Raw genomic sequence first — 70,737 nt, forward strand, 5'->3', positions numbered from 1 at the left:
TCATCTGCCCACTAGTGGTATTCGGATATTATGTTGAAATCATAAACTATCTTTTGGTATGTTGTTTTTATACTTAAAGTGGTAATTAGGGCAGTGAAGTGGTTTTTAGATTCTTTGAATCCCACCTGTGTTAGGTAGGGTTCTCTAAAGAAACAAAACCAGGATATATATATGGAATACAACAGCTAATTAGTCCACACAGCAGTACACAGGGCTGAGTCCAACTCACTTTTGTGGGACAGTTAATATACTGAAGGTCCTTCCTCCTTATGCTGGCCACTGGTCCAAGGTCAAGGCAGCAGACAATTAAATGAATGACGGGGATACGTAGTCTGCCCGCAGGCAAGACAAGCACAGTTGGCTTGCAGGCAGCAGATGTGGCAAGGTGAGGCAGTAACAGCAGGGAGATGAGATGTCAAGGCGTAGCGGAGGCCAGTGCACGGCAGCAGTGTAGGGAAGCAGGTCGTGATGGAGCTCTAAGACATAGTGATGCATGGCACTGAGACATGATCCATGGGTTGGCTCGGCCCACAAGTAGCACAGCACAAGGTTGAGGCAGAGCAGCTAACTCAGGCCGCAGAGTGCTGGTCAGATCACCAGGGAGAAAGAGAGAGCCATTTATCTAGGTCCCCTCCAATCAAACTGCAACCTGATTGACTGGCTAAACTCCACCCACATGTTCCTATGAGAGCCATGTTGGCACAAAAAAACTATCACACCACCACTGAATATATGTAACATAAATTATATATTTACTGCAACTAAGTGTGGAGCAGCAGCCAAGAATCAAGTACGTTAGTATTTCTTCAGCAAAACGTATGAAAATTTACTCTGAGATGAAGTCTATAAATAGCCTCACTTGAGGTCCTACCAAATGAATCTTGATGCTAACTCATTAGAAACACTTCTATTTTCAGAGTTTGATAGATTTCAGCATTACATGAAAGAGACTGTTCAACTGTGGAGCCACAGCCCATGGTAGAGACTTGGCAATATTTAGAAGAGTAATGAGTAAAATTGTGGGGTTAGAATCAGGTTGCAACAGTGACCATTGAGTGGATGCTGTAGTCGAGAGTTTGGTGTGGCGGCCTAAGTCTTCCCAGGAGGTGGGATATCGGGTTCATCAGTTGTCCGACTATGCTTTCTCTTGTAGCTTTGAGCAGCCACCTCTCAGTTATATTCTGGACCCGAGCTCCTTCATGAATTGCCAGTCTCTGTTCAGTCATCTCCTCTCCATCTCTTGGATTTCTTTGGATCCAGTCACCCTTTCGGATCCAACAGCTGATACATCCTCTTCTCTTCAGCAGCATCAATATTATTGATGTCTAAGGCATGTGGAAAGGATTATTTCTAGTTATGTGGCTCTAAATTAATCTACTAAAAATACAAGTATAGAACCTGACTTTGCTTAAACCTTTTAAATTCAACTTACAAATCCTGATGTTCTATTTATAAGCTAATGGTGTTAATATTTTAAATAGCATTTTCACTCATTCTTTGATGTTTAACTCCTCTTGAACAGAATTCAATTTCCTTAACAATTAGTCTCATCTACTAATTTAGTAAATTTTCCACAATTGCTCTAGACTATATTCATTCAAGTGTTTAATTTTTTTTCTTCTTCATGAGCTACAAACTGATGAGACAGATTTAAAATTCTTACATGCAAAATCTTTCTTAAGACTTAGGCAGCACTTACAAATCTCATTATTCGATTTACCATGCTTGAATATTTGATTTGTCTTATATAGTCAAATGCCATTTTAAGGCTTGAACAGTGTGCTATACTTTTTAATTAAAAAAAATCATAAGCCCCTGGGTGGTACAAATGATTAAGCACTTGGATCCTAACCAAAAGGGATGTGAGGAATAAAATAATAATTTTTTAAGGTTTGTGTTTCTATCTACTCCGACGCCCCTAGAAAGAAAAGCCTGGCAATCTACTTCTGAAAAGACACAGCCATGGAGAACTCCATAGAACACAGTTCTAGTCTGACACACGTGGAGACGCCATGACTCAGAATCAACTCCTGGGGAAATGCCTGAAAAATCAGTATAGTACCAAGTTGAAATCCAAGGCTAAAGGCAGATTTAACACAAGTATACGCAGAATAGAAAACTAGTTCTTTTTTTTAATTTAAAACTAATTTGTAATGTCTTAAGATTGGGTTGTCTAGAGAAACAAAGCAGTGACCCTCATCTATGTACAAGAGAGAACATTATATGAAGAAATCATTTCATATCAAGAAGGCATCCTGGCCCAGTCCAACTCAATTCCGTACGTTCAGTGTTACCAAGCCCTCTTCAGACTCTCGTAGCCGCAGGCTGATGACACAGAGAGGTGAAGTGTGACGAAGGGAGATCACAAGCCAGTGGGTACAGATTCACATGAACCCAGGGTTGGTGGAACCATGGCATGGCACAGACAGTTGTCCGGGTTAGGAAGCCCACGTGGGCACCACCCACGTGGGCACCACCGGAGGCAAACACCCAGTCCCAGCAAGATGACGGAGGAGGGCGAGAGCGGAGCCGTTTCTAGGGTCTCTCAGTCACACAAAAGGTCACACCCCAAAAGAGGCGCCATCAGGCTACCAGTTGATTGACAGGTTGAGCTCTGCCCTACCCCCACACAGGTCCCATCAAGTTGACATAAAACCTAACCACCCCCTGTGATTTCTTCACCTCTAACTGCCACACTCCATGCTTCCTGCCGTTGTCTTGGTTTATAATTCACATATCACGCCATTCATTAGTTCAATCACCTCAAGAAGAGTTGTACCATCGTCACACCACAGTTTCAGAACATTTTCTTCATTCTTGTACTCATGGTTATCAGCTCCTCATTTTCCCCCAACCTCCCCTGCCACATTTCATCCAGTGTCTGTCTCTATAGATTTGCCTATCCTGAATTTCACAGACATAAATATATTTTTGAAACAAACAAAAACTAAGGGGAATACCAGTAAAACGAAAACCTCAACGGAAAAGAAATCAGAAAATATATTTTTTTTAATTTAAATGACTCATAAGACAGATCAAGTGATAGGGTGCTAAATTTTAACCTAAGTGCATCTGCAACAATCAACTTTCCAATTCATGATAACAACGCCGTTCATTCACATCCCTGGTCCATGGTCAGAGGTGATTCACCAGGTCCATGTGTATTTGATCAAATGATAATATCTTACACTTTAACCTAACTATGCATTTTAAATCACCTATTACAATTCACCTAACTAGCCATAATCAACTTCACAATGCTCTCTATCTGTTAACAGGGCTATCACACCCACTTCATTATGATGAGTGGGGATTCACTAGAGACTGAATCCATGTGTGGACCCTGAAAATGGACTCTGAGCTTCCAGAGTCTTCTGTAAACCAGTGTTCATGATTTAAGCTCTGATACCATTTCCTCCTTCGGATCTGGATTATATTATTCACAATCCTTGGATCACACAGGCTGGTGCACTTCTTCCATGTGAATTTAGTTGACACCTCACTTAGATGGCTGCTTGTTTGAAAAGAAGCCTCTCCGGCCCCAGATGCTATTCTTTCTGATAGCAGGGCACCGTCTGGTTTCTTCTCCACAATTCACTGTAGCTCCCATATCTTCAGTGATCTCTTCATTAGGGTGAGCATCAAGCATGGCCATGCTTTAGGAACTGTTTGTTCTTAGGTTGGGCCTAGAACTAAGTGCAAGCCCCAAATCCATTCTTGCATCTATGGTTTCTGTATGTCTCAGGTTCACCTTAGAGCCATCACTGTCACTTTATGTTAGAGAACATCCCCTGGGGGCATCACTTCCGCTGCCATTGAGCCAATGCTGAATCGTAGCAACCCTGTCGGGCAGTGTAGAACTACCCAGAGAGTCCCCGAGCCTGCAAACCTTTACGGGAGGGGAAAGTTTCCTCTTTCCCCTGTGGAGCTGGTGGTTTTGAACTGCTGACCTTACTGCTAGCAGCCCAGTGCACAGCCACTACGCATTGATAGCGTCACTAGTTCAGCCAATGATACAGAATTTAAAACGCCGTTAAGAGGAAATTATGCATAGTCTAGCTATGAACCACAATGCATGAATTGTTGGCATGTACAGATTAAACGCTTAAGTGACTGTACACTGTTTGCACAAACAACAGAGGTTGGTGATAGGGTAAATCTTCCAATAACCTATATATTGACAATAGCAGGAGCATGCCGGGCAGATTAACACATGTCATCATGAAGAAAGCGGGGCATTAAAATGGTAAGTATATGGTAGTTCCGTGCCTCCATTCACTGGGTACCTTCCAGCAAGAGAATTGAATCTGCCAGTTCTAGGCCCTTGGGATAGCAGTCATCTGCTTCTTCTCACACGAGTTTCAGCCCGAAGTCCAAGGGTGACAGGTGAGTTTGAGGCCAAGCCCAGTTCACTTCGTGGGGTTTCCACATCGAGTCGTCCTGGCGTGGCCTATGAAGGATGTTGTGCATCTTTAAAGAACAGAATCTAAGGTCCCAGAAGTCTAGTATACAGACTAGGTCTCCAAGGACTACATAGGAACTAGGTCAGAAGTGTCCAATTAGGATCTTGGTAGCAGGCATAGTCTCCCATTGGTTTCCCTGTAAGTATTGGTAAGCGTTTCTCCCAGAGGGGTTGTCCCTCCCCATTTTCCGACCAACTGAGATGTAATTGCCTTCTCTGAGATACGCATATCCTCATCCTCCCACCTTGACTTCAAGTTCCTGTGATTACCTCGCTTTCTCTATAATCCTATACCGTCTCAGGGTTGTAAAATCAATTCGCTCCGAAGGACAGCAGTTTTGGCATCTCAAGAAGACTGAGATTGTCAGGTCAAAATTTAGTGCCATAAAAAGTTACCTTTGAATCAGAGATTGAGGAAGAGGATGGTGGGACTCAGGGCAATGTACTCCAAAGGTGGTCCCTCAAGGTGAATTCTTGAGCCTTCTCCTGGTGGACCACAGACCAGACTATCTGTTGGCCTTGTTCCACAGCTCACCTCATCGGGCCACCTTGCACAGAGCACCTTCCCCCACCTGCACTGCTCGAGCAGATACATGGACTGATGCTGTTGCCCCTAATCAGATCCCAGCCGATTTCCCTTCCTGATAAGATCTGCATTTCTTTTGTATTTTTCTTATTTCACCCATTCTGTAATCCGGTCAATATCCTCTCTAATTCTCTCACTAAGAGATGTCAAGAGCCAAATTGATAAGTTTGGAGTTTATGCTAAAGGTCATAGGGGATGAAGTCATATGTAAACATAGACACGTTTCTATCCTTACCCTCTCCCCTAACAGAACTAGATCTACCTAGGTCTCAAAAGTGGTCATGCAGATGCCCTTAATTTGCTGTGACCGCTAGGCTTATTGGTATGGAATCTTCAGTAGAAGTACAATTTAGCATACTCACTTGGTTTTAGTGTATAAAACTTCATCGATATTGTAAATAGCAAACTGTTATCTGAGGATAACTCTGAAAATAGAACGGATGAGAGGAATCATAAAAACAACATACAAATGAGAAGACAAAAAGGAATCTATACATGAGGGATGTGTGGTTCACGGGTAGAATTCTCACTCTGGATGCAGAAATCCCAGGTTTCATTCCTAACCAAAAAAAAAAAGAGTTGTTAGGCATTTTCAGATTCAACTAATCTGCCCCGGCCTCCAATGCCTCATGCTCCTTAAGTAAATGGCGTAGCCAATCTTCAACAACCATAACCACATCTTCCAGTAAAATCTCTCTCTTCCTCCATTCACTTAGCCATTTACTTTTCTCTTCATTTCCACTGCCCCTACTCTGGTTTTAAGACAAAATCATCGTTGTGTTGTTGCTATTGTGTTAACCAAACAGTCTTCCTTGATTTCTTGAGCAAGACTGACTCTTCGAGTCAGAATGTTCCCAAACAACAGCCTCTCGCAGCCATCGAGTCAATTCCCACTCAGAGTGAGCCTATGAGACACAGCAGAACTGTGTCTTATGGGAGTAAGAAGCCTCACTTTTGTCCCTTGGAGCAACTAGTGATTTCGAACTGCCAACCCTCTGGTTAGCGGCAGGACACTTAACCCACTGCGGCACCAAGGCTCCTTCAGAATGTTCCAAGCATGGCCTTCTAATTGCATTTTGAGCTTGTGAATATCCAATACAGTCAATGACTTCACTACTTTAGCAAGAAGATTTTATATCCCTGATGTAATAAGGGAGCTCCACCCTTTGATATCTTCATTGGAGGGTGGGGGGCGGGGTGGAGACACACACCACCATTGGTGACTAGAGTTACAATCTGTGTCTCCAAAATCCCAATTCATGGTCAAGCACGATATAATTAACTAAAGAATATGAGGAGTCACAATTTCAAAGCCACCTTGAGATACCTGGAGGTAACTATTTCAAGCATGAGCCTTGCAACCTCAGATAATGATGTTTCTATACTTGTCTGAAAAATACATAAGGACCAAATTGATTCTACCCATCAGCGCCTTCCCTAAAAAGCCTTTATAACTTAGAATCACCAGCCTATACACACTTTTTTTATCCTTACAAGAGGAAATTTTATTGTTAATTATTTGCCTTAATAGTTTCACAAAGAGAAACAGATTCGCGCTGAGTCCAACATGATTGGCAGTTGGCAAATACCTAGGGAAGCAAGTATTCCGATCACTACAGCTTCAGGATGGATGCTCTTAAAACTTAGCCGTTTAACCTCTCAAACTTAATCCAGAATAACTGTCTCATCTCTTTCCTTTTCATTTTAACCACCCACCTACCTCATTTCAATGTGGAAATATCCTCATTAAAAATGATCCCCCAGGGAAACGGGCTCCCTGGGGAGTGGAGTCAGGAGCTCAATGCACAAAAAGAAATACTGGAAATAGAACTCTGAGACTCTCGACCATAACTAGCAAGGAGTCTCTAAGGGGAGCTAAAGGCAGATAAAACACATAGAACCAGAATGGGTTTGGGGCTGACACTAAATCCGAGCTCCAAGTTAAGAACAATTCGATCTTCCATCATATCAAGGCCCAGCTCACTATCGCCCTCAGGAAGAGAACGTAGAAGCTATGGGTGCTATAGCAAAGTGCAGTGAGGAAATTAGATGGTATCTAGCTCTCAGATTTATATCTGGGGTTTAAATGCTTGCTTCCAAACAAGCAGCTATCTAAGTGAGATGCCAACTAAGCCCACATGGAAGAAGCACACCAACATCCGGGACCCAAGGATTGTAAATCATATTAATCCAAAGAAGGAAATAGTATCAGAGCCTAGGAAATTGTGAAATTCTGCTTTGCAAAAGGCTATGGACAACGGCGGAAGCCCAAGATCCAGCTGTGAGATCGACACAGGAAATAAACCTCTGTTGATTTCCCTCTGTTCGCGGTGGAGGGAGGGGAATGAACTGGCTACCAGACAGAGTATTGGAGAGATGACTGTAGAAGATCACACCAGACTTGAATGGCTAAAACCTCGTCACTTGGTCCCCTCTCTGATCAGACATTGGGTCTGATCTGGTTTTCAACATTTTCTGGGTTTGGATTTTTGCTTATTTTTCACATTAGGGTTTGTCTCTAATGTATTTTGTCATTGTGGGTAGCTCTTTTGAGTTTTTCTTATGTATTTTTCTGGGTTTTGATATAGAAAATCCAGGACTGATTAACCTCTAGAGATAAATAGAAAAAAAGTTACTGAGGATGGGGGAGGGGGTTAAAGGTGAGCTGATGATATCAAGGACTTCGAAAAGGAAGGAAATGTTTTGAAACTTAGCAATTGTGCAATATTGCTTGTGTGACTGAATTATGGAATGATAATGATATCCATATCAGCTCCCAATAAAATGGTTTTGAAAATATAAGGCGTTCTGGTGATGATGTGAGTGAGGCGGTGGGCTATTGCCTGCAGCATTGGTGGTTCAAACCCACCAGCCTCCACACAGGAGAACAATGAGACTGTCTGTAGAATCTCTGGGAGTGGGTTTTGTTGTTGCTGTTGTTTTGTTTTTAAAGGAAACAAAACCATCCAATATGTGAAGAAATAAATCCAGTTACAAATGCCGAGAAGTTCTGATGTCGTAACTGAAACTGGCCAGCTCTCTACCAGACCCACAAGCAGGAAGGGTGCACCCAAGTGATGCCCTGGGTATAGGTCACACACAAGAACCCATCTCCATCCGCTTCCCTCTTGTCAAGCTGCCCACCGGCAGTTAGGCTGGATGTGAGCCTGTCTTGTCCACAGAGAGGAAGGCCGTCTGTCCAGAAGGAAGCCGGGTCCTTTTCCTAATGATCCCCGTGAACTGAGCCGCCATGGTGTCAGATGGAATCAAGTATTTATTTTTCAGTGACAGCAATCTGAGAGCCCAGAGACTTTTCCACAATAACCTGAATACTATCAGGATGTTCGATGTGGATTTTTCCCAGATTCTAAGCTCTGTGTTCCAAGAAGTGGCCTTCTTAAGCATCCACTTGATGGCGGCAGTGAGGAGAATCGGAGACCCTCTCGGAGTCAAGGAGCTCAGCGCATAGGCCACTAGCAGGACCACAGCAGCTGCCCCATTCTGTCCACTTCAAGGTGAAGCCAAAAGATCATCTGTTGGATGAACTAATTCTTAATCCCAGTTCAGCAATGCCTGCGTGTAGCTCAAGGTCAACCACAGACATTGGCTGGCCTGCAAGATCTTGCTTACTAGCAGCTCCTCTTTCCTGAAATCTCTACTGATTAAAAAAAAAATTAAAATAATAGCCCTGCACTGGTTTAAAACAGGCTGATCACTAAAATTAGCCACACTCCTCAGGGCATTCACCACAATCAGCTTCTGCAACCTGCCAAGGTGAAAAGTCCTGATGTGTCATTCTCCAAAGCGCGTGTACATACCACAGCCTCCTGCTGCCTGGACCTGGGATGGAGCGTTGGGCCTGGGTAAAATTTAGACATACCACCATTTAGAGCCCATGGTCACTGAGGGTAGGGGGTGGTTTTCTACCTCCCAACAATCAATGATAATGATAGTTATAACACGAATCATGTGCTTTAAAAAGAAAAAAATAAATGTTTCCATCAAGTCCATTCCAATGCCTGGCAGCCCCATGTGCATGAGAGGAAGACCTTGCTCCATGGAGGTTCCTTCCTTCTTCCTTGTTTCAATAAATAAGAAAAAGCTTTATATCAAAGAGTAATTGTACGTTACGAAAACATCCATCCCGGTCCAGATCAAGTCCGTAAGTCCAATACGAGTCCATCCCTCCCTCTTCAGACCCACGCAGCCACATGTAATGATGCCAAATGCAGGAAGCTCGCAGGCTGGTGGGCGCAAAGTCTTCTGGATCCAGTGGTGGTGGATGCATCTCAGTGCTGGCTCCATGGAATTTCCATGTTGATTTCTGGGAGCAGATCACCAGGACTTTCTCCTGAGAGGCCCCAAATCTCTAACCTTTCCGTTAGCAGGTGAGTGCATGAAGCATGGGCACCTCCCAGGGACCCCGGCTGTACTCTACATTGTGCCAAGTCTGAGTGACTTCCAATGGGATCTTATGTAAGCCTCGCACAACCCTTCCAATAAATGACACACCATCACCACCACCTGTAGGTGATGAAGGGAAGTTCATCGGAGTTAAAGACCACAGCTGAGCTATGGACCCGGACAATGCTGACAGCAAAGCCCAGGCTCGCAACCACGCACCTGACCGTCCCCACCCCACCACACAGCCCCCCCCCCCACACACACACACACACTACACCCACCACACCCCTGATGAGAGGCAACCTCTCTGAGCACTAGGATTTCTTCACAACAGATAAGGAGCAGGGTGTGAAAAAAGAAATCATGGGCCCAATAGTCTCAGAGGACTACTCACCTTCCAGGGGAACAAAGTCGTGATAGGCGGTGGAGGTGGCTGTGGTTCCCTCGCTTGAGTCCGTTCCGGCCGTTGCAGCCCTAGCTACTGACAACAGAGCAAAATGCAGGGTCCGGGCCTCCACCGTCCTGGCAACTGCTCTGTCTGTGCCCACGGAGGCAGCGACGGTGTCAATCCACCTGGGGGAGGGCCTTCAGAATCCTCAATTTGGAGACGCTCCTCTGGTCTGGTACCCTAGTGCTTTGGCCCAGGTGTGCTCTGGCAGGATGTCAGCCTGTCTCCACTGTTTGGTGCCTCCTGGGCTTATGGGCCCTCTCTATAGGGCCATGGAATAAAGACTACCTCCCTTCGGTACCCTGAATGTGGTCCAAATGGTGACCATGCTTGGCTGCTAACCCAATGTGGACAGTTTGAATCCACCCAGGCGCCACTCAGCACACAGGCCTGGGGAGCGTCCACTGTCCTCTGCAAAATTGACCACTGAAGACTCGGGAGCCCAGGCGGGCTGTCAGCCACCACCAGAGTCAGAGCCGATGCAGCAGCAGCAGCATCGCTTGCGTTGTTGTTTTCCTCAAATGTTGTTTGTGTCCCTGCTGACAGCCTCCTCTTCCCAGGGCCAGCCACAGTGTGCCCACGGCCAAAGGGCAGCCCAGTCACCGAAGGCCAGCATTTCAGAGGGAAAGAGCACATGGCTGTGGCATGGGGACTGAGAACTTCAGCCATCTGGGCCAAGCATTTGGAAGCGCTCTCCTATTTGGGGACAGAGGCCTTCTTGCCCCTGAGGGTCAGAATGCCCATCCAGGAATCCCTACGCCTGTTTTGACTGCACTGGCTCCACCACATGCCCCGTCCTCATCCCCCTCTTCCGACCCACAGTTGCTAAACTTAAACCTCATCTGCCCTTTCTCCTGTAGGATGAAGATTTCTAAGTGAGCGACCATGGGGTGCCGCGGGAGATGCACTCACACCAGGGTGACAAAATAAACATGCCAGCTCCTCTTCTCTGTGTGCCACACACCAGCTGGCCAGGGACTAGTCCACGCCCAATTCAGAGATTCCCACACCCATCCTCCTTCCTCCTGCTCTTCCTCTCCCAGGAGGCAGCCTGGGAGCCCTCTCTGGGAGAAGAGACCATTCCCAGGGAGGTGCACTCACAGGGCACAGGGGAACATAATGAGCATACACCCACCCTCTGTCCGTGTTTTCAGAGACCCCACAAGACATCTCAGGTGTGAGGAATTCCCCGGATCAACACAGTGAAAGAGTGCCAAGTTGTGGTGAGTCTGGAGGGAGTATATCCTCTGGGGAGCTCCAGACTTGGACATAACATCCCACAGGAACATGAGCATTCCCTTGTTGGCCTACCTCAATCGCCCCCAAGAGGGGTGAGATAGTTAAGGTCTATTGTGCCAACCTGGCTGATAAACACATGTGCAGTTAATTGAAGGGCTGAGGGATAAATGGCTCAGTGAGCCTCACCTTTCTGGTTTTTGTGTCTCTTGCTCTCTGATGGTCGGACCAGGGTGCAACTGCCTTAGCCAGTTCCCTGCTTCAGCTGGCAAGGCTCACTTCCTGCAAGACATCCCTGAGGAGAAGCCACATGGACCTGCCCCGATGCAGCCCTGGGTGCTGGAGCAGCCATGTGGAGACCCCTGCCAGTGCTGAGATGCTTACACATTCACTGATTCGGCTTTCCTCCTGAAGTCCGCATCATTGCATGTGTTTTGTGAGATGGAGGAGGACTTTGTGGATTGGTGTTGGACATATAGGCTAACGTTGGACTTGTGGGCTTCGACAGCACTGGTTGGGAGGCTTTCTTAATGTACACTTGCCTTTTATATAAAACTCCCTCTTATACATATGAGTTTCTGTGGATTTGTTTCCCTAGTTTACCAAACTGATACGGGGAGTCAAGGGATTCTGAGGGCGAGAGAAATGGACATTTCAGAACTACGGCTGACTAGAGCCTCTTCCCAGAGGCTGCAGGATGGGACCCAAACCAGAGTGGGCAGAGATTTGGTTTCTCACACCATCAATTTGCTTGTGTCCACCTAAGGGGCGTGAAGGCAAGTGTTCAGGCTTCTGGTGTGTAACGGGAAGAAGGATACACTCTGTTCTTGGGCTGGTGGGAACCTACAGGCCTCTACAGCATCACTATCCACAAAAGCATAGCTGTTCATCATGCACCTTTCAAGAAGCTAATTAATTTTCACTGCTGAGAGTAGACTTAGAGGAAAACAATCTTCTATTGCAGGGAGAAAGATTTGAATCTAACCAAAGAAAACCTATTGCTGTTTCGAGTTAAATAGGGAATAGGTGTTTGGGAAGCCCTGCCCAAGCCCTGGTGTGATGCAGTGAACTACTTGTTGAGGATCTTCAAACCATAGTCTTTAGGACTTCTACCAAGTGACTGTGGGGAGCCATACAAACAGAAATGTATGGGACCCATTCTGTCATCCTGCTGGGTTTAAAATGAGTCGTCTCAGAAGCAGGGATCTCACCGCCATCAAGAATGAAGAGCCAAGAGTGGAGTGTGTCCTTTGGAACCCAAGATCCCTGCACGTTGAGCCTCCTTCCAGGAAACAGAAAGATGTGACAGCAGAGAGGCAGTGAGAGCAGAACCAATAACGTGATGGAACAGTGGGGTTCCCAGCCCACAGGGAGAGAAAGCTAAGTGTCTGTGGGCAGGAGGCTCACCTATAGAGCGGAGTGTTTCCAGGTACTTAAGTAAAGGAGCTTGATTTGCCAACCAAGAGATCTGGAGTACAGTACCTTGAAATGGAAGCTTTGTACCGAGTACAGTGCCTTGAGGGCATTTATTGGCAGCACTGAAGGAGCTTTGTGATACTGCTGAGAGCTGAAGACCAGACCAAAGCTTACTTATAGGCAGGGCTGAGAAATGACACTTGTGACAGTTGGGTTTATTGTGCCAACCAGGTCAATAGGAACAGGCCACAGCTTGATTGGAGGATGACCAAAATAAATAAAGATAGCTGGCATCCCATTGCCCTCTTGCTCCCTGGTGATCGGACTAGCATGCTGCTGCTTTAGCTAGTTCTCTTCCTCAACCTGTGTGCTGCACTACCTGTGGGACAAGCCAACCCATGGATCGTGTTACTAGAGCTTGAGGCTCCTTGAAAAGCTGCTTTGTCACGCTGCTGGTTCGTGCATCGCTAGAGCTTGAGGCTGGTGGATCCTGTCTCTGTACTTGAGTTCCAGATCCCATCAAGGCCTGCTTCACTAAGTTCCAGAGCTGCTGACCCACCCTGCTATCTGCTGACTGCTGGCAGACTCTGCCTGCCTTGCCTGAGGGAAGACTGTTGTCTGCTTCCTTGACCTTGGACCTGGTTGAAGGACTTCCAGTATATTAACTGTTCCACAAACGTGAGTTGAACTGAGCCCTCTGTACTGCTGTGTGGACTAATTAGCTGTTACATTCCTTCTCGCTGTATAAACCTATTCGTGTGTGTGTGTGTGTGTGTGTGTAATCATAAGTGTCCTGGTTTTGTTTCTCTAGAGAACCCTGCCAAACACAGCACTCTTAGCCAAAGGACTATAACCTGAGAATTTCTGGTCCTGAATTGTAACGTATTAACTTCCCTAATGAACCTCATAATCATGAGTGCGGCATGTGAATTCTGTGTGGGTTTTTATAATGAATTATTGAAGCCAGAAGAGAAGCAGAGGATTTCTTTGCAGGAGTGGTGGGAGTTGGAATTGGTAAAGAAGACTGGAGGGTGGAGACCTGCCTGACCTCCACCCCATAGGACTCGACCTTAAGCTGATGTTGAGTTTATTCTTTCCGCTTTGTGAAGTCAAAGGAGGTCAGAATCTGACCCCACACTGTTTTCACACCTGCCATCTTGCAGTTCAGCTACTTCTATGAGGGAGATTAGATAATTTCCTTCCAGAATATTTTAAACAACAAAATAAAGATCCATCATCCCCTTACAGAAGAGTTGCAGGGAGGAGACGAGCCAGTCAGGGTGCAGGGTAGCAACGATGAAACATACAACTTTCCTCTAGTTGTTAAATGCTTCCTCCCTCCCCCCCACCCCACCACCCCCACTATCATGATCCAATTCTACCTTACAAATCTGGCTAAACCAGAGGATGTACACTGGTACAGATAGCAACTGGAAACACAGGGAATCCAGGGCAGATGATCCCTTCAGGACCAGTGGTGTGAGTGGCGATACTGGGAGGGTGGAGGGAGGATGGGTTGGAAAGGGGGAACCGGTTACAAGGATCTACATTTAACTCCTCCCTGGGGGGCGGACCACAGAAAAGTGCATGAAGGGAGATGTCGGACAGTGTAAGATATGACAAAATAATAATAATTTATAAATTATCAAGGGTTCATGAGGGAGGGGGGTAAATGAGGAACTGATATTAAGGGTTCAAGTAGAAAGCAAATGTTTTAAGAATGAGGATGGCAACAAGTGTACAAATGTGCTTGACACAATGGATGTGAGTGTGGATTGTGATAAGAATTGTACGAGCCCCCAATAAAATTATTTTCTTAATTAAAATATAAAGATCCATTTAGAGTCCTGCCTGTTGCCTTTTGTCTACATCATTGGCCTTGGCACTCTGCCTCGTTGGGTGCCAGCTTTTTGTTTCTTGTGTGTGATGTGTGTACACGTACGTGTGTGCATGCGTGTGTGTGTGTGTGTGAAGAGAGAGAGAAAGTGGTGGCACAAGCATTTCAAGGTCTCCCCATCCTCCATGTTCCAGTTCAAACCCCTGCCACCATCACCACCACCATGGCATTTCTACGTACCCAACTGTTACGTAGGAAGATGGCAGTGACCACAGTCTGGGCTCTGGGGTATCAGAGACCAGGGTGGAGAGGGGAGGCCAAGAGAATAAGCTGTTGTATCCTGCACCTGTGAGACATAATCAGTGGTCCGTGGTTGTGCTGCTGGAAGGACTGCACTTGAGAAGCAGCCCGTGTTGGGCTCAGAGACAAATGACCAAGCAAGACTAAGACTAAGAGTTGGCAGAGGTGGGGCCGAGGCTCAGAGACGAATGACCAAGCAAGACTAAGAGTCGGCAGAGGTGGGGCCGAGGCTCAGAGATGAATGACCAAGCAAGACTAAGACTAAGAGTCGGCAGAGGTGGGGCCAAGGCTCAGAGAAAGACTCTCTTTTGAGTGTGTGTCCATTGGGAAGGGGAAGAATGTGCTCGCCCTTCCATTCATTTCACAGAGTTGAGGCTTGAACTGAAGGTGCATGAGGACCACAGTTCCCCAGTCCCGGCCACAGTGTGGGGGCTCACAGACACAGAGAACAAATGGAGCCCACTTTTCTTCTGTCCCTCTGTGGCCCGGGGGTGGGGTAAAAACCAGGAAGGGTAGCAGAAGGGAGGAGAAGGTTGCGCTCACTGGACTTTAGCACCACGCTTCTGGAAAGTTCTCTTACACTCCTTTGAGGGCTACAGATCTCAGATGGCTGAAGACTCTGACCTTTGGAGCCACCACCCCGAGCCTCTGAGGAATGCCCTGATGAACCAATAGGGCTGCCTCCCACATGGTACTGCCACATTTATCCAATCATCAGCGTGGCCTCTCGGCAGCCCCCACCCACCACAGAAGCGGCTACTCCAGAGCATCTGCTTCAACCAGCCTCTGTCCTCTGGGCACTGCCCTCCTGGGCACTGTCTGTGGCCACCAAAGCAGCTCCCCTCTCTCCTCCTACCAATACGTCTTCTCCGTTATGAGAAGATACATCCGGCTTTTACAGAGTCCCTAAGCGAGATGCTGAGGACACAGTAGAAATTCTGACAGTACAGACAGACTCACACCACTGCCTTGTAGGAAGGGAGGGTAACGGAGGTGTGAGCAAGGAATGCAGAGCGCAGAAGACCTCCCAGAAGAGGCAGCAACCTGAACTGGATCTTCAAGGACAAGTAGAGGATCGCTAGGCTTACAGAGGCGAAAGAAGATTCTCGTCAGAGAGAACCATAGGTGCAAAAACCCAGAGGCCAAAGAAGAGCAGAGTAAGTGAGTTTGGGGCAAATAAAAATGGTTTATGTGTCCAAAACCTAGTGTGCATGGAGTGGGGTAGAGAAGCCAGAGAGGGAAGGAGATGGAGCCAGGCCCACCAGGATGAAGGGCCAAGGTTGGCACTTGACCCTGGAAATAACTGGGAGGCGGGCAAAATTCCTGATATACAGGAATGATTTAAGCAGAGTTGGACACAGCTCAGGAGGGGCTGCAGTGGAGCAAGACTACAGAGGCAAGAACAGGAAGGGGTGAGCCGATAAGAGGCACACAATGAAGAGTGCAAACAGCAGGAGGGGGAAGCGGGGCAAAAAGACAGGGTTGAGAGACTTTAAGGGGTAACAATGACACAGTTTAGTCACCAATTGGTCACGGGATTGAGGGAAAGGGAGGAATCCAGACTGACTGGAACGGGAGTTTCTGGTTCAGGGAACTGAGTGAAAGGTGACGTGGCAGGGCACAGAAAAGAAACAAGAATTCGGGGAAAGGTTGAGTTCAGGACAGAGGGCACAACGATGGACATTCCAGCAGGTAGTCCCAAATCTGCGTGAGGCAAGAGGTCTAGGTCAGAGCTGTACCTACAGATCTTTGTTAGAGGTTGAAGCCGTGGGTGAGGCTGTGTTAGAGGCTGAAGCCGTGGGTGAGGCTGTGTTAGAGGCTGAAGCCGTGGGTGAGGCTGTGTTAGAGGTTGAAGCCGTGGGTGAAGCTGTGTTAGAGGTTGAAGCCGTGGGTGAGGCTGTATTAGAGGTTGAAGCCGTGGGTGAGGCTGTGTTAGAGGTTGAAGCCGTGGGTGAGGCTGTGTTAGAGGTTGAAGCCGTGGGTGAGGCTGTGTTAGAGGTTGAAGCCGTGGGTGAAGCTGTGTTAGAGGTTGAAGCCGTGGGTGAGGCTGTGGCACCCGGTGGAAGAAAGAATAGACATGGTAAAGGGAAAAAAGAACAAAGAATCGCCATCGAGAGGCACTCTGGGGGCACTGAAAGTCCCCACCTTCACCCAGGGGCAGAGGGAGGTTCCAAAAACCCCCAGGGCAATCAAGGGGTGCCCAGGTCCAAGGGCCATCTCTAAACTGGGCTCCCCTTTCTCCCCTTCCCCAGCTACTAGAGAAGGAGCCATTGATCGCTGTGAGGAGTCAGCAGAAATACCTTCCCGGTCTAGTCTTGCTATCTCCCTCAGATGACCTTACTATGTGAGGCACCTGCATGCCTCATCGGCGTCCACTTCAACCTGAACTATCGGATTAAAGTCACCCTCTTCTCACTGCACCTGTGTGTCTACCAGGCTGGAAGAAGGACCGTGAACCTTACCAGTTACTAGAAAGTGCTCAGCGACACTCCTCAAGTGACGCCCTGGACATGGGTCACAGCTGCAACACCTTAGATATGCCTCTGCCTGCACTCCAACTGTGTTCCAGATACCCACAGACTCTCAAAACTAGAAGAAACATTATCGATCACCCCAACCCTTCATGCTATGAAAAGAAATTAAAACTCAAAAAGGAGAAAAACCAAACCCACTGCGCTCGAGTCGATTCTGACTCACAGCGACCCTAGAGGACTGGACAGCACTGTCCCTGTGTTTCTGAGACTGTAACCACAGTCTCATCTTTCTCCCGAAGAGCTGGCTGGTGGTTTTGAACTGTTGACCTTGCAGTTAGCAGCCTACCATGTGAGCACTATGCCAGCAGGACCTGGTGCTTCCTGGGGCAAGGACAGCACAGGATAAAAGCCCCCGTTAGCAGGTCACGGTTCTGCTAGAAGCCCATCTGGTTATGGTGCCCTATGACTTGGAGCAGCAGAACAGCCCTTTCACAGGTGTTGCCCCATTCATAACAGTAGAAAATTATGAAGTAGCAATGAAAATAATTTTATGGTTGGGGGGTCACAACAACATGAGGAACTGGATTAAAGGGTTGCGGCATTAGGAAGGTTGAGAACCACTGACTTAGAGCTTAGGCAAGACCTGGGCTAGAGAACCAGGGACCCAACAGGCTGAGCAAACCCATCAGGTGCCCACTCTCAGACCAGGCTACTGGATCAGCAAGGATGACTCTCAGCAGACACATTGTGGTGCCGTGTGGACATGGACCTGGGGCCAAGACTGGTTACCAAAGGAAAGCTCAGCCTTTGGAATAAGTCTCCACCTCACTCTCGCTCGTAGTAGGGCTGCCTGCCCTCTCTCTCCCGTGGACTCGGGCCTGGAAGGCCGTGTGCTCATGGTGGAATATTGCAAATGATGGAGAGTACCACAAATGGTTAACATGCTTGCTGCTAACCCGGAGGTTGGCAGTTCAAGTCCACTCAGAGTTTCCTCGGATAAAAAGACCTGGTGATCCACTTCCAAGTGGTGGGCCACCCCACCCTGAGTTTTCCACAATGCAGGGAGTGCCCGCCCAGGATCTGCAGCATTCCCTGTGTCATGTCTTTACTTTTTCAGGAGGTGCTGAGGGAAGGAGGCAGTGAGACGCCTGCCCCAGTTTCCTTTCCCAGGGGACTGGAGTTCTGGGATCTTCCCAGGTTCACGCAACTGGGATGAGAGAGCCTGTCATCCGTGGCCACAAGCAAGAGGCAGCTCATAAAACTTTTTTTCTGGTTGTTTTATTTGAAAATCCTGGGATGTGTGCCCCTTCCTCACCGGACCCATCCCCTACCCCACCCCCCAAGAACATGACGATGCCACACATACACACACACACACACATACACACAGGAACATAGGGCTGCACTCACGACAACATTGAAAAAATATACATTATATATAATACACCTGGGAGGTGGGGCGGCCTGCTTCCCGCCTCCATCCTCACAACCTAGCCAGGGCCAGGCCAGAAAGGAAGGGGCAGGAGCAGGGGCCTGGGACCCCAGGATTGCAAGGGTCGGAGGAGAAGACGACACAACAGGAAGGGAGATGGGAATAGGGGAGAAGCAGGGGTCCCCAGAGTGAAATGGAAATAGAGGTGGTTGAGGATCACAGAGGGAGAAACAGGGATGGCCCAGCAAGGGGTGGGGCTGGAGTCAGAGGGAGAAATTCTTCCCAGGGACAGGAGAGAGTAGGGGAGGATAGAGCAGAGGATTTCCTTTAATTCCCCCACCCCTGCCATTGCTACACACTCCCCCCACCTCTACAGTGCATGGATGGTGGGGGTGGGGGGACAGCCAGAGCTAAGGCCCTGCGGGGGTGGACATGCAGCAGAAAAGGCAGCCAAAGTCCTCCAGCTACCTTTCCACGGCAGCCAGACCAGACCTGCCCACTGGGGTAGCCCTGGACAGCCAGAGGCAAGAGAGGTTCAGGGGGCCCAGGGGGAGAGGGAACGGCTGGAGTGGAGGGTGGAGGCACAGATCCCAGTGGGACCCACTGGGATTTGGAGACAGAAGGCGGATTCCCTCTGGAGGGGCTCTTGGCCTCTCTTCTTTCCGAACGTCCTTCTCCCTTTTCGGGGTGTGCCTGTGTCTCCGCAGGGCAGGAGCTGCTCTGTGTCAGGGGAGGGTGTCGGCCTTAGTAGCGGTGCGGGGGGGTCTCGATGATGCGCCTCTCGTCGCTGCTGGGGGAGTCGGCTGCCTCGGAGTCACTGCTGTCCTCTTCCTCCCGCTGCCCAGCGGCAGCCCCGGTCACACAGACCTGCCGGCTCTGGTAGGACTAGAGAGGGCAGAGCCCAGGAGCAGGGGTGGATGGCAGGCACGCACCTCAGGCCCTCCTCTTCACCCCATTCTCCCTGCCCCACAGCCTCCCTCCCACCCCTTGCAGCCTAGGGGTGGGGCTGGGGTAGGGGGTGGGAGCCAGGCCTGGACCTGGGTCCTTGTTTGAGGCTTTGCCGTGACCGGTCCAGCCAGCAGAGTAGGACACCCCCCCCCCCGCCCACCCCAACGGGCGTCCTGCCCCCTCCCCAGGGCCACTCACCTCCATAGGATTCACGATAATCGTGAGGGCTGAGTCGTCCCAGAAGAGGTCAGGGTCCTTGGGGTCACTGGAGGCCCCCGGGGTGAGCCCGGCCCCCGAGACGCGGCGGTGAAGGGAGTGGATGCGCACGAGGCCCAGGACGACCATGAGCACCAGGAAGCCCACACACACCACGATGATGAGGGTGGCGGCACTCGGGACCACTGGGGGGGGGAGAGCGTGGGTGAGGGGATGACGGGGGGCCAGGCCCCCCGTAAGGGGCTGCACACAGCAGTGGCGGGGGCTGGGTGGAGGAGGGAGACCAAGAGTGAGAGGGGACAGGATCCAGGCTAGCTGGAAGAGGGGAGCATCCCACAGAGCTGGAAGAGAAATGGAGCCCCCTGGGAAGGGCAGAGAGGTGGGGGTGAAGGTGGAGGTGGGGTGAGGGTGGAGGGGCAAGACAGACGGAGGAGGAAGGTCCCCTGGCCTGCGCTGTTCTAAGCAGCACTGTTCTCCGCCAAGAGGCCAAGGACGGGAATCTGCCAATGTCATTCTGCTTGTGCCATCCCCAGGGCCCACTGAGCCTAGGAAAGAGGTGCCCCAGTGCCCAGTGGGGGGAGAGGCAGCCACAGGACCCTGGCTGGTGCAGGAGTGGAGACACAGGCCAGGTGCCCAGGAAGCGGGGAGGCAGGTCTAAAGTCCTCCAGGGGGCCAGGGGCAGCCGTTACCCACCTGCCCTGAGCAAGCTCCTGCTTGCTGGCAACTCCCTCCTCCTGGTGGGCTCCCGGCTACCGGACATAGGGAGCTTCTGCTCCACCCTAGCCTGTCTCCGAGGTGTGGCCATGTCCACCCTAGGCCTCTCTTGCCTGTGATCCCGCAGCCTCATTCTAACACCCAGGTTCAAGGGGGCATAGACCCGGAAGGGCAGAGAGACCTGGAAGGGCGCGTGCACCCTCACCCTCACCTTGGAGCTGATGGCGGCAAAGCAGAAGTGCATGCACAGGGACACACCCAGGAGGAACATGTGGATGCACAGCTGGGCAGCGGACCACACAGGCCGCACCCCAGACAGGATCCTGCAGGCCTGCACCGTGGCCCGCACCAGCCACCTGGCAGCCCGCTCACACAGCGGGATCAGAGCACTGCTCCACAGGAGGGAGTCCAGCAGGGCCCTAGAGAGCCACACATGCAGCATCACCCAGCTCCCTACCGCCTGAGCGGTCAAGGCGATGCCCTGGAGGATGACGTGAGCGCACCAGACGTGGACCGCGAGGGCCGCAGAGTGAGTAGTCCGTCGCACGACCCTGCCTGCCCCCTGCGCACACAGCCATGGCAGCCGGAACATCACAGAGAGGCAGGACAGGAGTGCCGACAGCCACAGGGACAGCAGGTGGAGGAAGAGGCCGCACACACTCGCTCCCAGGACCACGGCCCTTAAAGGCAGCTGGATCACTATTCCCCACATACATGAAAGCACCTGTCCCCCTGTGTGTGTACACGGGGGCTCACCTGACCCCAGAAGCTCCGTGAGGCCGAGACCCTGGGCAGTCCTGCCACGGGGGAACTGTCGCACACACCTGTGCCAACCCCGGCCACACACACAGACCAGGGTCATACACCCCTAGAGACATACACACATTCTACACCCCCAGTCCCAAGTTCACCCAGCACTTCCGCCACTCAGGAGACAGAACACAGAGAAGCCCCTAGCATGGAAGCCCCCACTCCCGTTGTGCACCTCTTCTCTAGGCAGCCAGCACCCTCACACAGCCACACGCTCCACAGACCAGCCAGGTATGGAGACAATGCCCTGCCTGACCGAGTGTGCCAGTCAGAGGCCTCCCTGAGGGCGCCCTGGCAGCACTCCACCAAGTTGGTGCTTCGTCTTGACTCGACCCATGGCCCACTTGGGGCCATTCTCCAGTTTGAACTGGCTCGTTAGGGCAGGGCAGGGCAGAGATGGGCCTGCCTGTAAAGGCATTTCTCAATGGAGTGGGCGGGAGGGAAGAATGAGACAAAGTAGCACTTTCTGTTCATTTGCAGAAAAACAGTGCCTCCCAGGTCTCCCATGTCAATGGAGGAGACCCAAGGACGAGTGACAGCGCCGGCAGATAAACCCTGTGACCAAGCCCAGGCGCTGGAAGGAATGCGAGACCCCTCTTCCGAGTGCAGGCCACATGACACCAAGTCCACGTGTCCGTCTTGGGCCTCAGTCCAGTGCATCGGGTCCCTCTGTACTCTTGGCCTGGTAAAGGAGGTGACCGGCTGACTACCAGGAATAAGAAATGATCACAAGGAAGACAAAATACAGACCCTATCTGCAGGTAAACAGCAACTATTATTAAATGAGCCGAGAGGCTAGGGAGCTGCAGTTGGTCTCATTTTGGGCCCTGGCCCATCAGCAAAGGAAGGCCCTGAAGGCTTTCCTCCAGCAGGTGTCGCTGGACCTGAGCCATGTTGGTTGACTGCAGTTTACTGAGGAAGAAGGCAGTTCTTCCTCAGTCGTATTTTGTGTACCTTCCGATTGGCTCCAGACAGATATCCCACCACTCGTCTGTCAGATTTTTGTACTGAAGTGGCTTGTGTACTGCTGTGACACTGGAAGCTATGTCGCTGGGACGGGAAACCCCAGCAGGGTCACCCAAAGTCGACAGGCGTCAGCAGAGCTCCCAGACTAAGAACAGACTACGAAGAAGGAATAGGCTGCTCACTTCGGAATTAATCACTGAAAGCCGTATGGATAACACCGAAGCATCGTCAGTTACTGGAAAACTAAAACCTAGCAGCAGAACGTGGTCAGAGATAACACTGGAAGGTGAGACCCTCGGGTGGCAAGGTACTCAAAATGTGACTGCGGAAGAGCTGCCTTCTCAAAGCAGAGTCAGCCATAAAGACCGGCGAGAAGTTTTCAGGACCTTCACTGACCGCTGGGCACAGCCCGAATGAAAAGCAATAGCGCCGAGCATCAACTGGAACTTGGAATGCACAAAATATGAATCTAGGAAAATTGGAAGTCATCAAAAATGAAATGGAATACATAAAAATTGATATCCTAGGCATCCATGAGCTGAAATGGACCTGTATTGGCCATCTTTAATCAGAAAATTACATGGTTCACCAAGTCTGGGATGACACAATCAAGAGGACTAGCACTACATTCATCATCAAAAAGGACATTTCGAGAAGGGTATTTGAAACGCAATGCTGTCGGGGATAGGATGATGGCTGTCCTCATACAAGGAAATACAAGCAATCCAACTGTTACTCAAATTGAGGCACCAACCACGGAGACTAGCAATGCAGAAAATGAAGTACTCTACCCATGTCTTCCATCTGCAAATGACCAAGCATGCGATCAAGATGGCGCTGATAATTATTGGTGATTGGAAGACAAAGGTTAGGAACAAAGAGAAAAGAATGGTCGTTGGAAAATACGGCCTTGGGGATAGAAATGAAGATCGAGATTGCGTGATAGAATTTTGCGAGATCAACACCTTCTTTTTCCCCACTTTTTTTTAATTCCAAAAACACAGATTGTGATAATACACATGGACTTCTCCAGATGGAATACACGGAAATCAAATGGACTACATCTGTTGGACAAGGCAATGGAGAAGAAGCTCAATATCAGCAGCCATAATTATTCCAGGGGCCAACTGTAGAAATGACCATCAGTTGCCCGTAGGGAAGTTGAAGTTGAAGAAAAGGGAAACGAGACCACAAAATATAACCGTGAGCGTACCCCACCTAATTTCAAGACCATCTCAAGAACAGACTTGATGCCTTCAATGCTAATGACAGAAGAGCTAGGGAGCGATGGGAGGACATCAAGAACATCATTCAAGAGGAAAGCAAAAGGTCATTTTAATAGACAGGTTTGTCAGATGAGACTCTGAAACTTGCCCTTAATCATAAAGTAGCTGAGGGATAGGGGCAAAAGACGAAGTCAAAGAGCTAAACAGAAAATTTCAAAGGGCCACCCAAGAAGACAAAATAGTAAAATAAAATGTGCCAAGTCCCAAAATTAGAAAAACAAAAGAGCAAAACACGCTCCTCATGCCTTAAATTGAAGGAACTAATGAAAAAGTTCGCGTCTCCAATCACAATATTGAAAGACTGAATGGGCAAAATAGTGAATGATGCTGCCACTTGGAGAAGGACATCCTGCTTGGTCAAGTAGAAGAGCCAGGAAAAAGTGGAAGGCCCTCCAGGAGACAGACGGACACACTGGCTGCAACCATGGGATCAACCATGGGGATGGCGCAGGACCGGGCAAAGTTTTGTTCCACGACACCTCACATCAACAGACAGACAGATATGAAGAGATTAAGAAGTCAGAAGAGCCTTTCTTGCTGCATTGGCTCCAAGCAGTGAATTCTGGTTTGAAATGGCCTGGGGGGGACTGTATGATCTGGTTATAAGGACACTGTTGAAAGCTCTGTTCATACACCCAAAAAGGGGCCAGAGGTCCCTGGAAGAGACTTCTTTCAGTCGTGGTTCCTCCACGTCTCTTGACATAGGCTTGATCCTGTCATACAGCTTTCATGACTGCTCCTGCTTCCTCTTGTTCTAGCCACAAGGAAGCTTCGGGTAAAGCCCTGGGCCCATTGTAGCAACTGCCAGGCCTCCGGCCTCTGTCTTTCATGGACAGGTAACCCCCGATGGACGACTGGGCTCCATTCAACTAACGCCTTCAAAAGTTAGTTCTGATTTAAGACAACCAACGCTTCGTTCTTTCTTTATTTTTTCCAGTTTTCATCACTGGTGCCTTTTACTGGCTCCCATCTCCAGACATTCTGATTTAATTGGTCTAAGGCAGGGGTCCTCAAACTTTTTTAACAGGGGGCCCGTTCATTGTCCCTCAGACCCGTTGGAGGGCCGGATTATAATTTTTTTTTAAACTGTGAACAAATTCCTGTGCGCACTGCACATATCTTATTTTGAAGCAAAAAGACAAAGGGGCCAAAACACTCGGCGGGACCGTTGTGACCGGCGGGCCGTAGTTTGAGGACGCCTGGTCTCAGGTGTAACTTAGGCAGCAAGATTTTTTTTTTAAAGGCTCCTCGGGTGATTCTGACATGCATCACAGTTTGGAAGAACTGGATGAAGAAAAAATGGAATGTCTTTTCTCATCTTGCCTCATGCTTCTCAGAAAAGATATTCGTTAGAATGGGACGCCTCCCACACCCAGCCTGGAGCCTCCAGCCCTGAGGAAATAAAGATTGAAAAACCTCACCAGGCCCAGTCCGGCCACATCACCATCCCAGATCTCCACTGGGTCGACGTTTGAAGGGGTAAGACCCAGTATCGCACCCAGAGGAGGTTGAATGAGAGGATTCTGAAGGAAAGACCTGGAGAAAGAGTTAGGGAGCGACTAAAGAAAAAGAAATAAATTACCCTCAGAGGCTGGTTAGATTTAGTTCGCTCACACGTCTCTGTCCACGGATGATTGTGTGAAGCTTCTTCCAGCTTTTACAACTGACTGTGCCTGACACTCTCTCCTCGCCCGTACTTCCATGTGCTTGGCCGTCATGAATCACAGGGCTTAAAATGAAAAGGGTCTCGGGGCTTGTCCTCAGAGAGAGTGGAAAAGAAGGGAGCCCGCCCCAGAGACAAGGAAGCACAAGCAACAGTGCACGTGGCGGCCACTGCACCGGAGAGGAAACCAGACTGAGTCCCTGGAGCTACGAGGACGAAGCCTGAGTCAGAGAAGTCCTGGAAAGCTCCCCAGGAGCTCAGTACAACTGTAAATCATGAGACAGACGAATTTTAAAAATGCTAAAGTGGAGAATCATAGTCAGGAAAAGGAGCTTAGTCGTGCAGTGGACAAGCGCTCAGCTGCTGACGGAAAGGCTGGCAATTCAAACCCACCAGCCGCTCCCTAGGAGAGAGCTCTGAGTCGGTCTCCATAAAGATTACAGAACCTTGAGAACCTTGTGAGGCAGTTCTCCTTTGTCCTTCTGGTCACCATGGGTCAGAACCACTCTGCAGGGCCCAACAACCTCATCACTGCACAGGCGCTGAAATCACGCTGCCTGGGTTGAATCCTGGCTTGCGCTAGGGTCTCGGTCTCTGTCTGTCCTTGCCTTCAAAAGAAGATAGTCTAGTTCCAGGTTCACTTGTGGATAAGCTCTAAGCGAGTTAATACGTGTGAAAGCCTACAGCCTCTGGGTTTCCGATTCTTATTATGCCATGACACCGACTGCAAGGAGGGCTGGGCTTTCATGGAGAGACGTGGGTGCCCGTGAACGTCTTCCCATGCAGCCTCTGCTGAAAGTCTTCACAGAACTCTTTTGGGAATGTCCCACACAGCCTATGATGCAGACTTTGGACTTTTTCTCAAAAGTGACAAGCCTATGTGCCCTTTGAGAGTAGATTTCAGACTTAAAAATATAATGTGCTATGCAGAGCCAACACCAACAAAAGTGAATAATGTCGTTGGGTAATATTGCACTGGGCCAAAAGCAATGTGTGACTAAAAAAGTAACAAAAATAAAATGCACCTCATGAATGGCTTGGAAGGCAATTTTAAAAAAGAGATTTAAAAGCAAATATCAAAGCAAAACCAAAAAAAATCTTTAGCTTTTATAGTTTTATCATTTGATTTTAAAATGTTATTGTTTAATTAGTGAAAAAGGACGCTTATTTTATCATATAGGTTACAAACTAATGTGCTCCCAATTTTGTAAAAAGAGCAAGGTAGGCATTGAACAAGGTTAGAACCTGTTTTCAATATTACCAGTGGTTCCCTCTCCAAGAGGAAATGATGACTCTTCTTTATACTTACATTTTCCAGATTGCGTACAATGAAGCAACTCTTTGGTTGGAAATTGAAAAATGCATTACTGCTAAAGGGGCCTGGCCAAGAAACAAAATTACCTTAAAGGGGGTCTCTGTATCGGGATTAAAATCTTATATTCTTTGCTTTATAAATATCCTCATGAATTGCAGATAGGGCATAATTGCATGTGTAATATACAGACCTTCTACTTGAGGACAGGGGCTGCACCAGTCCCATGATGCTTTATAGTTCTAAAAGCACCTGAGACAGTGCTAACACATAAAACCAAACCATTTGCTAACTAGTCAACTCTGACTCATGGGACCCTCCGTGTCTCAAAGTCGGACGATGCCCCAGAGTTTTCAACAGCTGGTTTTTCTGAAGAGCCCCAGCCCCGACATCCCCCTGAATAGACTGGTACCATCAACCCGAGGGTTTGCGTCGAAGTGCTTCATCATTTACACCACCTGGAGTCTGCTAGTACACATTAGGTGCTTAGTCGATGCTGAAGTGCTTTGCTACGGAGGGAACGTCCGTCGGTCCAGACTGAGCTGATATTACTGGAGGACGACAGAGAGGATCAAAAACACCAAGACCACGACTCCACACCGATTCTTCGCAGCCCAGTCCTGACCGATAAGTGAAACTGGAAGTGATCTGAATTTATGAAATGTGTCTGCATCCAAATAATCACTGGGATGGGAACGATTACCGTGGACACCCTACTAGGCACCCTTTCTCCCTCTTAGGGAATGAGGGTAGCAGTTCAGTGTGTAGCAGCCAAATCTTTTGACCAACAGAGTCAGAAACAATGACGCCCAGCTCCAAAAAGGATGACCAACGATACCACTTTGAATGTGTGTCACTCTCCATATTCCTGGCAACAATCTCCTACATCAGATTCCTCAAAGGATACACGCCACCTCTCTCAGTCTCCCTCCATTTTTCCCTGTTCCAGTCATTATTCCAACACACCCACATTTTACAAATTCAGGTCTGCTCCGAAGTTGCTGCGTCCGCCATGACTGAAGGCCTTTGATCCCCTGACCCGAACCCCATCCTGACTTTGAGATTCAAAGTGCCCTGCAATGACACCAAGCTCACATTCTTCATTGGGGCTGGGGGTAGGGGTGGAGTAATGATCCAGAGAGATACATTTGCCTACAGCCATCAACCAAGTCAAGTGTCACAGAGGTCAGAGCCCCATGCTCCACCTCTACCTCCCTTCCATGGCCCCAGCAGTCAAGCAGGAGAACACCTGGGCCCAGCCCTCTCCCCCATCATCCAACCCTCCCCGCTGAGCCCCACCACACCCCACCGTACGTACTAGAGTTTCGATGGGAGCTGGCCAGGCTGTGTCCAGCCATCTCAGGGGGCGGCTGATGACCACGGTGCAGGAACTGCTGGGAACTGAGCACATGGCTGGGGTGGGCAACCCGATTCATGCTGTGCAAGACGTTGACCTTGGAGCAAGAAGTCTCAGTGGGCACATGGGCGTTGACCCAGACCTCACGCCACAGTCCCCCAGCCCAGTCCTACCTCTTACCTACAGCCCCAAACCGTCTCCTCCTCCACCCACCATGAGCTCTAGGCACCCTCCCTCCCTCCTGCAGGCTCCATACCCACCAACTATGGGTTTCAGTCCATGCCACCCTGCCTCCTTGCCAGTGGAGGGAAGGAGGCCATGGGTACCTCCACGATGAACTCATTGCTGGAATAACGGCCATTCATTTCCGAGCAGGAAAGCCGGAATTTCCTGGCATAAAGTGCAGCTCCATGTCGCAGCCGATAGCGCGCCTGCCTCAGGATCTCCTCGTACACGGTGATACTTTCCACCCCTGGGGAGAGGAACGTTCAGGGCCCAACACAGTGGAGACAGGCCCGAGGCTCAACCCTCCCTCGATCTCCTCCACACTCACCAGCTCACACCATGCAAAACCTAGGGAAAGGGTGTGGGGGTGGGGGTGGGGGTGGGAAATAAACCCAAGTCACATAAAATGGGTTAGACCGTCCCTCAACAGGAGTGTGACTCAAACTCTCACTCTCAGAGCAAGGGCAGCTCTGTGACTGACCCACAGCAGCTCCGTCTCCTGCTCTGCCCTCTCCCCGTGTTCTATGGCTTCTCAGGAGGGATGGGGGAAGGAACAAGGAGATGCTGAAGAACAGAAGGGAGGGGCAAGCAGGAAGGACTCTGAGAGATGGGAACACAAAGGAGTTCTCAATCAGGTCCTGGAAGGGAACGGAAAGAGGAGAGACACCTTCTGGACGAGTCTCTGGAGACTCCTAGTCTGTCTGCCTTTGCCTCACTTACCATGAAGCTACAGTGTGTCCATGAGGTTTGTGAAATGGAAGACAAGCCGTTTGGCTCATGCTAAACCACGGCAGGACTAGAATATTAGTTAGGGATGTCTGAGCCACAAGAGGAGAGTGAGAAGAGAGATCTGGGGGAAGCCATGAGTAGAGGTGAATCAGAACAGAAAGGAGTTGGGTGTGGTGAGAAATATTTTCAGTCCACCCCTTAGACACCACCTAGAAGACAAAGGGTCTTCTTCCCAGACCGGGCACAGGGTCCCGCAGACCCCTCTGGGTTTCTCACACCCTTGATCAGAGAACGGGGTACCAAAAGGCGAGGCCAGGCGTTCGGCCTCCACTGACCTGCAATGGTGAGGTAGGCAGACGTGTTGGTGAGCTCCAGGCCGTGCTGCTGGAAGGAGGTCATGTCCAAGAGCAGGCTCTCCCGCTCGGGGTCCAGGTCATCCCCCACCAGAGAAATCTCACAGCCATCCAGGTTGTGCACAATCTCATCTGACATGCGTGTGTCTGTCACTGGGCAAGAGAAGGTGGGGGCCTGGGTCAGAGCTGAAGGGTTCGTTGAGGTTCTGAGCCAGCCAGGTGTTTGGGACCATTCTTGTTCCCCTTCCGGGGCCATTTCAAACGATGACTTACAAGTCGGCGGCATCATTTAAGAAGCGCAAGACCCAACCATTTTCTAACACCTATGTACCTCCCACTGGAGCTACTTCCTATTGACAAGTGGTTCCCATCAAGCCAATGCAGGAGGAAGCGACTGTCGTTTCCAGTGCCAGACTCCCCCACCCTCCAGTTCCTCTCCATGGAGTCATGCTTACCAGTGCCCTGCCAACTCTCATCCTTCTTGGCCTCCACCTGGTGGGAAATGGAGCAAGTAACTTGAAGATCAGGAAACAGAGGAACCCCCTCCGGTCCCTCAAAGTCCATGGCTGGACGGGCAAAATGGGCTGTGCCACTCAGCAGGATTTGTGGGGCATCAGGCTGAAGAACCACCACATAGCCCTCCACTTCAGGGATGGAGACACAGGATTCCTCGCTGAAGCACCTATGGGCGGACAGGGAAGAGAGGCAACTTGTGACCACAAAGCCCCCTCTCTTACAATCCATATCTAGCTCACCCTTCTGGGCCTCAACCTCTACAACGGAGCACCCCATCTCAGAGAGGAAAGGCGGGTAGCGTCTCTTCCCCCTCACCCCATAGGACTATGCTGGAGGGGAGAGGCGCCCTTTGTGGTTGGTGCCACTGCAGAGACAGAAGTTCAGGTACCCCTGACCTGACCAGTACAGGTAACCATGGGATCATGCCTCCAATGGCCTGCCCCAGGATCGCAGAGCATCTAGCAAACCTTATTATTGATGAAAAATAATAAAACCTGAACTTACAAAAAACATACAAACACATACAATTCTTTTCCCAGGAGGTTCAAAACAAGACGTGCTTTCAGTACAGAGTCTAGTAGAAACGGTGCCACAAAATAGCCAACAGCCAAAGTAAAGCGGGGGCGATCGAAGGAAGCCTTCGGGTGATGCCTTCCAGGCTCTTGGACGTCAGGGAAACTCACCCTGGGAGGTGAGCGAATCTATCTTGCATTGGGTGGCACCTCCCAGGAAGCCTCACTGACCTTGGCACCAGAGACACGGGCCTATCCCTCCAGGATATCCCCAAGCCAAGCCAACCAACCAGACGGCTGCCCGGGAAGTGCCAACCTTTCAGTTTGTAGCTAAGCCTTAACCGTGGGCATCAACCAGGGTCTCCGTGGTAAAGTGCTTGTTTGTATTCAGTGGAAAAAAGGAAGCCTGTCTTTCTTATCAGGTAAGGATGAGGGTGGAATGTTGGATTTATCATGACTGCCCCAGCCTCAAGAAACCATGAGCGCACGGTGGTCAGGACACTGGGCTGCTAACCAAAAGGTCAGCCGTCCCAACCCACCAGCTGCTCCATGGGAGGAGGGAGTGGCAGTCTGCTTCTGTAAAAATGTGCAGTCTAGGAACCTTATGGGGCAGTTCGACTCTGTCCTCCAGGGTTACTATGGGGTGGAATCGACTCCGCAGCAGTGGGCAATGCAAACCCTCGCCGCAAGATGAAGGGTGAACCGAAACCGGAAGGCAACGATAAACAAAGTTAGGAAGCTACTGCCAGATGATCCGAAACGAGAACTTGGGCAGGGAAAATCTAGCGGGACCGCCAGGCACCATGCAGGAGTCTGACAGAAGTCTGACCGTTCGATCCATGTCACCTCAAAATCAAAACTGCAAGCTCACTGTCATCGAGTCAATGCCAACTCGCAGAGACCCTATACGACAGGGTAGAATTCCCCTGTGGGTTCTGAGATTGAAACACTTTACAGGAGTAGAAAGCCCCATCGTTCTCATGCACACTGGCCGATGGTCTCAAACCGCTGACCTTGCTGACCATACCCCAAAGGGTTCCACAGAAAGGCAGGATCTGGGCGACCTGGCCATAAGCGATAAAGAGAGGGAAAACTCAAAGGTGACTCAGAGGCTTCAAGCTTGGGTGACAGCAAGGACAGAGACGTCATTGCAGAAAGAGAGAAACCAAGAGGCATGTCTGTTCTTGGCATTGAACTTGATTTAACTGATTTGTTTGAGAAGCTGGCTGAACTAGATACAGATTGCAGCATGTGTCTTCAGTTGACCTCTGGGAGAAACTAAAGCAGAGTAACAAAATAGAAACCCCAGAGTAACACTTCTCTGGTGGCTAGTGGATTTGTACTGCCAACCTTGCGGCACAATGTGTAACCGCCAGGGCTTCCGGAAGCTGTGTAAGGTAGGATCCTGAGGCCGGAAGGCAGAAATCCTCACCCCTCACGGGCATAATCCACCCACTAGGTGGCAGTGTCTCCTTACAACGGCTCCATAAATGGTTCTAAGGGATGAAAATGCCTTCGCGGAACAGCCAACACGGATGGAATGTTAACTAGGCCTTCGCGAAGCATGCAATCAGACCACTTAGTTCTTATAACAATCCCACGAGTTAGATTCTATTGGTATCCCTGCTTTATAAATGAGAAAACTGACGCCCAGAGAGATTAATTTGCCCACTGCCAAAAAGCTAGAAATAGGTCTTGCGTCCTTAATTAGTATGCCCTTGCGGCCTCTCAATTAATTTGTATTTTTAAAGCATCTGCTAAATACTTAAAGCCTGAAATAGGCTAGCGTTTTTCTTTTAGGGAATTGAAAATTATTCACTGAAGATCTGGAGTCAGAAGATTATGAGGGCAACCAGAGAGCGGGAAGAGGGCAGCGAGGAACGAGTGTTGAAGGAACACTGGGCTTCTGCTCAGGGTGAGGAAGCAATTGGAAACCAGTCATGGTGATCGCCGCACAGCCCGGTGCGTATAATCAATGTCACCAAGCTGCACATGTAAAAATGGCTGAAGGACATATTTATATCTCATTTTTACAAAACCCAGGAGACGGCTAGCTTTTTCTGCGAAGGACGAGACAGTAAAGAGTAATGACTTTGGCAAGTGATCCGGTCTCTGTCCCAACTGCTCAGTTCTGCCATGGTATCACCAAAAGTAGCCAGAGGTGATATGCAAATGAAATGGCCCCAGCTCGGTTCCAATAAAACTTTATTGACCAAAATAGGTCGCAGGCCCCAGATTTCATCATTGTGTTTGACTTTGCAAGAACTAGATTAAGCAAGATTCAAATCGGTAAAAGAACTAGAGCTCACTAATTACCAAGGGCATGGAGGACATTAATGGAGTCAGAATGTATTCCAGACTCCCAATTCCCAATCCAATACCCTTTCTGTCCACGTTACATATCAGCATAACCCCAAAGCCCACTGCCATAGTCGACTCCAACTCACAGCGACCCCATCTCTATAGGGTTCCTGAGGCTGTCGATCTTTACGGGAGCAGAGTCATGCCTTTCTCCTGTGGAGTGACTGGTGGGTTTGAACCAACAACCTGGTGGTTAGCAGTCCAACACGTACCCAAAAGTGTCACCAGGGTATTTCACATTACGGCATTAAAAAGATAACAAAATCAAATTAAAACTCTGACTCATCGTGTGACCGCACAGAAGAGAGTACAACTCCCCCGTCAAGTTTCAGAGGCTGTAACTCTTCGCCAGAGCAGAAAGCCGTGTGTCTTCCTCCAGCCGAGCGGCTGAGCAGTGCCAACAGCTCCTCTGTGGTCAGCAGCCCAACAAGTAACCCTCCGCCCGTGCCCCCAGAGCCGCTTAGGTCCCCGCACAGAGGAGATGAAAACCCAAGGTGTGACTAAGTGGAAAGGGAAATGAATTCACTGTGAGGCACTGATGTCATTCGAGGTCATCTACCAACATTGCTGGTCAATTGTCTTCTCTCAGAGCCCAGGCCCCCTCGCCACACACACACACACACACACACACACACACACACCCTCTACAAAATCGGAGAGGTGTGCCAAACCCCAGATGATGTCTAAGGCCAAGGACTCCTGGCACTGTCCCTGCTCTAAGACTGGCCTGCCCCACCCAACACTCACTTGACGGCAGTGGTGAGGCGCAGGGGCCTGACGCCAGGCGTGGCAAAGCGCAGAGTGTTCATGTAAGCCACATGCTGCAGGGCATGGTTGAAGGTCTCCACATCATCCCCCTCCAGGGTGAGCAGGGACTGCGAGGGGTTCACGTGGACCTGGGCCCCAGACACAGACACAGCTGAGAGCAGGACCAGGAGGCAGGGAGCAAATGGGGAGAGGGAGGTGGGGTGGCAGGGTTGAGGGGCAGAGGGCATGCCAGGAAAGAAAGGGCTAGAGAAGGGGGGTATACCTTCATGCCTTTGCCCAGGCTCTCGAAATCCCTATAGTCCAGCCCCTCCCGGCATGCATAGAGGCACTCGATGACCTCCCGGCTCTCCAGGCGACCTGAGCGCACGCTGAAACCAGCCAGGTAGCCGTGGAAGTAGTGGTGGATCGGCAAGGGGTCTCCTAGGGCAGGAACACAGGAGGGGCACCAGGAGGTGAAAAAAGGTTAAAAGGAGCAGATGGGGCAGAACATGGGAAGGGGGACTGAGAGAGAGAGAAGAGAGAAATACAGAGAAAGGGAAAAGGGGGAAGAACAGATATCCTGAGGGGGGGGGGCAGAAATGAGAAATATAGAAATAGAAAGAAGGCAGGGGAAAGGAGAAGGAGACAGGAGGATAGAGGGAGGAGGCAGGGAAAGGGAGCAGGATGAAAGAAAGAGAAGAAAGTTGGAGGAGAAGAAAGGTGAAAAAGAGAAGTCACCATCCTCAGGAAAGCTTCCAGGAGAAGGAATCAGGACGAGGGAGGCGAGAGGGGAGCCAGGAGGGGCGTGCAAGAGAGGGCGTCTTTCACGGTGGCATGCACGGAAGCCCAGGGAGAGGGTGTGTGCACTTGGCGGGCGCCCAGACCTTCCCCCTCTGTCCCATTAGACCTCTTCCACTTCCTTTCCACTGTGGGGACACCAGCAAGAGAATGTCTGCATCTCACTCCGTAGTCAAGAAAAGACACCCCCTAGGCCGCGCCAGAAGGATTCGATGTGGAGACCCCACCAAGTGAACAGGGCTTTACCTCAAACTCACCTGCAGCAGAGCGGTGGAACCGACACACTCCCTCGGACATACGGCTACACCGCCCCCGCGTGGGAAGAAGCGGATGACTGTGGTCCCAAGGGTATGGAATTGGCAGGCGCTGGACTTGGGTTCAGATCGCTTACTTTGAAGGTGCCCAATGCAAGACTCCCATTTATTTACCACTTCAATGCCTCCTTGCTCTCTTGGGATGATCTATTCATCTGGTAGGCATGGTTTTGCCTTTGTGAATGAGTGTTAATGAAAGTTTGCCCCATCCCCAATCCCCATTGTTTGTGGTCAGTATCCGGTCACTTGAGAGTTTAATCTGTACAAGTCAACAATCCAAGTATTACAGTCTGAAGTCAGCCTATACGCGTATAAATTCCTTTTCCCAACGGCGTTTTAAATTCTCTATCACTGGCCAAATGAATGACACTATTAAAATAACTACTTTATGGCCCAGGGGGATGACGGAAAATGCTCTCTAATGTAAAATGATGATGACGTCCCTGAAATGATCCAGAGACATATGTAAATCATAGATACATGAATGGATTTGGGGCTTGCACTTAATTCTAGCCCCAATCTAAGAACAATTGGCTCTCATGCCACGGCCCTGCTCGAGGCTCCCCCTCATGAAGAGATCGCTGAAGAATGGGCGCGATAGCAACATGTGGTGAAATAACTACATGATGCCCAACTATCAGAAAGAATAGCTTCTGGGGTCTCAAACAAGCAGCTATCCAAGTGAGGTGTCCACATGAAAGAAGCACACCAACCTTGACCCAAGGACTATAAAAAGTAAAATCCAAACTTAAAGGAGGGAAAGGTTTCAGGGCTCAAATTGTGAACACCAGTTTGCAGAAGGCCATGGGTGACAGTGGAAGCCCAAAATCCAACTGCAGGGCCCCCACCTGGAGCTGAGGCTCTGGAGAATACCCTGACTAGAGTTGAGCAAAGTGAACAGCCTTGCTAGCAGGGAGCACTGGAAAGTCGATTATGATCAATGTAGTTAGCTAAAAGGTCATACTTTGCTATTCGATCTCCCTTTTGACCCATTTTAAAGTTGTTTCCATTTTAAAATATTATCTGCTTTATGTTTTGATTTAGGTTTTGCTCTTGTGCCTACTTGTTGCCGTTGGGTTCTTGTTTACTTGTTTGCTTCCTGTGTGTTTGTGTTTTGTATGATTTCCTGTACATCAAATCCAGGACCGGTATCCCTAGAGAGACAATAACTGGATAGGGGCGTGACAAGGGAGGATGGGGGACGTGGGGAGTCTGAGAAGAAAGTGTTCTGAAATGGATTGAGGTGACGACTGCACAACTCTTCCTACGATGGTTGCGTGACTAAGTTGTACGATGTGTGATGTACATGCCAATAAAATGACTTTTAAAATAAAGAAGAAAGGATCCCCATACTCCCGTCAAACGCCATGTCCCGCCTCTCTGGGGAAAACCTGCCCTGCTGCCGTGCTCCGGGGGCTCTGGCCCCTGGGGGTGGGTGAAGCGGGAACTGCAAGGACTGTGGGACAAGGATTGGGGGTGCAAACGGGAACGTGGAACAGAAAGGTCAGGTAGAAATCTCCGGGCTGCAGGTCTCACACACAGAGTACCTTGTGCTGGGTCCATGCTGCTGTCTCCTCCTTTCTCCTTCTCTTTGCTCTTCTCCTCTGGGGGACAAAGTGCCAGAGAGCTCAGTCGGGGGTGGGGGGCAAATATGGACTTAGGGGAGTGAGGGGATTTGTCATGTTTCCGTCTCTCAGGTCTGCTAGACACACACACACACACACACACACACACGGGGGGGGGGGGCGGGAATTAAATCATCTGAAGACCAGAAGACTGGTGAACCTCTGAAGGGAGTGGTTCCGGTTCTCCAGCAGGGGACAGTGGAACTGTACAAATCACCAGACTGCAGATGGAACCACATGAGAACAAGAAGCGATGCCGAGAGGGCAGTGCTCCAGGTCAGAGGTGATGTGCGCTGGGATGGGCAGAGACATGGAAGGCTTCCACTGGGAGACCTTGAGCTGGCGTCCTACCCTCATCTCACAGGGAGGCGCAAGAAGGGGCCTGGACTAGCCCTGCGGACGCGATCAGGCTGCTCTCCCAAGCCCGCCTCCCCTCATCAATCCTAAACCTCTGGATACCTTTGATACAAGTTCAGAGGGTCTTACCAGCCCAGCAGGCCCCGATCATCAGAGCAGGCTCCCTTCGGGGTGGGTGGATGAGACCGTTGTCGTGGATGAGGGCGGGGTCGAAGGAAATCCCATCAGCATAGAGCGTGACCGTGGGGAACTCGAGATTCAAAGCGTAGTGGTGCCACTCATCATCACAGACCTGGGGAGACCAAGGGCAAGCGCCTCCCCGTCACTTCAGCTTCGGGGAACTGTGCTCGGGAGACAGGCCCCAACCCCTCATATGCCCAGTGCCTCCCGGAACAGCTCAAGGACCAGCACCCTTGCCTCAAATCTATCCAACAACAAACCTAGTACCTAAAATCCCACCATCTTCAAGAAAACCTTTAAAAATATGTAACATTGCCAAAAAGGAGTGGCATACCATAGCACCACTAATTCCCACCCACCCGCCCCCCAAAATGTACATATATGAATGCATGCGTGTTTATATTATGTATCTATGGCATCGGACCAACACTGGTCTGTCAGTTTGTCCCCCTGAGGTGGCGTGTGTGTTGCTGTGATGCTGGAAGTGAGGTCACCAGTGTTTCGAAAGCCAGACCGGCCCCTGGAGAAGCGCATCCTGTGTGGGGAAGTAGCTGGGCAGCAACAAGGAGAAAGACCTGCGACGAGATGGGCCAGCGCAGTGGCTGCATCGATGGGCTCAAGCCGAAGAACACTTGTGAGGGGGACACGGGCACCGGCAGGGTTTCCTCCAGTGCACACGGGGTCACTGTGCGTCGCCCTCACAGCCACATGGCACAGGGATGTTGAGGATCATTGTGTCTAGACCATGGCACGTGATCTAGGATCATTTCTAATCCAGCGGGAACCACAAAAACAAACGTGGGTCTCCCTTCGCAGGCAGCCGAGTTAGGAGTAAGGGATGGTCAGAGAAATGAAGGGTGGAGAGTTTTCTGCCTCTGCAGTTCCAAATAGTGGGGTTCCTGAAGGCTCTGGCTCTTTTCCCTTTACTCTCTACACTCTCTTCCAGGGGACAACCTCATCTGTCCCCCTGGATTCAGATACAGCATTTATGCCCCTCATTCTAAAATCTAACATCCTTAACCCAGAACCTCCCTTCTAAGGCTGACGATCTCCACGTGGCTGGGTCACAGACATCTCACCTTTCATGTGTGTGAGACAGAAGTCTGGTCATACTAAGAGTTAGGCGTTGGGCTGCTAACTGCAAGGTCAGCAGTTCAGACCCAGCAGCTGCGCCAAGGGATACAAACGAGGCTGCCTGCTCCCACAGAGATGCACAGGCTTAGAATCCCTGTGTGGGGTCACAATGAATCAGAATCAAAATGAGGGTCGTGGTTTGGGGGGTGTGTTTTAGTCCCGGCCTCTTTCTGACTTCCTCAACATTGCCTGGGCCGTAAAATGTGCCAACACATACCCAGTGCGTGACTTAGGAAAGAGACACTCTGAGATCCTCCCTTCCCTCATCCTGCAGATCTAGTCCATCAGTAGTTCCTGTCGGTCTCGGGTTCAAACTGAACAAGAAGCCCTGTTGCTTCTATGAGGTCCTCGACATCTCTGTTTCCACACATCCGCCAAGTCTCAGTGTGGACGCTTACAACTCCACCACGTGTTGTTCCCACGGATCCCAAAGGGATCTGCGTAAGACGTAAATCTGACCAGGCCACTTCCCTACTTCCAATCCTTCCAAGGCTTCTATCTCTCATCAAACAAAATCTCAACCAGCACACAGGCCCACTGCGGAACCTGGTTCCACCCACTGCCCCCCCACATTTCCAGTCATCTTTGGGCTTTCTACCCCAATCACCCCAGCCTCCTTCATTATCTAGAGCTCACTCTGGCCTCAAGGCACCTGCCTCTCCCTCCTCCTGGGCCACTGCTCCTGTCTCTACAGGTGACTACTTCTCAGCCTTTAGATTACATTTCGCCTCAGTCTCACCTTCCCTGAACATCTCAGCTGAATCCCTCCTTTCCCGATCTTCCCCCATTTTCCACCTCAATCCCTTGCTTATTTCTTTCAGAGAATTCATCATAAGCTATCGTTTTCACACGCCTGTTTATTTTATTTAAGCCTACCTCTCCAGCTACCACGTAAGCTCCGCGAAGGTAAAGATTGGGTTCCCTCTTGGATTCCACCGCATCCCCAGAACTTCAACAAGGACCTGGGACTTCACTGGCATGTAATAAATGCTTGTTGGGTAAATGGAAGTGGATTAAAGAGGAACAGAAGGGTTCGTGTAAGCGGCCAATGTCAGCAGCCCAAAGGAAAGAGTAAGAATTGGTAACGAACAGAATGTTTCTTGACATGATTTCTGTAAAGAGCTTTTACAGCCAGTCCTTAATTGTCCAGTTTGTGCATTTCCCACCGTCTTCATTTCCCTCCCTCTCTCTACTTCCTGCCCTTGCTCAGCCACTCTTCCGCCAGGGCTTACAAGAAAAATAGAAGATTAAAAACTCAGATTGGTCCCATTGGTCCTCGTGAAGGACCAGCTTGGAGAATGACTGAAAACAGACGAGGCTGCAACTCAAGAGATAATTTTTTTAATTTCTTCCAACATTCTATCCCTCATAATCATGTCCAATAAGAAGAATTAACATGTCAGGAAGTCTTTTAGTTTACAAAGGATTAGTCTATCGTTGATCCTACCAACGACCCTGGAATAGAGACTTCTTATGCTCCCCACTTAGCAGGGCAAAGGAGAAGAGGCTTGGACACATTGGCTAGGAGACTGAGCCCCAATTCACATATGTCAGAATGACCTGTTTTCTCCATTACAACATGTGAGCTGCTGAGAGTCGGGGACGGGCACTGTTAGGTTAGGTTCTAGATAAAAGCGAGATAGAGCCCAAATCTAAACAGAAGGTGGTTGTTGGAATTGGATATCATAGTACGTAATCCCAGAGTGCTTGTTATAGGAGACGAGCCTTAGAAGGAATGTACAAGGGAGCCTAGGGATGGGATGTTTAATGGCCGTAAGGAGAGAATGAAAGACGTAGTACGAAGCAGCCTAGAAAATGCCAGCCCCTGCCCTGCCCCAGGGCCCTCCGACCCTCCGTCAGCTACCAACAACCGGGCTCACCTGCTCCAGCTTCCAGAGGAACTTGACCGGGCGGGCACTCTCAAGCAGGGGCCAGTAGAGGAAGGCAATTCTGCAGCCATGGACCGTCAGTGAGTAGTGAGAGAAGCCGTCCTCTGATGGGAGAAGGCAGAAGCAAGGATCAAACACCAGGCCTGAAGCAGGAACAAGCTCAAAGCACCAGGAGGGGGAGTGTGCTTGTTTCTCCAACTAACCCTCCCTCGTGTGCTCTCTCACTCCTTCGTTTATTCTCAATATCTCTCTCTCTCTCTCTCTCTCTCTCTCTCTCTCTCTCTCTCTCTCTCTCTCACACACACACACACACACACACACACACACATTTACACTCATACACCATTTACTTCCAGTGGTAACTAGGATGCTCAAGCACTCTGATTGGCTGAAGGAGGAACCTGTTTCCAACCACCCTTGATTGGGCTTATGGCTAATATAAATGCCATGAGAGACAACCACCTTCAGGTTGAGAGAAATGGGGTCAGAGGAGTGACCATGAATGAAAGAGCTGAGCCCTCCCACCGGGGAGGGGAGAAGTCCTTTGAGGAAAAGGATAAGGTAGTGGTCAAGGGGAAGGAAGGGGCACCCCCTTAACCAGGCTTTTCCAGTACCATGGAGGGCTGTAATGGGCAAGGAGAGAGGCAGTCTACTGCATGGCGGACCTCAGGGAGATGGGATGACGACAAATGAGAGCGGCTATGGCAGGTCCACCGCGTGCTGAGAGCAGGACCATCTCAACATAGCCTGTTGGGCACATCGCTGGATTTCAGGAAGGAAGACATGCTGCACTGTCACTTTGCAGAAGAGGGTAAGTGACCTGCCCACAGTCACATAACGGGCAGCGACCGAACCACAACAAGAGACCAGCTTGCCCACTGTGGAGCAGTGCCCCTAGGGAGGCTCACCGTTCTGCACCGTGTTACACACAATGGTTTCCTCTTCTTTCTTGCCCTTGCTGGGAGTTACGCCATGCTTCATCCAGAAGGACAGGGTGAAGTGGTCACTGAGGCTGTCCTGGGACCCAGAGCCTGTTCCACCCTGGGGCACCTGCACAGCTTGGGTGCCATTGAACCAGTAGATAAGGCTGCTGTCCTGGCTGTAGTGCACGGAGAGGCCTGCGGTCCAGTTGGCATTGGGGCCAGGCATTGGCAACAGATCTACCTCCCCCGTGGCAGCACCTGCAAGAGCCCAGGTGGCATGAGTATCAGTCCGGGGCAACAAAGGTAAAATGGAAAGTAGGTGGGGGGTAGAGAAAGGTTTTCTACAGCTAGTCTAATCGCTTCTTCGAGACTTTCAAAGACAAGATGGGGATGGACCTCGAGGGCTCTCTCTCGTTAACTCAACCCATGCTCCAACTCTTCATCGCTCCCCACAATGCATCTGATGACGGCATTGTGCCGCGACGAGTCTTTGCAATGACCTATCCATCGCCCTGTCGGCCCCCCAAAGCTAACCAAGGACCACGATCCCTGTGGATATAGTAATGTGCTTGGAGGAGTCCAGCAGATTCTTTGAGAGGAGCCCAGGGAGGCCAGGCAGAGACTTGGTTGGAAGAGATAGGCCTGAAGGAGTAAGTCGGGGGCAAACCTACCGCAGAGTTTCCTCAGCGCCCGCTCGGAGTAGTTGTCCCGGTCACAGCCCTTGGCCACATGGCTGGTCTGTAGCTCTATGGTGGCCTGAATGTTCCAGAGAGGCTCATCACAGGTCTCCAGACGGATGCCAGGAAACAAAGCCAAGCTCCCAGCGCCCGGGGCATACTCAATCCTTTTGTTCCAGCCTGTATGGGTGAGACAGAGAGGCCAGTGAAGCAAGAAGGTAAGACAGCTGCTTTCCTCCTGCCTCCTCCTGCCATGCGCCCCACCAGCCTGAGTCCCTGGGCAAATGGCCCAGCCAAGGAAGACAGTGGTGAGCCTGCCCCCAGGTATCCCGTCTTTGACCCCCTAGATTGCCAGAGGTGCAAACAGGCCAAAGGGAAAGCTGATTCACAGAGCGGAGCACCTCACCTTGCCAGCTGGGTTTACAGGTGGGCTTCACCTGGATCTCCACCTCAGCGTCATCCGCGGCCCGCTTCTTCCCGCAGTCGTAAGCCGTCACTGTAAACTTGTGGAGCCGCTCCCCACTGTACTGCAGCTTCTCCGTGTTCTCGATGTTCCCTGGAGGAGAGGAGGGCAGACGGGGTCAGCGCACTACAGAAACCACAGGGAGGCCAGCCCAGGAGTCAGGGGCTCATTGAACCGCAGGTGAATGTGGATGCACGGGAGAGGGCTGGGGCGGGGTTTTCACATCTGAGGAGGAAGATGTGAAGTGAGCATCCCAAGGGCAGGAGATGTGGCAGCCTGGGCCCGAGGGGCACTGACAGAGATGGGCCACTGGGGTGCCCGGGGGATGGACTCACCGTCATTGTCAATGAGGAAGGGGGTGTTGGGCGTGAGGATCTCATAGTAGCAGATCTGGCTGTACTGTGGGGAGCAGTCGCCATCAATGGCTTCCACCCGCAGGATTCGGTCATACAACTTCCCCTCCGTCACTGCCGCCCGGTACAGCCGCTCCACAAACACAGGAGCAAACTCATTCACGTCGTTAACCCGCACGTGTACTGTTGCCCTGCATGCACCAGAGTGGGAGGAGGTGAAGAAGGGGTGAGGGGACAAGGAAGAGTCAGCCAGCATTTGTGCCCCCAGAAAGGCAAAGGGGGCCAAGTAGGGATGCAGGTGGCACACCGAGCAGGAGAGGAGCCATCCAACCCTGAGCCTGGGGCAGGTCAGCAGGCTCACTCCCACCCTGCAGAGCGCCAAGCTGTGCCACAGGGGAGCAGGCTCCAAGGAGAAGGGCCTCACACGAACAGGGGCTAAGGAAGGCATATATATATATATATACCCCAAGAGACACCCCGGAGCTGATTTTGATGACTTGTGAGCACAATGGGTGCCCCACCAAGGGTCGGCAAAGTCAACTGCTATCTGAGCAGTACATGTGAGCTGTATGCTGCCTCTGTGCACATGAGCTTGTCATGAGTGGCACAGACACACACTCTTGGGCCTTGGGCAAGTGGACCTGGGTGGAAGCCCTCTGTGCTAAGTCCTGCCTGTAGCTAAGATCCAGGGGCCCAGGGCCAAGGGCAAGGGTGGTATCTCCAAATGGGAAACAAGATCGCAAGGAGAGGTTTCTCTCTTGTACCCTCTTAGTGGCCCAGGAATCCTGCCTGACAGTCTCTCACCATGGCACGTGGCAGTGAGAGTCAGCAGGAATGGATGTAGGTGTTCTGGACCCTGGCCATCCCCTCCCCACCGTCTCCAACAACTGCGTATGTGAGTGTTCCTGTGTCCACTGCAAGTAGACTGGGGAGCAGTGGACAGGGGTTCTGGATGTGTGCTGAGCATGGTTCCTCCTCCTCCTCCTCCTCCTCATCATCATCATCATCATCATAGCTCCCATGTGTTGAGCTGTTTACCCTGTGCCAGGTAGTGGGACGTGTGCTTTACACACGCCATTTAATCTTCACAACAACCCTGCGAAGCAGGCACCCATCACTATCCTCATGTTACACAGAGGAAAAGGAGAGCCGCAAAGGTCCGTAAGCTGCCCAAAGCGGGGGTTTCCAAGGAAGGGAGGAAGGAAGGAAGGAAGGAAGGAAAGAGGAGAGGGAGGGAGGAAGAGAAGAAGGGAGGGAGGGAGGAGGAGAGGGAGCAAAGAAGGGAGGAAGAAAAGAAGGAAGAAGGATGGAAAGGAGGGAGGAAGGGAGGGGGAGGGAAGGAAGAGGAGAGGAAGGGAGGGAAGAAGGAGGGAAAGAAGGAAGGAAATTAGGGAGAGAGGAAGGGAGGGAGGGAGGGAGGGAGGGAGAGGAGGAGAGGGAGGAAGGGAGGGGGAGAAGAGGGAGGAAGAAAGGGGGAGGGAGGGAGGAAGAGGAGAGGGAGAAAGGAAGAGAGGGAAGGAGAAGAGGGAAGAAGGAAGGGGGGAGGGAGGAGGAAGAGGAGGGAGGGAAGAGGAGAGGTAGGAGGGGAGGGAGAGACGGAGGGAGGGAGGAGGAGAGGGATAGAGGGAGGGAGGGATGGAGAGAGGGAGGGAAGGAGGAGGAGAGGGAGGGAGGGAGGAGGAGTGGAAGGGAGGGAGGAAGGGCATTTGCTGTGAAGTTGACTCCAACTCATGGGCACCCCAGTGTGACAGAAAAACCTGTGCCTCATGCAGTTTCAATAACTTGTTTTTCAGAAGGAGATAACCAGGCCTCTGGATGGACTCAAACCTCCCACCTTTGGATTAGCAGTCGAGCACGTTAACATCGGCACTCCCCAGCCAGGGTTAGAGCCAAATAAACTCTATTATGTGCTTCTGCCACCTTGACTGGAAGGATCCTAGGCAGGGAGGGAGCAAACACACTGATCCTAAACCCTGAGAACATCAAAGAAGTGGGTGGACATTCAATGGCCACAGGAACATGGCATGGTGAGGGGCTGGGAAAGGAGGACAGGAGGCAGAGGAGTGGGGGGGGGCGGCTATGGGGCAGGGAAGGGCCCTCACTTGTGGGACTTTTTGGTGTTGGCCCCATCAGGGCCCTCACCACAGTCATAGGCCTGGATGGTGAAGGTGTGCTCCTTCTGAGCCTCGCAGTCCACTGGCTCCTTGGCCCGGATCAATCCTTCTCCTGTAGCCTTGTCCAAGATCACTGCCTCAAAGGGCACGCCAGACCCATGGAGCCGGAAGCCGCAGATCTCACCTGGCCCGGAGGGAGGAGTGGGGGAGCAGTGAGCCTTCTGAACCCCCTCTAGCATGGCCTCCTCCACCTCAGGTTCTCCAGCTGTGGTTCTGGCTTCAGCCCTTCTCCCCAACCCGGATCCTTCTCCTGAATGAGCTAACATAACTCCAACCTCAGTTGCTCTCTCAGAGTCACTAGGTCTGAGAGGTGACAAACCTTGATCCAATTATCCCCTGCCTGCGTAGCACGTCCTTCTCTCTGTGCTCCTGTCCTCAGTCACAGTCCTTCAGTGGATCTCATTCCCCACCTTGAGCCTACTTCTGTCCTCAGGTCCCTTCCCCATGGTCCCCTTATGCCCACTCTCACAGCCCTCGTGCTCCTGAGATCAACCCTGCCTTCTTTCACTCTCTGCCCTCCCAACCACTTTTCTCTGCTTTACCTGCTTACCATTCCCCAGCCCCAATTACCTGCATATCGCAGGGGGGCGTCCTTGTCCAAAGCGAAGAGTGGTGGATTCAACAGGACAGTGTTGTCGTTCTCCATGACGATGCCCTGGTACTCTGCCTCGATCCATGGCTTGTGCTTATTGGCTGGACCCAGAGAAAGGAGGAGAAACACCTGTGACCCTGGGTCTCCGCTTCAAGAACAGCACCCGAAGGTCCGGGCAGACTCACACCCAGCACCCTCACCGTTTCCACCCCCTGCAGCAGCTCCTCGGAGGAGGACAAGGAGGAGGGTGTGGATGAGGGTGAACCATTAAAGGAGTAAGATGATCTGTGGAAGGTCACAGCCTTCTCCTATTGCAAGATAGACAATTTCCATAGCAACAGCCTATACTCCCCCCCCCCCCCAGGAGGTAGGGGAGGAGACCATCATCTCCCCTGGGGACCAGGGTCTGGCAGAGAACTTTCTTCAGGTTCAGGGTGTAAAGCACTTGACAATGGAGACTGGAAGTCAAGGAACAGCGGTGGCCACCGAAGGGCCCATGGAAAATTCAGGGAGAGAATAAGAGCAGAGCTGGGATTGCATGAAAGGAGGTGCCCCTTCTTGGGGATCTGTTTACTATCCTCCTGCTCCCTTCATTCTTCATCCTTCTCCCTGCACTCTTCCCTGCTCCCAACCAAGTCTCAGCCTAAGGCCATTCTCCCAGAGCAGATGGAACAGGAGAAAGGAGGGGCAGAAAAGAGATATAGGACAGAAGGAGGGGGGACGGAGTGTGGCTGGGATGGAGCAGAGGAATCAGTGTCAAATGCCTGCACCCAGCAGAGCCAACATCCTAAGGGATTATGGAGTTGGCCTAGAAATACAGCCAATCCCCTGCTGGCTTCCCACCCCCACCCCCAGAAGAACACACTCGTCTCCAGCCTATGTCCACCCCCCTTACAGGGCCTCCGAACCCGGGCTCCCCAAACCCACCATTTTGTAAAGCCCCAGGACTTAGCTCCAATGTTTTCCCATCCAACCCGCTTCCCTTCAGCCATCAGCCAAGTCAAAGTGGGTGTGGGGTTCAGAACGGGTATGGGGCTCAGAGTGGGTGTGGGGCTCACTCCAGATGCTCCCACGCTCTGCTGACCCACCTCCTTCCCAGGATCAGTCTCCAGCTAGCCTAGTCAGGAAGGGGCTATGGAGACAGCACACAAGCGGGCCTTAGGAGCCTGAGGACACCCTTCCTCCCAGCCTCCACCCGCTCCTCCACGTGATGCTGTCATGACAAGCCCCAGGCTCTCACAGCACCTTCATGACGGCACACTAGTAGGCTATGGATGGAGGAGGACAGATCACCAGGTGGGAAACGGAGTCATCCATCAAAAACCAACTAACTTATTTTTAGTATTTGCGATAAGCCAGAAATCCTCATTTCCAGCGCTTCTTCTGATCCACCCCTCTTCCATCCCCCCCCCCCAAAAAAAAGCTTCCTGGTATCTGAGTGCCTGCCCCTCCCATACCCATGATAATGACAACCCTTTCTCTGGCGGTGCAGGAGCCACAAGATGGGGTACTGGAGGCAGCACAGGATGTGGTGAAGGCTGGGCCGACTGTGGTGGGAGGTGGGAGGTGGGAGCCCCAGCCAGGCCAGGCGGGGGATAAGGTAGATGCAGGGGCTGAGAATCCCATGGCGCAGGGTCAGAGCCAGGGGTCTTCTCTGCAGCCCAGCCCTCCACCCCAGCTTTCCTGCCCAGTGATGGGAGGCCCTCTCCTCTAGGCACCCAGTGCCCACTTCCTTGGCTCGCTCCTGGGTTCCCTTTCTGCCTTCCTTAGCATCCTCCTCTCCCCACTCTTCTCTTTTCCTCCTGATTTTTTTTTTACTGTCTCTCCACCAGCCTCCTCTCGCCTCCCCCTTTGCCCTCTCCGGCTTCTCAGGTCGCTTCTCACCACTCCTTTAGCGCCCTCCCACGCCCACTTGTGCCCCTTCCTGCCTTTATCCATCTGCTCCCACCTACCTGAGCCCTGAGGGGAAGCCCCACCCCCACCTACCCTCCCACCCACCCGCAACCCCACACCTCCTTCCGTGTCTCCCTCCTCCCTCTCAATCCTTGTGCCGGCCTCACCCAGCTGAATGTCCCTGCTGTCTGCCAGAGAGGGCAGCTCCGCTAACCCCCAGCCCAGCTGCGTGCAGACACCAGGGGCCGGGCACGGAAGAGCACGCAGGGACATACGTGCTCGGAATTGCGGAGCCACCCGGGCCCGTCTCTCCCTGGCTGGGCTGGAGATGAACCCTACAGAGCTGCTCATGGGAAAATGCAGCCAAGGAGAGAGGCCATGAGTCAGTCCCCTGAGCCCTGCAGTACCTGCCAGCATGAGGAGACTGGGCAAGTGTGGGGTTGGGCAAAGACCCCAAGATGGGATGGGGACCATGTGGGGGCAAGATGGCCCACCAGAGGAGAGATGCGCCAGAAAGGAGGAGGCATGGCCAGGGCGATGCTGCGGGAGAGGAGAAGGGGGCTTCGTCTGAGAAAATGGGTGGGAAGGGCATGGTTGGGAAAGATGCCAGGAGCCTCAACACCTCCAGCCCTGCTGCCCCTGCCCCTCTCTCGGGGTCTCCCACACCCACCTCACTCACCTTTGTTACTGGAGCTGGAGGGGAGCAGGGAGGCCAGCAAGAGGGGCCACAGCAGGGTCATAGTGCCACTTGGGGCAGGGCAGGTCTGGAGCGCGCTCTCCCCCGGGAGCCTTGAGCCTGCGGTTCCACCTGCGGGGTGGGGGGGCTACAGGGGCTCTCCGAGTAGGGCCGAGAGCAAGTCAGGGACAGACAGGAACCTGTCACCCACGCTGGTTCACAGAGCAGAGCTGAGCAGACCCAACCTGAGCGGCTGAGACGAGGGGCTTGCAGCAGCGTGTGTTCAGTCCGCTCCAGACCGGCGTCCTCACTCTCTCTCTCTCTCTCTCACTCCCACCCCTGCCCCGCTACTGCAGAATGACGTTAGCACAGCCCGCGCGGAGTGATGGGGATGCTGGCCAATCGGGGACCTGGGGGGGCCAGGTGCTGCAGGGGGGGAGGTGACCAATGGGGCTGGTGAACGGGGCGGGAGAATGTAGGGGGCTTTTGGCCCCCTGACTGTAATTTGGGGGAGCAGGGGGACTGCGGGGACCGGAGAGGAGAGTGGAAAACCTTAGGAGGGATGCGGATTCGAGAATCCAGAAGCCAGCTGGGAGCCAGGGACTACGTCAGCAGGGAGCCTAAGAGGTGATGGGGAGGGGGGGGGGTAGTGTCAACGTCACCGCCCGCCCCCAGCTCTGCATTAACCCCTTTTCACAGCCATTCCATCAGCAACAGAGAAGTTGCTTCCTAGGCCCCAACCAGAGAGAAGCTGGCCTTTGGGCTTCTCTTCCCAGCACCTGAGGAACCAGTGGTGGTGGGCGGAGAAGGAGGGGCGCTCTAGAGGGGGTTGAAAGCCCCCCACCCACTATTGTAATCCCCTCACACACACCTGTGGGGACAATGCATCAGCAGCTGGAACGTCAGCCCTGCACACACACACACACACACACACACACACACACCCCAACCACTGCAGTTGTTCGCACCCCCACCTGCCCAATCCCTGCTCCTGCGCCTGGATTTTCCCATCCGAATCACAGGCAGCTGATCCTGACGCTGGAGAAGCTGGTAGGTTAGAAGGAGTGGGCAGGTTTTGGGTTTTATTTAGGAGGGGGGAGGGGGAGAAGTGACACAATAATTTACGCAGGGCCCCCTCCCCCCCAAACTACATTTGTTACAAGCACCAGAGACTCCGCAGAAGAACTGGTGGGTGACACTGGCGACCCTGGAGGGAGAGGGAGGGCCCTGGGACCAAAGAATGAGGCATTTGAGAGCAGCCAGGCAGCCGCCTCCAGAGGTTGAGCTCTAACTCCACGACGCTGTCTGTGTCTGGGAAGTGCCTGCTCCCGCACCGCCGGCCCTGCACTTCTTCCCAGGGACGATTTAGAGCAGTGGTTCTCAACCTGTGGGTCGCGACCCTTCACCAGAAACCATCGGAAAACACGTATATCCGATGGTCTTAGGAACCAAGACACCGCTCCTCTATCCTTCAGGCGGGTCCGCCCACATGCAGATATGGCCACCTAAGAGTATCCAATGTGAAAACCGTTTACCCATACTACATCATGCTTCAAAACAAAATTTCATTTATTTTTCATTAGAAATAAATATTTCACAATATATGACATTGTTTTGTGATTCATGGCTATGCTTTAGTGATGTTCAATTGGTAACAATGAAAATACACCTGCCTATCAGATAGTTACATGACGATTCATAACAGCAGCAAAATGACAGTGATGAAGTAGCAATGAAAATAATGTTATGGTTGAAAGTCACCACCGCATGAGGAGCTATGTGAAAGGGTCGCAGCAGGAGGAAGGTGAGGAAGGTTGAGAACCGCTGCTTGAGAGCAGAGTTTGTGCTCCAGCTCAGGGGAGGTGTCCCAGGGAGCTTGAGGGCTGGAAGGTTTTCCTCAGTGACTCCTGGCCAAGGGGCTACCTCCCTTTTTCCCTAGCTCCCCTCCTCACGCCTTTCAAGATCCCCAGAATTTCTGTAGTGTCAGACTTCATCCCTAGGAGAGCCAGCGAGACCCCTCTCTGCCCCCCCCCCCAGCTCTACTGCAGCTCCTCCCAAGAGAGACTGCCCGCGAGGGCTCTGATGAGGGGGACGGAGGCCAAGACTGACCTGCTGGACTGCTCTCACGTCTTGGATAACTGACAGCCCAGAATTGTCGGCTCCTTCAGTTCCTTCTCCAGGAAAAGCCATGGTCAAGCACAAACTTGCCAAGGCCCTGCCCTCCCTAAGGCTGCCAGGCAGACTTCAGCCCCAAACTCCATGAGGGGAGGGAGAGAGTCAAGGAGGGACTCTTATTGCAGCAGGGCCCCCAGTCCTACCAAGTTTTAGAAAACATAGACTTTCCACAGCCGGTCTTGGTGCAAAGAAGGCAGCCTGGTGTCTGTCAGCCCCGCCAGCCGACTTCTTTCTGCTCGCCTTGTCTCCTACAACCTCCCAAAATCTTTATCTGCATCTTGGCCCACCTGGACAATGCCCCCCAATCTCACTGGCTACTACCGCTTCGTCTCACAGAAGAACATGGAGGACTACCTGCAAGCCCTAAGTAATGGCCGATTCTCGCCCCCGCTCCCCCGCCCCCAGTCTCCTTCCTTTCCCCTCCCTTCCCGCCTCTCCGTCCTATTTGAGAAGGGGAAGGTGCTTGAGTTGGACATTGTGGAGAGGTTCAGGCTGCAGACGCCTGACCGGATGCCCACTCAGGGCGCAACCATGCATGCCGAACGAGAACTGCCCCCACAGGGTTCTCACGACTCTAACCTTTCAGCTGCTCGGCAGGAGAAAGGTGAGGCTTTCTTTTCCCAGAGAGAGGGAAAGAGTTACAATCTTAGAAACCCACAGGGGCAGTTCTACCCTGTCCTATAGGGTCGCTATGTCAGCCTCCACCCAATGGCAGTAAGGTTGGAGTTTGGGGGTGAACCTTTTGGAGCAGAGAGCCATGCCTTTCTTCTGAGGTGCCTCTGGGTGGGTGCCCTCCAAGGCTAGGAGGGAGTATAGCTCCAGGTGGAGATCTGGGTAAGGAATGCTCATAGCCCTGAGGTACTGCTGTGGTGGGGAATCACATGTGGGCTGGCAGAGCCCTTGCTAAGGGGTCACCCCCACAGACATCAACATGGCTGTGCGGAAAATCGCGTTGCTGCTGAAGCCAGACAAGGAGATTGACCATCAAGGCAACCACATGACAGTGAAGACCCTCAGCACCTTCCACAACTACGTTCTGGAATTTGAGGTGGGAGTTGAGTTTGAAGAGAACCTCAAGATGGTGGATGGACGGAAATGCCAGGTACTTTCCCACAGACCGGGGCCATCAGGGGGAGGAGCAAGTGCCTCTTAGCAATTCGGGGCCAAAAAAAAATTATTTCACCCAGCCAAGGTCAGGGAAAATGATGGCTGTGTAGGCTGTAGACTCCCCTAGCCACTAGTCTTGGAACTAACAGACACCTGGTGCTGCCCCACTCTCTCCTACTTCTCCTTGGCCCTCTTACCCCTAGGCAGGGAGCAAATATTTACTCTCCTCCAGCATGTGTCCCTGTCGGTCATTAGTCTCTTCCCTCTGCTTCTTAACAACCTCTCCCTCCTACATGTCTACCACTCTCTGTGGTGTTCCTTTTCGTTCTCCTATTCTTTCTCTCTCTCTCTCTCTCTCTCTCTCTCTCTCTCTCTCTCTCTCTCTCTCTCTCTCTCTCTCTCTGCCACTGAGTCAATGCTGACTCATAATGACCTTATAGAATAGGGTAAAACTGACGCTGTGAGTTTCCTAGACTGTAACTGTTTACAGGAGTAGAAAGCCCCATCTTTCTCCCTGGTGGTTTCAAACTGCTGACTTTGCAGATCGTAGCCCAACTCATCACCACTACACTGCTCCTAGCAATCTCTCAAAGGGGGGCTTCCCCGGTGTTTTAACCTTGATTTTCACAGTCATCTCTGTATGCCATCTGAGAGCTGAATTATCTGCACTCACACCTCCAGCTACCACCTATAAACTGCCCTTGACATGAGTCCTCCAGCCAGGGCTATCTATCCCCTGAGCTCCAAGGCCAGGCTCTCAACCACAGGCCCAACATTCTGTTTGTAAGCCCCAAGGCCAAGTCCCCATGTATTCTCTTTCTGCACAAGCCAGCACCTCCTCTTATAGTTACAGTCACCGTTAATGGCAATTGACAGCCATCAAACAGAGGCCTGGGAGTCGCGATCAATATCACGTATTCCCTTATGTCTGTGCCTCCAGCACATACACACACACACACACACACCATAGCTAACTGTTTGAGAAGTCCTTATCATTGTGCACTGTCCAACATAATAACTGGCATGAGCTACTGAAGACATGTGGCTATATTGAATACTTGAAATGTAACTCGTCCAAACGGAGATGTGCTGTAAATATAGAATACACATTGGATTTTGGATAAAAGTAAAGTAAAACCACCCCAAAAGTAAAAACACCCCATTAGAAATATCTATACTGATGTACAGACTGAACTTACTACTTTAAAAATTTTTAAACAAACTCATTCCCATCGAGTCGATTCCGACTCTTAGTGACCCTGTAAGACAGGGTAGAACTGCCCCTGTGGGTTTCTAAGACTGGCACTCTTTATGGAAATAGAAAACCTTGTGATCTTTTACTCAGCGAAGGATGTTTGCAAACTGCTGACCTGGAAGTTAGCAGTAACCATGACAACACCAGGATTCCCGGAAGTTGTAATTGTTTCTATTAAAAACACTTGATCAACTAAATTTCATTTCACTTGTTTCTTTTACTTTTCTAATATAACCACTAGAATATGTGACGTTGTTTATGTGGCTGGCAACTGGGACTCACATTATATTTTCTACCAAAGACTGCTGTTCTAAGTGACTCTCATATGCGCCCAACCACCCTCACTTACTTACTTGCTGCCATTGAGTCAATGCTGACCAGAGGTCCGATAGGACAGGGTAGAACTGCCTCTGTGAGTTTACGAGACCATAACTCTTAGCAGGTGTAGAAAGCCTCATCTTTCTCCCACTGAGCAGCTGGTGGTTTTGAACTGCTAGCCTTGTAGTCAGCAGTCGTCCTACCACCCTCACTAGCATTACCTTCTTTGAGGCCCTCATTTCACACCTGGAGCCCAAATTGACTCCGCCGTTTTGACCCTTCTCTAACCCCTCTATATGTTGTAGCCACAAGGATCTCTCCGGAGTATAAGTGTAACCACATCAGTCCCTGGCAAGGTCTGTACTCAACAAGCCCTCCTTTCTCTTTGACACCCACACTCTAGGTTAGACGAGAGCCCTTCAGGATTCTGCCTTTGACTCCTACCGCTCTGCCATTTCCTTCCTTGCTAGAAACGTCCCACTGTCAATCTCACAAACACCCAACTTCCTTGAAAACTCAGCTCTTCCCTCCCCACTCCCGTCCCAAAACCCTTGCTCCGTATAACAGATAAGAGTGTTCTGGTTACTCGCTTTTCAAGATGGTGAGCTCCTTACTGAGCTGGCACTCCCCTATGGCGAAGGAACCATGGAGGCAGGAGCGATTGGCAATCAATCGATAACCTAATGGCTGGCAGCTGAAGCCCACCCCGTGCTCCCATACAGCTTGCACCAGGGAAACCGATGGAGCTGCTCTACCTGGTGGCCCACGGAGTCTCCTCAAATCAGTTTCGACTCCAAGGCAGCGGTTCCATTGCTTTGCTTTTACCCTCCCCCATGTTGGCTGGAATGCCCGGGCCCCTCCAGCTCTGACTCAGGGGTTTGGACACTGGAGCTGCAGTTGAAAATGAGAAAAGGAGGGAAGAAAATGAGAAAAGCAAATCCTACTTGTGTGTGATAATAGCAACATTATTTTATAATTCCCACACTCTGTTGAGTCACTTCTCTAAAATAGGAACCGACATGGATCTCTTTCAGTCAGGTGGCCAGGTCGCTGTTTCCCAAATGTCTTGGTGCAGATGCGTGAGTGCTTCCAATATGTCAGCAGAGGTTCTCCCTTCCCTGAACTGGAGTCTCCAGAGGAGGAAGTTTCCATTTTCACGCTCCCCACCCCCCTCATCATGTGGAGCCTCACCCGCTGGCCCTCTGGGCTGTAGAAGTGGGGTCCAGGCACCATGCTGGCTCAGAGCAGCATACTGCCTCCAGAATGAAGGAGCAAGACTGGGTCTGCAGCGCAGTGAAAGGGGACTGCAGGGAGGTCAGAATGGGGGCGGGGAGTCAGAATGCATATCAGGACCTGCCCCCCAACCTTTCTTTCTTCCTGCCTCCCCGCACAGACCATAGTGACCTGGGAGGAGGACCAGCTAGTGTGTGTGCAGAAAGGGGAGGTCCCCAACCGAGGCTGGAGACATTGGCTAGAGGGGGAGAAGCTGTATCTGGTGAGTTGGGTGACATGGGGGGCACAAGAGGGAATGTTTGGGAGAGGGGCCCCCAGCCAGGATGCAGCACCCCTCCAAACCAAATAAGCCTACTCCCCCCTCCCCAAGAGGAGAACAAAAGGACTGAGAAGGGTGGGGAGAAGAGGAGGAACTGGAGTGGCCACAAATCATGACTGCGAGACGCTGAAGTTTAGCCGGCCCAGCCCCTGACCAGCTTGCTTCCTTCCTCCGGGCTGGAAGGTTGAGGGTTTGGAACAATGGAACCATTCCCATATATCACAGGCCCTGAAGGACTGACTCACTGGGGAGGTCAGGGCCCTTGAGGAAGGAGCTCAGATTGGTAAGGAATCTCATTCTCTGGCCTCATTGTCTCTGGCTCTCTCTTCTCCCCAGGAGCTGACAGCCAGGGAGGCGGTGTGTGAGCAGGTCTTCAGGAAGAGCCGATAACTCAGAGAGCAGAGGGCCTGTGCCAGAAGGTGCCGCTTGGTCCACAGACCCATCTTGCTTGTGCTTCGTCAAACCTAGATCGCCTCAGCTCCTCCAGTGTCTTCCTCAGGCCACTTCCCTCGTAGCCTGCTCCTCATGTTAATCTGTAACTTTCAGCCCCTGGACCAAAGTCCTCCTGGCTCACACTGCGCCACCCTGCAATAGCCACCACCCAGCCAGTTCCAGGCTCGGCCTCCTGGGGAGAGAGGTAGGCAAACAGGATCGGGTCTGAAGAATGACCTTCTCCACTCTCCCACGCAACCCCTGCTTTCCTCCTAAGAGAGGGCTCAGCTTTGGACATTTCAGGACAACTTGGATTTTGGGAAATGGCGACTTGGATTCAAGAATTTAAATGGGAGCTCCCCGTCACTCCAGCCCCCCCCCCCGCCCCCACTCCTGGTCCTTCGCTTCAAGAAAGTCCCGAGTGTCCCATAGCTCCAACACCATGGCCCAGGCTTATTCCGGCCATTTATCACCAAAAGGAGCCTCAGATCTAAGACCGTGGGCAGTAGGGGCTGCCGTGTCCCCTGCAGGAAGGGGGAGGGCAGCTCGGGACAGGGGGACCCAAAACGGAGCCCACTGCCACAGAGTCCATACGACTCCTAACAAACCTGCAGGGCAGAGTGGAGTTGCGCTGCGGGGCTTCCCAGACCGCACATCTTGGCGGAGTGGACAGCCTCCTCCTTCTCCCTCGGAAGAGGTGGTGGGTTTCAGCCCACCACTGCCGACCAGCACTGAACCCTCTGCGGTGGACATCCTCACCACCCACCCCCACAGGGCTCCGCCCATTCCACATGTACAAACATCTGTACACATCCCAACTATCTTAGACTTCCATCCGACGTGCTCAGAAAGAAACACGGGACAGGTAGAACCTGGAAACTGCGCTGGGGTCTCACGTCTGCTTGGGAAAGGCGAGCCGGCGACAAGGCCAGAGAAGCAGGAGGAGAAAGCAGGCCCAAGGCATAGAAAGATGAGCGACGTGGGGTGGGTGGAAGGCCACGGACAGTGGGGGACAGGTCAGCAGGCCTGGCTATAAGGACCCTCTCCTTAGAAGCCAGCAAGGCTGCAGAAAGGGAAAAGGGGGAGGGAGTGTGAGGCTAGCAAAGGCCCCGCTCCTAGGGTCCTAGAGTCCCTGTCCTGGAAAACAGCCCAGAAGGGTGGGGCTGCTTCCCTGACCAGCACCAGTTCCAGCCTCTGACCTCCTCCCCACCTTCAGGGGCAGTGACTCTTGATTCTTTCAGAATAAAAGCCTGTTGCAAAAGAATCCGCTATAAAAGAGATCAATGTGTGTGTGGAGGGGGGGGGGGAGTTAAAGTCTGAAAAGAGTGTTGGCAAGCCCCTGTCCTGTGCTCATCGGATAAACACCCCGGGGCCTCTTCTCGTAAGGACTTGGCCCCCTACCCAGCAGGACAGCAGCTGGGGCGCTGGTCAAGAAGCAGCCTTGCTACACCCATGCGCACACAGGGATACAGCTAGAAAAGAGAAAGAACCGGCCCAGAGTGGATTTGAATAGCTTGTTCCCGCCTTGCCTCGCTGCAGCTGTCGCCAGCAGAGACCAGAGTAGAGAGCTCTCCTCTTGGCAGCCAACCCGAACCAAACCAAACTTACTGCCACTGAGTCAATGCCAGCTCAGGGAGACACCCCCCTGTGGGTTTCCAGGACTGTGTATGGGAGAAGAAAGGGGTCAGTTTCAAACTGCCAACCTTGTGGATGGCAGCCCAACACGTAACCACGACACCACCAGGGTTCCTCCTCTTGGTGAGGCCACCTGGTGCTGGCACCCATCTCCTCCCCTCCCAAGCAGAAGCAAGAGGCTCCTGTGCACCTGCCCTCTCTGTCCCAACACGAGGTCCAGTTCACAGTGCAAGGCCTGACCTCTCGCTCAAGACCTCCCCTGTCATGGTCCCCCCAGTCAGTCCAATGCCCCTCCCTGCAGTCTTGGCAGGGGTCCTAAATTAGGAGCTTGTAGGCCTCCAGGGTAACTGTCAGGACTCAATCCTCTAGACTCCCTGTTGCCTGAGTGTTTGGGCCACCCTACCCAACCCTTCAAGGAGCCAGAATCCAGCAAAGAGCATTAGAGACTGTGTTCGTTTGGGTGGACTAGAGAAACAAATTCAGACTCTCATATGTGTATAAGAAAGAGCTTTATATACAAAAGCAATGGAATATTGAGGAAACATCCCAGTCCAGATCCAGCCCGTACATCCGATATTAGCCTATATGTCCAATACCACTTTATAAAGTCTGTTTCAGACTCACAAAACACATGCAATGACACCGAATGCAAGAAGGTCACAGGCCAGTGGGTGGGAAGCCTTGTGGATCCAGTGGGGTTGTAAGCATCTCAGCACTGGCAGGGGTCTCCACGTGGCTTTTCCAGCTCTCAGGGCTCTAGCGTAGCTCCATGTGTCTTGTCAGCTGCAATGTCTCTCAGGGAGTGAGCGTGTATCTTGCCTCCAATGAGCTATTTATCTCCTCAGTGCATCCAAATGAGGTCATCAAGCTGCGATCTGATTGACAGGCTAAATTCCACCCCTTCACTCTTAATCCTCAATTTGACAACAGATTATGTAACTACCACAGAGACCCCCAAAGCAACACCACAACCACAGGAAGGCTGTGTGGCTTCGCACACATCTCCAGGGGAAGGGGACCCAGGACCCACTGAGACTGGGAACCTGGGGCTATACTGTTCCCTGAGGGAACCGGGGTGGTGGGGGGGCTGCTCTCCACAGTAGGAGCCACATATCCTCTGTCTGTCTCTGTCTCAACACGCACACACACACACACACACACGAGGGGGCTTTTTAGAAATCATGGTCATGGAATTAAAATTCCCAGCCCTCAGATGCACCCTTACAAGACCCCTACCCCTTACTCAAATCAAGTTCCATTCAACCCCAGAGGTGAAAGGAGCTGACCAGAAGGACTAAGGTGAATCAAGGTCAAGGAGGGGAGAAGAAGGTGGGTCCCATCAAAGCCCATCCTCAAGCACACAAAATTCCAGAGTCCTAGGCTGGCTTTAACGTTTTTTGCCCAAAGTCTTAGATCCTTGGGGATATAATCAGGAATCTAAATATTTATTCTCATCTGCGTTGGAATAACGCGGTACCCAACTAAACCAGACCAAGGCCAGTGGGGCCCTACCCCACTCCCACTCGCCCAGGTTCAAATCGCACCAGACAGTCAGGAACCGTTTTCTAGCCTGAACTCCAGGTGACCCTTCAGGCTCTGAGCCACCAAAGGGTGACCCGCATCCCTCTGCCCAGAGGAGCCGGCTCTGCAGGATCCACAAAGGACAGGCACGAGAAGCACAAGAACACTTGTTGCCCAAAGACTCAGGCTCCACATTCCAGTAGGGTCCTCAGAGCAGGCAAACAGCAAAATGTAGTCATTTTCTTCCCGCCCCTCAGCCTGCCCGCCCAACTAGCCCAACTTTCCCCTGGACCACCAACTCCCACATCCCCCCTCCAGCCCCTCGTGCCAGATCTGCTTATCGAAAAAAAGGAGCTGAGATGGAAGCAAGCGAGCTCCGGCTCTAAAGCACAAAGGCCGTTGGCCGGGCAGGAGCCTTTCTCCATCACCTGGTTGGACTCCTTAGTGACAGCCGGGGACCCCAGTGAACAACCACAACATCTAGGATTCCAGGGAAAAACAGAGACCTGGACCTGTGGGCTGCTTTCCTTCACCCAAATGCCATCCCTTACCCTTATCAGGCAAAACCCCTATCTGGTCTAGGCTTATGTACCTGTAAGGGTTCAGGTTGCATGCCTACTAGGCTGGTCCAGAATGCGTAGTGTTTTAAGCAGTTATGATGTAATCACCCACCACAATGAGATTTGATTCAATGTAATCACTACCGTGTTGAGAGCTACTATGAGCAGATGCTCTATGGAAAGGGAGTTTCCTCCAGGAAGTTTCCATAAATGTGGCCGCTGTGGCAAAGCTCACTTGCCTTTTCTGGATCTGGCTCATCATCTGACCTCTGGTTCTTTGGACTTGAGCCACAGACCAGCCGCATTGCCTACCAATCCTGAGAGTCATCAGAAACCTGACATTTTACCTGCCGACCTTGACATCATTCCACCTCTGCAGCCAGCAGCCTGACGTCTGACTTGCCGGTGTAGGCTCATCAGTCCAGGCAGCAGTGAGTCAGGAGAGGCCTCCAGCCTGACGTCTGACCCATGGATCTGGAACTTGCCAGCCTCTGCGACGGTGTGAGCCATTTCCTTGCAGTCAGTCTCTCTGCACATGTAAATGCATAAGCCCCACTGGTTTTGCTTCTCTGGAGAACCCAGCTGAAGACAATACCCAAAGGTCAATAAAAGACTAACAATCCCTGGTGTGGCTGACGATGAAGGTGAGGACGAGAAGGCTGCTCCTCCAGCCTCTCCCTGCCCTTCTACAAGCTACTCTTCCCCCTGAGAGCCCACGGCTTCCACTCTGACTGAGGACCAACTAGATGCCCCCACCCAACTCTCTGGGGAGTCTCTCCTGTCTTCTGCACCACAGCCCCTCCAGTGTTACAGTACCCAAGCCTTTGGGATGCCAGAGACTTCCCTGGACGGCTGGTCTTCCGGACCTCTGACCTGGAGCCATTCAAGGACTGTGTCCATGATCATGAGCTGATGGGATGAGAGGGTCCTTGCAGGTGCAGCCGGGGATGAGAAGGCAGGGAGGGGAGTGGGCAAACCGGCTCTAGTTCTGAAGCAGCAGGTCGCGGTTTGCAGGGAGGATGGAACGAACAAAACAAAGACAGCCTCTAAGGCCAGGGGTGCCTGGGGCACCCCAGAGAGTCTGGCCTGATCGAGAGCCAGGCTCAGTAAACACCAGCCCTCCTCGTCCTCCACCAGCTCTCAGCCAACAGAGTGGACGTGGGTCAGGTTTGTCAACCCCACTGACAGTCATCCCCCACCAGATGCAATTTGTGTTCTGGGGGAATAAAGTGGAACAGCATAGCCCACTCCATACACGTTTCTTACCTTGAGTCAGGAAGCCATGTTCGCCAATCTACAAGGCAATGCCAGCAGTACACAACCCCACCCCACCCCCGGAAGCATTTTGTGAGGATTTCCGGTTAAAGCACTCGACAGTACCTGAAACAGAGGGAGCATGAACGCATGTGAGCTGTCTTGATCTGGTATTTTCTTACCTTGAAGCAAAGTCATTGGGTCTACAGTTCAAGGAGAGGGTATCAAGGCCAACATGCCCTGAGGTAACACAGTGACATACTTATACCAAAGTATCTGTTGGTGCATCCTGGACAGGGGCACCCTACAGAACCCCACCACCAGCACCCAGCATCTGTGAACAGCAACAGCCTCTCTTGTCTTCCCAGCAGCCCTAGAGGAAGCCTCAGCAGGGGAGAAGGGACTGCTGGTAGGAGGGGACACCGATGCCCAGTCCTGGCATCACCACTTGCACTCAGGAGACCATTGTTCACACGGCCTTACGCTCCACCGCTATCCCCCAGCACACACTGAAGCTATGTCCTCCTTGGTGCTAGGGCCTCGTGACGGGGTTATGTCCAGACCCTGGACCCCTCCAGTCATCAGCTGTAGGTAGAGCCGTTTTCCCTGGACTCTGGCTCCCTACCCTTCGTCTCCAGATGCCTACAGCATCCAGGAACCTTCCCTGCCCTGGAGCTTTCTCCCACACTCTCCTCTTGCCTGGGAAGTCTCCGCCCGCCCGCCTGCCCACCAATGCCGGTCTCTGACTTCCTGCAAGAATATCCTGTGGCCTCTCTACACCAGCAAAGCTCCAGTGATCACCCCATTCCTGCCTCCATGGGGCCTTGCCAGCCCTGTCCCGCAGATGAGCCAGTAGGTGAAGGGTCCGTGTAAGTGTGTTTCAGCTGATGCTCTTCCCCACAAAGGTGTGCATCCCACGTGACCCTCTCGTGCACACATCTCTTGCGTGTATACAGTGGGGGTGGGACGGGACTATGTGCACGCACACACACGGCTTCTACCAATTGTCGGACATGGTGGGTTAGAGCCAGCATTCCCTTTCCGCCTCCTCTGAGCACTCGCTGTAGCAGCACCCTCTTCACCGCCCCAAGGAGACGGCATCATGCAGATCTACCATCACTGCCGCTGCCCGTGTGACCGTCAGCAAATTATTTCCCTTCTTTGTGCCTTTAAGAAGCCTGGTGGCACAAGGAAGAGACAAGCCAGTCAGGGTTCGGTAAAGCACCAATAAAGCAAACAACTTTCCTCTAGTTCTTTAATACTCCCCCCCCCCACTGTCATGACCCCAATTCTACCTTACAAATCCCACTAGACCAGAGCATAGACACTGCTACAGATAAGAGCTGGGGACACAGGGAATCCAGGACAGATAAACTCCTGAGGACCAATAATGAGAGTAGCGATACCAGGAGGGAAAGGGGAAGGTGGGGGGGAAAAGGAGGAACTGATCACAATGATCTAAATCTAACTCCCTCCCAGGGGGGATGGACAACAGAAAAGTGGGTGAAGGGAGACCGCAGTTGGTGTGAGACATGAAAAAATAATAATTTATAAATTATCAAGGGTTCATGAAGGAGGGAGGGTGGCGAAAGAGGGAAAATAGCTGATACCAAGGCCTCACGGCGAAAGAAAATGTTTTGGAAATGATGATGGCAGCATATGTACAGGTGTGTTTGACCCAATGGGTGGATGGATGGATTGTGATAAGAGCAGTACAAGCCCCCAATACAATGATGTAAAAAAAGAAGCAGCCTGGCGGCCCAGTGCTTAGATAGAGCCTGGCTGCGAATGGAGAGGTCTGCTGCCTGACCCACCGGAGAGAGGGGTGGCAGTGTTTCCATAGAGACTCCGGCCTGGTCAACCATGTGGAGCAGTCCTGCCCCATCCTGCCCGGGCACTATGGATCAAACACCACTGGGCGGCACTGGCGTTGGTGTGATTTCGGGTGTGTGCCTTTGTCGCCTCACTCAGTGACGAATGGGGCTGATACTCGACGGCTGCTCTGCGACCTTGCCTTCTGCACTCAATCCTTCCCCTCGGATTCCTCTCTTTCGTGCCTGTGTCCAGAAGAGGTTTGCTCCCTCTCCTCAACCTCGATGTGAGGAGACGGCTGTCTTCCACACTGCAAATAAAATCCATCCTGATGCGTTCCCCGTGGAGAGAGCGCCCCAGCATGAAGGGGAGAACATGCCCAGGCCATTGAGTGGACCCCAAATGTAGGGCCACCCCGGGTGAGTTAGAACAGAACGGCCCCACCACAGGGTTTTCAACGGGCAGAAAGAAACCAGGTCCCCAGGTCTTTTTGCCGTGGGACCATGTGGTGGATTAAAACCAACAACCTTTTGGTGAGTAGCCAAGTGCGAGCTGTTTGTGCCCCCCCCCCCCCCGCCGGAAGGGGAGGCCTTTCCTTGGGGTTGATCCTCTGACCGCGGCTGCCACCCACGACCGCCTCTCTTACTTTCCCACCACAACTCTAATTCTGCGTACACACATGGATGGGACGAGGGCAAACCATTTGGATGAGTTTGTTGAGACCTTGGACGAAACAGAAGGGAAACATACATATAGAACAGGGGAATATTCAACTTGATTACCTGAGGTACAAATGCAGCCTCGTCCTCATCGCTGAGTGAAAGGCTAGTGTGGGACTCACCAGAACTGCCCCCTCTTAGTAAGCAAAGCAACAGTGCAGGGAGCTTAAAGAGCCCTTAGCTAAAGGGTTTTGCTTCAGGCTTGAAAATCCACGCAGAGTCCGCAGGGGCTGAGGGAGCTGCAGTCGGACTCCCCAGCCTATGTTCTGTCTCTGGACAATCTGCTGGAGTGGGACATGGGACCGCAGCCCCAGAGTCTCCAGATTCACAGTGCGGTCATGATCCCCAAGGTTGAAAAGGACATTCTTGCTGGGCCTCTACTTCCTGCCCATCCTCTCTCCCTTCCAAGGACTTTCTAACCCCTTTGCTTTCCTCCAACACCCAATTCCTCTTGTGTTTGGCCTCTGTGTTGGTCCAGGTTGACCAGAGAAACAAATCCAGGGACATTCAAAAATGGGAAAAAGAGAACTTTATATCAAAGAGTAATTGTATGTTAAGAAAACATCCCAGCCCAGTCCAGATCAAGTCCATGAGTCTGATATTAGCCCATATGTCCAACACTAGTCCATAAATTCCTCTTTAGACTCACGTAGCACATGCAATGATGCCAAATGCAGGAAGATCACAGGCCGGTGGGTGGAAAGTCTTGTGGATCCAGTGGCAGTGGAAGCATCTCAATGCTGGTGTGGGTCTCCACATGGCTTTTCAAGCTCCAGGGTTCTGGCTAGTATAGAATCCCCAGGAGAAGGCCATGCCCACACGGAAGCTCATTGGCTATGACCTGATTGACAGGCTAGACTCCACCCTTTCGCTCAAGTTGACAGGAGATCATCTAACGGCCACCACCTCCTGTGGTCACTTCATTCTTTGACTTGTCCAGTCCCACTACTGGTTGAGGATGATAACGGGCCCCTTCAGATCCTACAGCTGAGGAGGAGAAGGCCAGAGTCCTGGTAAAGCATCTGCAATATCTTCAATTCGATCAGACCTAGCAGAAACAACATCCTGCCAACGCCCCTAACTGCTTATTGTACGAACATAACATGCCTATGTCTGTGATAGCCGGAATCCCAGGTGGCCTCCAAATGGGCTCCTCCAACACTGTATGCAGGTGGTGTGTGTGACCGACAGAAGATGGCAGAAATGATACCACGTCTCTTCCGAGCTAGATGATAAGAGACATTTTGCTCTCTCTGGCTTGGATCACTTACTCCAAGAGAAGCCAGCTGCCAGGTTATCTGCACACATGACAGTCTGTGAGGAGAACCATGTAGCAAAGACCTGAGACCTCCCATCTGCAGCCATGAGAGTGGGTATCTGGGAGGCAGACCCCTGAGCCCCAGGCAAGCTTTCCGATGACTGCAGTCCCAGCAACACGTGGATTGTGGACCGAGAACCACAAACCAGGGGCTTCGCTCCTGGATTCCTGGCTCTCTGAGCATGACCCGACATGTTTGATGTTTCAAACTGCTAAGTGTAGGAGTGATTTGTTACACAATAGAGAAGTAGGACAAAAAACAATAGTACACATTCTCAACCTTGAACTTCATCACAAACGACTGTTCCCTAGCTGCCTAGTCTCAACTGTTGGCCAACTTGCTAAAGGACGGGGGTGAGGTGCCTTAGGGTAATAAAATCATCTGTCCTCAGGGAAAGTTATGAGTTTGCCTCAGGGCCCACAGGACCTTCCATCTATGCCCCAAGCCCAGATGCCAACGGAGCTCCTAGCACCGGGGGGCCATGTCTCAGTCTCTGCCCCATAAACGGCTAAAGAGAGTGAGGACCAAAGGTAGGAGTTCCCTCTTCTTCCTCTGGGAACCCACCCTGTCCCAGGGTCACCTTCATGGGAATGTTCAGCATCACCGGCTGATGCCTGACCCCCACCCCCAGATAGCTCTGTTTACTCTGGGCCCCCAAGAGGCCCAGGTGTCAGCGCACAGCTTGATAAGCCTCCTTAGACAGAGTGCCTGTCTCAGCACCGGGCCTTTGCTGGCGGGAAGCTCACCCCAGATTCTGCAGTGGGGTCCTAAAGATCTGCTACGGCAGAGGGGAAGGTGGTGCATCAGACGTACCAAGCAGGCAAGAGCCACACCCAGCTAGGAGTCCCTGGAGGCCGCCCTCACCCTCCAGGACCAGCACAGGCAACAGCGGAGTCAGCAGGTTCTTTGCTGAAAGCAGAGACATAGGCGGTGTGGAACCGCCAGGTGGAAGAAGGCTGTGCCCAGAGGGCGTCAGGTGCAAGGACAGCTGGTGATGGAAGGTGGGGGTACTGGAGGAAGACTGCCACAAGGCTCTGTTCTAACAGCAGAGGCTGGGAGCAGCACACGCCCCCCACTCTCCGTCTGACATGGAAACGCCTCCTGTCCCCCCTTAACCCCCCCATCCCCCAAAGGAGTTGCTCTCTACCTTTCTCCTATTCTCCTATGCCTTTATCATTATATGATCCTTGGTGGAGAAGCGCGGGGTTGGGGGGTGTCTAAAGATTAAATAGAGCAACTGTGGAAAGCAACAGTCCCTGCTACACACACACCCCTGCTGTACATTCTGCCCCAAGCCCAGGACTGTTTGAATTCCAGGAAAGAGTAGACTAAACACTGGGGTCTGCGGTGGGTGGACTGCTTAAGAACTGTCCTAGCCAGGAAAACCCAGGCCTCCTCCACTAGTCTCCGTGCAGGACAGCAGGTGGCAGCACCAATCAAAGAAACCCCTGCCACCGCCACTGAGCCGCAGAGTGACCCTACAGGTCAGGACAGAACAGCCCCGTAGGGTTTTCCCAAGGCTGTAATGGCCGCATCTCATCCTCCTCGTGTGGAGCAGCTGAGGGGTCCTAAGTGCCGACCTACTCGCACCCTGGGCAGCACCAATGGCAACTTCAAAATAGAACCGAACTTCCCGTCTGTACTGGCCCCCATGTGCTCCCCATCATTTCGGAAGCCCTGATCTCATCCTTCTAACCTTGCCTGGCTTCGAGAAGACCATCTGGGGAATGGCAATGTTAAATGCATTTATCTCTTACACATCAAAGGGATTCGATACTATACAGAAACTGCACTGAATCAAGAAATGGGGCCGGGGGTGTTTATGATCCGTCCCTCACGCTACACACTGATAGCATCATAGTTATTTTAGATTCTTCTCAGAGATGTTACTTTGTGAACATCAGGTCCTTATGGCTTTGCAATGTGCTGTATTTTCTTAGCATCCCAGGATCCCAGTCCTCTTCCGTCTGTTTGGGGGTCTGCACACCCAAGAGGTGCCCTTTGCCTTCTAAGAGAGAGCCGGTGAGTAAGGGGACCGAAACCGAAACCCACTGCCGTCCAGTCAATTATGACTTAAAGCAGTCCTGTGGGACAGAGAGCAACTGCTCCTTAGGGTTTCCAGGTGTGATGGTTACATAATCTGTTGTCAATTTGAGACTTAAGAGTGGAGGGGTGGAGTCTAGACTGTCAATCAGGTTGCAGCTTGAGGACCTCATTTGGAAGCACTAGGAGATAGCTAGCTGGAGGCAGGACACACACTCCCTGGGAGACATGCTTGCTGATGAGACACATAGAGCTAGCTAGAGCCCTGGAGCTGAAGGAGCCACATGGAGACCCCTGCCAGCACTGAGATGTTTCCACTGCCACAAGACTTCCCACACACTGGCCTGTGATCTTCCTGCCTTCGGCGTCATTGCATGTGTTGCACGAGTCTGAAGAGGACTTTATAGATTGGTATTGGACATATGGGTTAATATCAGACTTATGGACTTGATCTGGACTGGGATGGGATGTTTTCTCAATGTACAATTACTCTTTGTATAAAGCTCTTTCTTATACACATATGAGTGTCTATGAACTTGTTTCTCTAGTCTACCCACACTAGCACACCAAGACTGTAAATCTTTATGGGAGCAGACAGCCTCATCCTTCTCCTGAGGAGTGGAGATGGGTTTGAACTGCCAACCTTGCAGCTAGCAGCCCAATGCCTAACCCACTGCACAGGATCAAAACAAATGAAGAATTAGAAATAATGTGACCAACTGTCCCAGTTTTGCTTGGGACTGCCCTGATTTTATGCCGAAAGTCCTGAATCTCAGGAAATCCCTCAGTGTCCGGAGCCATGAGGCCCGGCCATTACTTGGAATTTATTAGGACCTGTCTGGAGCCATGAGGCCTGGCCATTACTTGTAATTTATTAGCCTGAGCTCTGGGCATTCTTCTACCCCAGCCTATGTGACAGAGCACTGCAGCTGTAAAGCTTGAGCAAATAAGGGGTAATGCTCTTTAGATAAGCACCTGTGTCCTGCATCCCCTTGATTGGGCAAAAGATTGTTCTCGCCTGTGCTTGATTTGCATAAACATGCCACTCCGTGGCATACCTAATTGAAGACTGTAAGCCCTTACTGACTCACGGGCAGGGCTTGCTCCCCTGAACTCCCTGATTGGCCTGTTGCCAAAGTAGTCTAATTTGCATGTGTGTTGGATGCTTGCCCCCTTGCTGGCCGATATAAGCTGTAACTCTTTGTTCATTAAAACGAGACTTGATCAGGATACTGTCTTGTCTTCATTCTCCGTGCCTCTTGTCCCCCCAATTCCCACTCTCTCCTCCAGGATCCACGTTGAATGTCCCGCGGAATGGGACACCTCAGTCCAGGACAAAGTCTAATTGGCTGGTCCCCCAGCCAGGAGGGGTTAGAAATAAGCCCCTCCATCTCTACCCCACCCATGAAATCATTCAGATTTCCTTTATTTATTGACCTTTTTAGCTGTACTTCTTTGTTTTATTTTTAAGAGTGTACAGCTGCCCGTAAACTGTGTACTCTTAAAAATTGAGCTTTTGTTTACCTGGGTTAATCTATTAATATTCACTATTAGAATTAAAGATGAGGAAATATTCAGACACAAGGAGACACAGGCACACATTCCAATAGTCATCAGGGACAGAGCCTCTGGTAACATCATTGTTTAACTCATGAGAATGTGAGAAAAGCAAATCATATCTCAGTGTCATGAAGAAAATGACTTTCATGTCACAGATCCCCTGAAAAGATCTCAAGGACCGTCCCCCAGCCCCCGCAAGGTTCCCCCGCCCACGCAGTCAGAAGCGCTTCTTCGTAGAGAACTGCATTACAGGATTGACTCTTTTCTGTCTTCTAGAGCTAATATCAACCCAAAGCCAAGCCACTGCCACCAAGTGGATGCTGACTCATAGCGACCCTGTACTCACTGCCACTGAGTCTGTGCACTCACATCGACCCCATAGGGCAGCGCAGAACTGCCCCTGTGAGTTTCTAAGATTGTCACTCTTTATGGGAGTAGAAAACCCCAACTTTCTCCTGAGGAGCAGCTGGTGGTTTCGAACTGTTGGCCTTGAGGATCGAAGCTGAACACGTCAATCTACTACACCACCAGGCTCCACGGTAATCCTGAAGGGCGGAGTACAACTGCCCCCTTAAGGTTTCCGAGCTGTAAACTTTATAGGTGCAAACAACCTGCTCGTTCTCGTTCAGAGCAGCTGGCGGGTTTGAACCATTGGCCTTGCATTTAAAAACCAAACCCATTACCATCAAATCCACCCAGACTCGTGGCATGGCCAGCCCATGTGTTACAGAGTTGAACTGATAGTAAGGGTCTCTCGTAACTGTAGATGCAGAGAGCCAGGACTTTCTTCTGCAGCACACGGAGTGGGTATGAATAGTCCTCTTTGAGTCAGTAATGAGCACAAATTGTGCCACCCTAGGGCCTCCCCGTCACATGAAATGAAGGAGCCTGGCAAGTGTAGGAGTCCCTTTATCACCCATTTATCCTCTGCACTCCAGTTCTCAGGTTATAAATCTCATAATACAATCATTTCTGTTTTAAACACTGTGTCTGGGTAAACTAGAGAAACAAACCCACACATAACTTTCATATGTATAAGAGAGAGTTTCATATAAAGGGTAAATGAACCCAAGCCCATAGGTCCAACATTAACCAATATGTCTGACACCAATCCACAAAGTCCTCCTCAATCTCACAAATCACACGCAATGATGCCGACTTCAGGAAGAAAGCTAAATCAGTGAGCGTGTACACATCTCAGCGCTGGCAGGGGTCTCCACATGGCTGCTCCAGCACCCAGAGCTGCATCAGGGTAGGTCCATGTGGCTTCTCCTCAGGGGTGTCTTGCAGGAAATGAGCCTTGCCAGCTGAAACAGGGAACTGGCTAAGGCAGCTGCACCCTGGTCCAACCATCAGAAAGCAAGAGACCCGAGAACTAGAAAGGCAAGGCTCAGTAAGCCACTTATCTCTCCGTCCTTCAATTACCCCCACATGTGTTTATCGGCCAGGTTGGCACAATAAACACTAACTCAAACACTCAATTGTCTCTTAAAGAAATAAAAAAGACAAATGCATTATTTTCCTATCTACCTACACATTCACCTTTTTATGCCACCTGGTGGCTCTGCTCCTCCAGCTGGCTCAGCACCCTTTCCGGCTCAGAACACCTCCGTTAGCATTTCTCACAGGGCAGGGCTGCTGCTGATAAATTCCCCTAGTGTTCAATTACCTGAAAATGTCATGATTTCATCTTCATTCTTGAAGACTGATTCCACAAGAAAAGCAATTCTGGGTTCCTTCCTTTCTTTCATCATTTCAAAGACGTTGCTCCTGTCTCCTGACCTGTGTTGTTTGTGATGAGAAAATGAAGACCACTTGTGGGCACATGCGTCCTCTTCTCTAGCTGGCTCCTGGGTTTTCTCCTTATCTCTGGGTTTGGGCAGCTTGGTTTTAATGTGCCTAAGAGTGCTTTCTTTATTCGCATTTCCGCTTTGGGTTTACTGAGCTTCTGGAATTCGAGACTTTGTGTCTTTCATTGGAGTTAGGAAGTCTTCAACCATTAAGTCTTCAAATGGATCCACATGGGGACCAAGAGGCTGCTGTACAAATGGAACACCGCATGGTGTACAGTCAGGAGAGGTGTGTGTCTCGGTGGTATCCTCTCGCCATACCTATTCAATCTGTGTGCTGAGTCAGTCACCAGGGACGCTGGATTCGATGAAGAAGGAGGCAGCCTGAGGATGGGAGGAGGTGGAAATGACACAACTTTGCTCTCTGAAAGTGAGGAGGACCTTGAAGTGCTTGCTGAAGATCAAGGATTATAGCTTTAAATGTGGATTGTCACTCAGTGTAAAGAAAACCAAAATCCTCACATCTGTACCAATAGGTAACGTCACAATAAATGGAGCAAAGGCCGAAGTGTGCATGATTTCATCTTCCTAATCAGTGCTAACCGAAGCAGCAGTCAAGGAACCAAACATGGTGGTGACTGTACGATGCCCCTTGATACGACTGAACAATTGAATTGTATGACATGCAAATTATGTTCCAATAAAACTGTTGGGGGGGCAGAAAAGAAATAAAACAATGCAGTGCATTTGGGTAAATCTGGTGCACAAGACCTCTGTGAAATATGGAAGAGCGGGGAAATCACTTGGAGGACTAAGGTGTGTCTGGCCCAAGCCATCGTCTTTTCAAAAGCCTCCTAGGCATGTGCACGTTGGACGCTGACTAAGGAAGGCCGGAGAGGAACGGGAGCGTTTGAATGACGGTGCTGGCAAAGAACGTCGGACGTGCCATGGACCGCCCAAAGACCACAGCGCCGGCCTGGGACAAGGTACAGCAGCAGAGTGCTCCTGAGAGGCAAGGATGGCCAGGCTTTCTCTCACATGCTTTGGACATGTTGTCGGGAAAAAACGGAGCCAGGAGAAGGACATCATGTTTGGTAAAGTAGAGGGGTGGCGGAAAAGAGGAAGGTTTGGAGAAGATGCTACAGTGGGTGCAAAGGGAAACGGAGTCGAGCACAGGGACCTTTGTGAGCCCGGTACGGGACCAGGCAGGCGCTGGTGCCAGGGACCTGGGGCAGTCACACAGGGCCTGAGACTTCTCCTGGTGGAGACTGCCAAAGACCCCGGCCCCACCGAGCTCGACGGGCGACAAGGACCTTCCCTCAAAGCCACCCCAGAGAGGACGCCTTCTCCCAGAGCTGGTGGACTGAATTCGGCCTTCGGCCTCTTAGACGCTTGGAAGAAAACACGTTTCCGTCAGGCCCTCCACTTGGGGGGATTCCGTTCTAGCAGCTCACTCAGGCGGGTGCGCCGCCTGCTCCTCTTCCCCGGCCCACAGGCTGCAGCAGCAAGAAGGAACGTAATGCTGAAATCGAGACAGAGACCCAGCAGTCTGACCCCAAGCCCACAGGGCACTTCAGTGACTTGCAGTACACAGAGCCATCAGGAACCTTCTCCATTCCCATGTCTCCCAAAAGCTTTTTCCCTGCACCCACCCCGCCCTCAGCCCCAACACACCTTGCAGCTACCAAGGGGACCCTGGTGAATGAGGCACTGGGCACAGAGTGCCGGCGAATGTTCAGGGTCACCAGGTTGGGGCCATGATCACAGCAACTGGGAGCGGTGAGTGGGACTAATGTCGGGGATCCCTTGCAGTAGAGCCACCATATTGAAGTCGCTGCCAAGTATCTTATGACTACACTGTCCTGGGGGTCCTTAGAGAGAGAAAGGGACAGCCAGTTATGATGACAGCAGGGCAACCAATGTGCCCTGAGATTGCCAAGTTCAACGGAGCCAAGCAAGCTCCCTGTCAATGCCCCTAAAGAGGTGTTTTGGAAGATAAAAATCAATAAAGTTCATTTAAAAAATAATGAAAATAAAATAATAAAAGTTCATCAAAGCTACACATTCATATGCCTTCTGAGTTCGAAGGGTGCTAACAGGCTCACCCAACCTCTCAGCTTCGCTCAGGGAGATGAAGACAGTGATAAAGATGTCGGGGGCTCCTTCCTTGGGTAAGTGAGTCAGCACCCCAAGAAAAGAAGCTCACTGCCACAGAGTCGATTTCAACTCAGAGCAACCCTACAGAACCGGGAAGAACTGCCCCTGTGGGTTTCCGACATGGTACCATTGTCTATAGGAGAAATCCCCATCCTCCCCCGGAGCGGCTG

At 51.4% G+C, this 70,737-nt stretch overlaps 2 protein-coding genes across 2 annotated transcripts; one reads left to right on the plus strand and one right to left on the minus strand.

Annotated features, from left to right (window-relative positions):
- Positions 1-18,523: 18,523 nt before the first annotated feature.
- Positions 18,524-47,422, minus strand: CLSTN3 (calsyntenin 3). The gene is made up of 18 exons (XM_075553124.1): positions 47,362-47,422; positions 44,768-44,890; positions 44,126-44,321; positions 42,006-42,214; positions 41,614-41,763; positions 41,202-41,387; positions 40,516-40,788; positions 39,599-39,711; positions 36,534-36,696; positions 35,970-36,026; positions 33,594-33,751; positions 33,311-33,459; positions 29,630-29,856; positions 29,157-29,327; positions 28,194-28,339; positions 27,829-27,964; positions 19,742-19,944; positions 18,524-19,480 (listed from the first exon to the last, which is right to left on the minus strand). Exons 1-18 carry the CDS (start codon positions 47,420-47,422, stop codon positions 19,340-19,342), a joined length of 2,862 nt encoding a protein of 953 aa, XP_075409239.1. The 3' UTR covers positions 18,524-19,339.
- A 2,405-nt stretch (positions 47,423-49,827) lies between these two features.
- Positions 49,828-54,155, plus strand: RBP5 (retinol binding protein 5). Its single transcript, XM_075553126.1, has 4 exons — positions 49,828-49,900; positions 50,457-50,635; positions 53,607-53,708; positions 54,102-54,155. The coding sequence occupies exons 1-4, from the start codon at positions 49,828-49,830 to the stop codon at positions 54,153-54,155; spliced, it is 408 nt and encodes a 135-aa protein (XP_075409241.1).
- The last annotated feature ends 16,582 nt before the right edge of the window (positions 54,156-70,737 follow it).

This window comes from Tenrec ecaudatus, chromosome 6 (genome assembly GCF_050624435.1).
Source record: "Tenrec ecaudatus isolate mTenEca1 chromosome 6, mTenEca1.hap1, whole genome shotgun sequence".
Lineage (NCBI taxonomy): Eukaryota > Metazoa > Chordata > Mammalia > Afrosoricida > Tenrecidae > Tenrec > Tenrec ecaudatus.

What these genes read in the sequence shown, in the direction of transcription:
- RBP5 (XM_075553126.1), top strand. Translation starts at nt 49,828, where the DNA reads ATGCCCCCCAATCTCACTGGCTACTACCGCTTCGTCTCACAGAAGAAC. An exon ending in GGACTACCTGCAAGCCCTAA is followed by an intron (nt 49,901 to 50,456) that starts GTAATGGCCGAT and finishes TCACCCCCACAG; the next exon opens with ACATCAACATGGCTGTGCGG. An exon ending in AGGGGGAGAAGCTGTATCTG is followed by an intron (nt 53,709 to 54,101) that starts GTGAGTTGGGTG and finishes TCTTCTCCCCAG; the next exon opens with GAGCTGACAGCCAGGGAGGC.
- CLSTN3 (XM_075553124.1), bottom strand. Translation starts at nt 47,422, where the DNA reads ATGACCCTGCTGTGGCCCCTCTTGCTGGCCTCCCTGCTCCCCTCCAGC. An exon ending in CTTCCTCATTGACAATGACG is followed by an intron (nt 41,764 to 42,005) that starts GTGAGTCCATCC and finishes CCTCTCCTCCAG; the next exon opens with GGAACATCGAGAACACGGAG. An exon ending in GCCTGGGCAAAGGCATGAAG is followed by an intron (nt 33,460 to 33,593) that starts GTATACCCCCCT and finishes TCTGGGGCCCAG; the next exon opens with GTCCACGTGAACCCCTCGCA.